This window comes from Sander vitreus, chromosome 20 (genome assembly GCF_031162955.1).
Source record: "Sander vitreus isolate 19-12246 chromosome 20, sanVit1, whole genome shotgun sequence".
NCBI classification, from domain to species: Eukaryota; Metazoa; Chordata; class Actinopteri; order Perciformes; family Percidae; genus Sander; species Sander vitreus.
The window spans coordinates 20595740-20646589 of record NC_135874.1 but is presented as its reverse complement, the minus strand read 5'-3'; the positions used below and the strand labels follow the sequence as shown (position 1 = coordinate 20646589).

Here is a 50850-nt window from a genome sequence, read left to right as displayed (position 1 = left end):
TTATAGTTCATATGCCAACTTTTAAAACATTTCATAAACAATTAATTAGCTACATTATTTCATGTTATCCATACAACATTAGAAAAAATTGGAAAAAACTGAACTTTATCTCCCAAGATGCATTGCCCATGTAGGATATAAATTTAACATTTCTTAACTTTTTAAACAGTTCATGTGCCGATTTTTATAACACCTTTTTTCTGTTTTTTTTAATTCTACCATCTTCCCTGTGGTGCCCCACACCATATATAGTCTATGGGCAATGGAAGCTGTTTCTTGTACTGTAGAAACGGCTGACAGAAATTCCCTGAAAACGTGTACACTGGTGAATTCATCAATAATAAGTAAGTAAAATAAAAAGTAATCAATGTTGCATACCTTTATCCTATTCAATATCTGTAGAGAACAGGCCTCAAAACATAAGTATATCTGTGAGTGATCAGCCCTGTTAAATACCTTTATGTGGGCAATGTATCCTCCAGGATACAGGCATTCAATGCCTGATTATCAAAGTTGTGAGATGATAATTTTAAAAATAGCCACAAGAACATGTAAAATTTTTACTATTTTCTAAAACAAAATCACTCTAAAATATCATAAAAAATAGAAAAAGAAAAATATAACAACACTTACCTCATGGCCAATGTCTTTGTCCACATATGCTCCCATTTTGGATTTTGATACAAATGTTTGTATCACCCCATCAGTGTTTCTCATCAACTGCAACCACATAATGCCCCTCTCCCCATAGCTTATCCAGTGTTGGATTGCTGTTTATTAGTTTATTATGTCAGGAGACGTTTACTTTCACACTTCACAAGAAGTAGAGCAGTAGTACCAAACATAATTTCTCCAGAAGGAGGAAGTCCATTGGAATTTTATTGGAATTTTAGTGCCCTATTCTGTCCTACCTAAATGACATAATAGGGCAATTCTCAATGGCTCCAAAAATGACATATAAGGTTGTTCTATTTAAAGCGTAACTCTTTTTGTGAATGTACCCGAGTCAAACTTTCGTTTAAAAGCATATTTAGGACGGAAGCGTCACTTTAAAGATTTACCGTATTTTCGTTTTTCGGTCAAATGGCCTTTTGAATGGGAGTGCTAGGGGCACTTTTGCTAGCCTCAACATAGCTATTTTTAAAACACTAAGAAGGCTCGACACAACATGAAACTTTGCTCGAAGTATCACCAGGGGCTCTACACCTTAACGAAAGCATTGACAACATTGTTTGTGTACACAGAGTTTACTAAAAGAAAGGTTTTGAACAACTCACCGTAGCTCTTGTTGTTTCCGGCCGCTACCACCTCGGCAGTCAAAACGAGTCGATATCCGAATGCAAATGAACGGACTCCATATGAGGCTCCTTTTTCAACTACAAGGTCAATATTGTTTTTAAATAACGACAAAACAAGAAATAATCTGTGCATTTATATGGAACTAAGCTTTAGGAGCTTTCTATCTTTACTCTCCTCCCTGTTATGTTGCATTCGGAAATCAATTGTTTTTGACTGATAAAATGGCTGCAGCCGGAAAGAACAAGATTCTGATTAGAGTATTTTATAAAGTATGTATATTGGCTGCATTATCACGTAATTATTAGCCGCCATGCGAGCCAGCAAAACAAAGTCAAGAGCTCGCAAAAGTATAGTCAGTGTTTGTCCCCAGTACATGTTTTTTTTTTTCTTCCTCCATCTCACTTCCGGGGCTCCGTAGCTTATTCACTTTCAGAGTCAAATAAGATCATTGATACCATTCTTGTGTCTATACGGTAAATATGAAGCTACAGCTAGCAGCCAGTTTTCTTAGCTTTACAAAAATTCTGGATAGAGGGGGAAACAACTAACCTGGTTCTGTCCATAAGTAACAAACTTCGCCTACCAGCACATCTAAAGCTCACTAAGTTCAATTGTCTTGCTGAATTTTGAAGCACCAAGTGGAGAAAGTCCAGTTAGTGTTGTGTAACTTCAATCACGCATCTGCAGATTATACTAAGACATTGTTGAATAAATTGACAAAGAAAATGAATAAATTGCTGTAGAAATTTGTTAATCTGTAATGCTGTAACATGTCTAATTTCTACTGTATATAAATCAGGTTTGTTACATTATAGTCTGAATCCCATGCATCTCACCTAAATTATTTTGTCACTTGACCCTAGTGGAGATAGTTTTGGTTTTATTTGTGCAGGTTAGATTTCTGTCGCTGAAATTTGCTCCACCCCTCTCATACATAGAGGTGAATGGAATTATATTTGCTCTATGGTGTTTTAAGCCCCCAACGTCTCCTTCCAGGCAGCACTGCGACCGTTGACTTCAAGGCACCTAACCCTAACCTTAACCCTAACCATAACCATTGCCTAATCCTAGTGCCTTCCAGGCACCGCTGCCTGGAAGGAGATGTTGGGAGCTTAAAACACCGATAAACATTATATTCGGAGGACTCAGCATTAAAAGATAAAAAATTTAAATTTGAAGCAATAATCCTTATAAATGTCATGTTTGTTTGGCATCAACTACCACTTGGCTAGCATGCCATGGCAGTTCTTTGCACATCTTAAGAAGTTTATATTCAGTTAGAATCAGTGATGCTGGTTAGAATTAATGAACAAATGTCTGCACACATTTTTATGGTAAACCAATAGTTGTTGAGGTAATTTAGTCTGGACCAAAGTGGTGGAGCGACTGACACACCGGCATTGCCATTCCTACAGCACGCCACCAGCATGGCTAAAAACTGCCAGTGCAGAAAGTTAAACCACTCTATGGAGCTTTACTTGCACACTTGCAGAATATGAGAAATTCAGTGGTGGAAAGCGAAACTTTTTACTTAAGTAAAAGTATTGATACAGTGATGTAAAAATAGCCCATTAGAAGGAGAAGTCCTTACAAAAAGTAAATGCCATTATGTTAGTCTTGACTGGTGTTTCCTCTTAAAAAGCCAGAGCTAATGTCCATCTTCTTTATTGCTTCTGTATGCCATGGCTCCAGTTAGACTGTGATAGGATTTAAATGATTGTGTGGGAATTCCTTAAAAAAAATGTAAAGTTTTAATCTGATAGCATTATATTAGATAGAAATGGAAGAATCTGTCTACAGGGATTTCTTTGAAGTAACTGCCTGTGTGAGCTCAGTGGGTGGAGGAGTGCATGTCTTACTCTATTTCCTGTGACTGTAGTTGTGGCACTTCCTGTGTTTAAACAAATACAGGAAATGTCTGGATTAACATAAATGTCCTTGGCACTGGCCATCCAAATACATTTGGCCAACTTAAACACACACAGGTGATACACAAGTATACCCAACTCCACAATATTTTAAACTTGACTGTTTAACTGTTTTGGTTCAGTTTGCATTGCTTCATTTAAAAAAAAACTAGGGAAAGCTGCATTGTTTTTAGTTTAAGGTAAATGTGAGTAGTTCATCTGGCCTAATGACAAGGTGCCTTAATTGGATGACTAAATTGTAATTTTGAATAACATTCATACATTTCTTCCTTTATTTTTACTTTGTGGAGTCATATATATATATATATATATATATATATATATATATATATATATATATATATATATAAATAATACCGTAGTGCCCATAAATCCTGCAAGGCACGCTCTGTACCACTCTTTATGAAATCAATTTATACCTTATCTCCTATATGATAGAGTCTGAACTTGGGCACTACTACTACAGAAGTAGTTCATAAAAGGTTTTATCTTCATTATCACACATTTAGAGGTACAATAAATTCAATCAATAAGTAAATGTTACAGGTTAGATGGCATATAAGGAAATAAACAATTTATGACACTATATAAAAATAAAGTGTATGTGAACTGTTGTCCCAGTGGCAGCAGGGTCATAAAGGTCACAGGTTCCATACCTCCAGCAGCTATTGTGCGTCCATCCACTGCATCCATTTGTCATGCCAAAGTGTCTCCGAGGCGCTGACCGTTGCATGTTCATGTTCTGAACTTGGGCACTACTACCACAGAAGTATTTCATAAAAGGTTTTATCTTCATTATCACACATTTAGAGGTACAATAAATTCAATCAATAAGTAAATGTTACAGGTTTGATGGCATATAAGGAAATAAACAATTTATGACACTATATAAAAATAAAGTGTATGTGAACTGTTGTCCCAGTGGCAGCAGGGTCACAAAGGTCACAGGTTCCATGCCTCCAGCAGCTATTGTGCGTCCATCCACTGCATCCATTTGTCATGCCAAAGTGTCTCCGAGGCGCTGACCGTTGCATGTTCATGTTCTGAACTTGGGCACTACTACCACAGAAGTATTTCATAAAAGGTTTTATCTTCATTATCACACATTTAGAGGTACAATAAATTCAATCAATAAGTAAATGTTACAGGTTTGATGGCATATAAGGAAATAAACAATTTATGACACTATATAAAAATAAAGTGTATGTGAACTGTTGTCCCAGTGGCAGCAGGGTCACAAAGGTCACAGGTTCCATGCCTCCAGCAGCTATTGTGCGTCCATCCACTGCATCCATTTGTCATGCCAAAGTGTCTCCGAGGCGCTGACCGTTGCATGTTCATGTATTGTAAGGCACCACAATCAAAGGAGTCAGCTTAACTGCCTACAGCTCACTGGGGCCGGAGACATCTGGAGAAGCAGTCAAAACACTGTGGAGCCTGCCATTGTTTTTTTATTTCAAAACGGAAATGGTCAGTGGGGGAGTAAAAAAGAACCCATAACTGCTGCTAAACATGGTTTCCGTCTTTAGTTTGTGTCCCAAACAGGATGCATGAGCATGAATGTTAGTCTCAGACCCACACCACTTGTTTTTGGCTACGAATGGACAACCACATATTGGTCACATTTCACCCCCAAAGCTCCCAAGGACCTTCTGGATATCAGTTAATTTGTTGATCTCTATGGCAATTATGTTGTGGATTTTTCTGCTGCCGCTCATCAACAGCTTTGAGGGTTTATCAGCTGAACATGAGACGCTATGTACCTCAAACGCCTGTTTCACCCTGAATATGGACAGAATGAGCTTTAGGGATGCCCGTCAGAACTGTGACCACAATGGAGGTTATCTGATGACAGTCAGAGACGAAGAAGAAGAGGATGTGCTGCGCTCGCTTCTCTCACAGATCCAAAGACAACGTCAGGACAGGGTGTTTAAATTTTGGATTGGATTAAAACTGCACAGAGGGGACTGTGTGTTGGCTGACAAGACTCTCAGGGGGTTTAGGTGGGTATCTGGGGAGGAAGAGTCCCACTACTCCAACTGGGAAAAAGAACCTGTCACCACATGCACTGAGGAGAGATGTGTAAAAGTTCATTATACTATATCAGGTCAGAACCAACTGAAATGGACTGCTGGACCTTGCAAAAGCCCTGCTTTTTATGCATGTAAGTTTTATTTTAAGGGAATGTGTAAACCTTTGGCTCTATTGGGGCCTGGACAAATCACCTACACAGCGCCCTTCTCAGAAGAGCCACAAAGAAGTGAAATGCAATCATTTCCGCTCGCAACATATGCTGTTATTTTATGTAGTGACCAACAGTCTCAATATGTTGTGTGCAAGGGGATGGACGACATCTATCGTTGGACTGAACCTGGTCCGTTTTGCAAAACAGGGAAGCAAAATTGCACGATAAGCAATGGCGGATGTGAACATTTGTGCCACCAGGATGCAGATGAGGTTCAATGCTCATGCAAAGAAGGTTACGACCTGGATGAGGATGGACTCAGTTGCAGGATAAAAGACTTGTGCGGCGTTGACACCTGTGAGCATCAGTGCGTAATGAGGGAGTCTGGGTATTTCTGCAAATGTCCAGATGGGTTCAAACTAGATGCAAACCAGCGGAACTGCTCTGATATTGATGAGTGCCAGTCACAAGCCTGCGTGCATCATTTGTGCATAAATACGCACGGCAGTTACACATGTGCATGTGAAGGCGGCTACGAAATGGTTGATGGTGAATGCAGGGATATGGATGAGTGCACGCAAACAAGATGTGAGCACAGCTGCTTGAACAGTTTGGGATCCTTCTCTTGTTCCTGCAATGAGGGCTTCACTTTATCCGAGGATGGGTACTCGTGCGTAGATATTAATGAATGTGTCAGTAATCTCTGTCAGTTCAAATGTGTCAATACTGTAGGCAGCTTCTTGTGCACCTGCCCGCAAGACTTCCACATGGAGACAGATGGAGCGACCTGCGCTCCAGATATGACAGAAAAATCAGCTGCTTCATCAGATGACCTAGCTGAGGAGGAAACACAAGAAAACGCCACAGAGTCTTTAACCAGAACCACAGTTGTGCTCCAACACCAGTCTCCTCACACTGACGCACCGCTTCCAGACCTGGTGAACGTTACGCACAATGATCAGCAGAGAAACGTATCTTTGATGACAGGTTTTGCCAAGACAGTGAATTCCAAGGTGATCATCTGCATCCTTGGTTCAGTCATTCCTCTGCTGCTTTTAGTTGCATTGACACTGGCTGTTGCAATTTTTCGATGCAGTCGCTCCAAAAAAGAAGCCAAGAAAAATACCAGTACAGATGGCTACTGTTGGGTGTCTTCTGGTTTGGATCCGCGTTTAGAGAAACTATATGAGTCCATCCTGACTGATGACCTATGACCTGATAGTGGTGGAGAAGACTGTCTACATGGATTATCATGCTTATTTATGTAATTTATGTTTTGCAGCCTCTCTATGTTAGGCTGTGTTGTTGTGAAATATTACATATCAAATCAAATAAAAAATAGAAAAAAGATGCTGATTTTGGCAAGAAGAAGCAAAGTGTAAATATGTGTATGTGTAGATGTAAGGGGCTCTGTATAATGAGCATGACTGGGTATCGAGAACTGATAGTTTGGACTGGGTGCCAGATGATTCCAGAAAGAAAAAAGAATGAAAAAGAAGAAATATTAACAATGATTTATCTGTACCAGCATGTATTTGTTTAAAGTGAGCATTTTTATGTTAAGATCAGTCAGCTAATTTTGTAATTTGTCTTGTCTGGCCACATGTTCTGCTATTTTATCAATATACTGTATATGTTAATGTATGTATCACTGCCTTTTCACTCAACCTCAGCTTCTGGCCAAAAATCATTGGTGTCTTTACTGCATCATTAAGATGATATCAAAAGATTACAAATTATGTTGACCTTTCAGTACCAAAATGGAAGAAGTATTCAGATTGTTTACTCAGACATGCAATTTTTCATTTTACTTGCTGAATGGAGTTTGCACATCTGATGCTGGTGTAAATATGTATTGATAAACACATGTACATCAGAGTATTGAATCAATATACTGTATGCTATCTGATGATTAAGTCATGTTATGAGACAAAATAAATAGTTTGTTCTAAAATATGAATAGGTTTTTGTTCCTATATCTGCATAATGATGATCTTTGGCTTTGCCAACATTGAAAAAACCCAGTAGTGTAACGTTATCTCATTTCCTTCCTGTCTTTACCGTTGTTATTGTCCTGAGGGGTGTTGCTTCCGGAGTAGGTAGCCCCAGGCTCTAAATTCTCCAAACTATAGTCAGCCGACTTTATAGGATGATCTACTGCACGACATCATGGCCTGCTTGCAACTGACTGTTTTTGTGCCAGTGAAGGTAATGACAATGACTATTTTGATGTCAGTGATTTTGTTCTTGTCTATAACGACAGGATTTGGCATGGAGCAGACTGGTGTCTGTAGGCCTTTTTGTACTGGGAGTGACTGCATAACAGTAGATCAAGACAGAGTGGATTTTCAAACTGCTGAGGAAGCATGCCGTGACAGGAATGGGGAACTAATGACATTTTGGTCTGAGACAGATGAGAGCACCCTTGACAGTTTGAGACAAGAATTGTATGGAAACTTCTGGATTGGACTGTGTTTACCAGCTTCTGCCTGTAGCAACCTTTCAGCTCCGCTGAGAGGCTATAAGTGGACCTCTGGTAATGTGCACAGTAGCTTTATTCCATCCTTTGGCACATGGAAAGACAATGTTAAAGTCTGCTCTCCACGCTGTGTGTCACTTTCAAATGGTCAAAAGTGGACAGAGAGGCTGTGCTCGGACAAAACGGATGGGTTTCTGTGCAAAACAAAGCGCAAAGATGCATGCCAGGCACGAGAATTATCAGATCCTAATGTTATCAAAAGCTCTAAAGGCTGTAAAGGTGGTCCTTGTGAACATATGTGCTCAGATGTAAAAGGAGGTTATATATGCTCTTGTTTCAGTGGATATATCCCAGACAGCAAGAACCCCAGGGAGTGCAAACAACACTGTCCACAACATAAATGCCCAGCGAAATGTCAGGGAAAACCCAGCGAATGCTACTGTCCTGATGGCTTTCTATTAAGTGATACATTTTGTGAGGACATTGATGAATGTTTGAATGATGGATGTGATCAAGAGTGTAAAAACACTTTTGGAAGTTTTGTGTGCTCCTGCGGAAAAGGATTTGTACTAAAAAATGAAGTCAACTGCGTCAAAGCAGAGGGCAATGAAAGTTTTGCTGTCACAACTCCTATCGTTATAGCTTTTGTTAAACCAGCCACCAATAATCATACACTGAAGGGTTCTTCTGTGCCTGCTGGCGAGTTTCTCTGGATATGGATTTTTGTTGTTGTGGCTGTGGTAGTGTTTATATTTGTGATAAGGTTTTATGTTGTTAAGCGGCAGAAGTGCAGAGAACAAAACTCCAATCAGCCGTCTACTGCTCCTGTGGAGAATATTGAGTGTTAATTCCATTCCAAACAATGATGATCACCAACTCCACTGGTCCCTTTGGCATTTCAAGTTTGGGAGACTCCATTACATTTATCAGATGGCTGCGGTCTGTAACTTCTCCGAATAAACGAGTAACAGGTTTTTTTATCGAGGTAATGCATTATAAAATAATAATAATAATAATATGAATTAATATTAATTCATTGCAATTGCAGCATATAGGAAATATTTTCATGTTGTATGTGTCCCAGTAGAAGCTGAGAGGTCATTTTATAGGTGGTAGTCAGAAAATTCTAATTCTCATTTTATGAGTTAAGCATATGTTTCATAAGTAAAATGCTAATCTGAAAATGGAATTCCTCAGGGATAGTGCTAGCTCCTTAAAGTGTCAACGTGAATGTACTGTGTTCTTTCCAATACTGAATTTTCCTTTAAACATTATTATCTGTGCATATAGGTTACATGTAACTGTTTGTAAAATATGAGTTTTGAAGTACATGAGTGAAATGGTCTTTAATATGGGACTCTAGAGGGCGATTTCATGTAATGTTCTAATCTTTTGTGTATCATGACATGAAATTAAAATTTGAAGTCATTCATAACAAGTCATTGCTGGCATTATTCTTGTTCTTAGAGTGCCATCTACAGTTCTGTTGTACAAAATTGCAGTAACATGTGTCTTCATTTGTTCATGCTAGCTTACAATGTTATGAGTAACATCTGTGTTTTAGTTATTATGACAAGTCATATTGTCTTCTGTAAAAACAATGCATATTATGACAATAAATTGGTAAATGTTGTCATCTGGTTTCAATTTTCCATTTAATCGGCTTTATTTCCAAAACAGAAATTAAAAGTCAGTCAATAAATATAGTATTTATTTTACAGTTTACATTTTTCTGGACTTTTTTCTCTGAATGGAGAACTGAGTGGATCCCTCTTCCTCTTTATCTGATGATTCCCATGTCCCTCCTCTCCACACTGGTTGTAAGGAAACATCAGAACACAGACATCCTCATCACTCTGGCAATGTAGTCAGACACCCTGAACCAGTCCTCCCTTTGTGCAGGTGCACATTCAGTACACTATCACAGCATTGGTCTTTTTTACATATCTTCTTAAATTGCCTTTTAACGTTAGAGTATATCATGTTTCAGTTCCCTACAGCTGCCACTAGATGTTACTGTTGGACATAGTCTATTTTACTAATAGTGCTTCACCAAGCAATAACCATTAACTACATATAGTAGCCACTTCCTATAGATCCAGAAACAAAGAGTACTGAATGTCTGTACATTAATATGGCACCTTATGGCAACTAGCACCCTAACAGGAGTTAACCTGATTTTACATAAGGTATATGGTCAACCAAATCTACTCTGAGATTACCTAGATAATCCCATATGTAAACTCTTAGTAGGCTAACCTATCCAGGCAGCAGGGGGTGAGGGGAAATCATCGAGTGCTGCCTTTATTTCATTGGTTCTATATAAGTGTGTTTAAACTTATCTCCCCAAAAAAGAAGCACGGCAGTTAAGACCGCTGTTAAACAGGAGTTCCTGTGACTAATCAGTGAGAAAACATCAAGACAATGAACAAACACCATTAAAAACATGTGGGCAAAAATCAGTGGTGACAGCTAATATAATGTGACTAACAGAGCATATTTTAAAGTTGGACTGCAGTGTTGATAAGACTGGGTGGTACAAACCTAACCTAAATGACCAGTTGTGGCTGACAAAACCTCATCTCTGCCAGTTTCCTATAATACAGTACATTTGTGAGCTTACATAAACCAGCCAATCAAAACAGGAGGAGTTACCTTGTTAGGAGGTAAACAAAAAAAACAAGTTTTGTATGTGTGGCAGACACCCTTTAAGAAAATTATAGTTTGCCTACATTTATGTTGCTTTGCTTTTATTCTTAATTTGATTTTATGCATTTATTGCAACCTGTTTTGTTTCAGATGGTAACCCTTTTCATGAGTTCATGCAGGCTACCGTATGCATTCTGTTGTGACATCGAATTGCAAATAAATCCTATATTTCTGCTCACTTTGTCATAATCTTGTTAAAGTCCGAATTCTCAAACATATAGTTAACCCAAACACCTAAAGTATAGATTTACGCAGTTGTGCGTTACTTTAAAATGCAGCATATAACTGATCCTGGGAGGTTATTTTAGGGTAAGAAATTCATTAACTTCCACGTCAAGGACGTCTACTAACGTAAACACGGAAGTAGGGGCTGTCGGTCTCCTTTTTGCTTCATCCTATCAGAAAGTAGGCGTCAATTCATAACAGTGTCATTGGGTTAAAGTTTGCCCCACCTTTGTTGCTCATATAAATAATAGCAACTTGAATTTGGGTTAGCATGTTGAGAGAATAGAGAACAGCTCGTTTTCAGACACATTTAGAGCAGTCAGGTTGCTGAATACCTCATTCGTTTGCTGAGTAAGCTCAACACTCAACAAAGCAGCAGCATGTCGGTCGACAGCGTGTTTAGGACCCGCTCTCTCGGTGTGGCCGCCGAGGGTCTTCCTGACCAGTATGCCGACGGCAAAGCAGCGAAAGTCTGGGAGCTGTACATCGGAGACACGCAGAGTAGGACGCAGGAATACAAAAGCTGGGTGGTGTCTTTGCTGAAAGAGCAAGGGGTGCAAAGAGTGCTGGATGTAGCCTGCGGAACAGGGTAATGTCAGACCGACGTTTGAGAAGGGTTTAAGTTAGGGCTGGTGTGGCGGTGAACGTTTCACCAAACTCTATTAAAAATGTGTTCAATTTAATGCATACCCTTGTATATCTGCAAACGTAACACCCCCAGTGAAGAAATGTATGGCGTTTCTATATTTGCATAACCTAATCTTTAATTCGGCATTAGCACTATACACCAAGTCTACATTATTTAAATGAATATTAATCATTTCAGTTCACGTCCTCCAGCTACAGCATATTTTGATGTGTAACGTTAGCAAATGTGGTAAGAGAGATGTTTCTTTACCTTCTTTGTTTCTTGATAGTCATAGACAAAGATTTACACCTGCATAAAAGAGTCAATTGTAGGTTTAGATAATTCGATATGTAAAAGTATTAAAAATGCCAATATTGCTTCTATAATAAGTGAGATTATCTATAGTTAATCAAGTTAGTTTGACTTTCCAGGATTTTCAACTCGGTGACCCCTTTAATTTTAGACAAAATCCGGATTAGGCCAGAGAGCGATGAATGAAAGTGCAGAGTTGCACCAGCCACTGTGCCAGTTCCTGCCTTCGGCAGCAGTCTGGTACCATGAGCTGAGTCATGTTGATTGAAAGTGTTTTTATGTTACAACTAAGAAGGCTTATATGGCCTGAACAAAAGCCTCAATATACACGTGTTGTGAAGATCAGTAGCCTATACATTTTCTGCCTTTTTACATTTACACCAGTTAGGCCTACCCACATTTGAAGCACATAATCAACATTGGGGTTGCTGAATGGGAGATGTACTGTTTGTGTAAGTGGAAGCTAGCTGCTGAATTTGACTTGTGTGTGATAGCAGATGTAGGGTTCACTGGACATGGTTTGCTGCAGGGAGTTTTGACTGGTTCAATGCAGTCTGAGTACCTCTGCTGATACAGAACAGCAGCAAGGCCATTGGCTGAACTCAACAAGAAAACAGCATACTATAATATATACTATATATACTATATGTGTAGTCCCTCAATTCACATCAATTGGTCTTTCTGTCTGGGAGAAGTTGTGCAGGAGATGCAATATTATTATTTATTTTGTAATTTAATGATGTACAACTGGATTATACACTAAACAAACATCCATTCAGTGATCTATCAGTTTAGTTGAACCATCTGTAAAATGGGCTGCAGAAATGTATTTTCGTATCGTATTCGTAATTTTTATATTGATCACTTAAAACCATCATTGCAGCCACTTCACAGAGGTAATCATCTTCATCATAACGCCCTCATAATTTTCATAAATTTTCTGAAATAGACATAGTACAGCTTCATATCTTACATATGGCTGCTGTGATCTAGTATGGAGGCATTTAACACACCGACTCTGACCCTATTCCATAGTAGAAGTGTGTCTCAGCACCACAACCATCTGGGGCGATGTAAACATGCTCACAGTGGAATGAGGTCAACAAATGGCCTCACTATTTTTGGCTGTCTAAATGTGCCTGTGATGCCAGGCTCTCCAGTTGTTGTGTCATCAGAGCTAGCAGTGACTTATGCAAGAGCAGAAGAAGCTGTAGATCATGCTTTAAGCTACAGATCATGCTTTCAGTTAAGGATCCAATCATCGTGACTTGCAGATAAATGACCTTGATCTGAACCGTAGAAGATTTTTTTTGCTTTTGTTTTGTCTGAGATTTATGTTGCGTAATTGCAAGTGAACCAAAGCTTGTAAAAAATGTTGCCTTAAACTCAAGGACGAGGTTGGATTTCAGCTACAAATCTGCATTCTTACTGTTGATTTGCTTGGTCTCCCTGCATAAAGACTGTTGTGGTTTTTGTATTTTTTAAATATATTTTTATACCATTGTGTTACTATCTTGCAGTTGTTGTTAATGATTGCAGTTTAGGTAATACTGTTGTTTCTTGTGCCAACATTTTGACAAAAACTGCAATGAGCTCCTGAGTTGCTCTTTAACATGAACTGCACATCAATTTGATTCCGTTGTTTGAATTTTTTGAACTCATGGATATTCTTTAACAGCTAGTTACTATTTGAAAAGAGCTGTAATCGCTCAAGACACTTCAGTGCAAGGACTGTCCAAACAAGACTCAACAGCCTCAGTTCAGACTGTGTTTTGGCCTGGGTTCATGTTGTTCTGCCATGCTTTCTAAGCATGAGGAGCTACTGACTATCAAATATCAACCATCTCTTTATACCTGTAAAACATTAAGTTGTTGCATGATGATATTACTAACAATCTGCATCGCTGTTTGAGGATGAGCAAAGGTTATTTCTGTTGTCACTTGTCAATGTTATGCTGTTTTTCCATTATGTGGTACCTGCTCGACTCGACTCGGCCGCGATGCCCTGTCCTCATTTTTCCATTGCAGATTTAGTGCTGCCTCATGCGTGAGTCGAGCGTGGCTGGTCGTCGTAGCGACGCCGCAGGAAACTGCTGTGACCAAACGCAACACACACAGAACGTCGAAGGTGTGTTGTTTTTGATTCTCAGCATGTGACTGTTGCCACAGCCAGAAGACACATTTTGTTTCAAAAGAAGCTGGAGGCCGCAAAAAAAAAACACAGCTGGCTAAACAATTTAAAAATGGCGGGTTTGTTCAGGACACCCCCGTCTGTCGCTAGCAATGATGACGCAGTGATTAGTGACGATTCTCTCCGACCAATCAGTAGTCTGCAGTCAGCAAAAAAAAGTACCTGTTGGCAGGTACCAGGGACCTTTTTTCATAATGGAAAACCAAAAAATGCGAGTAGAGTCGAGCAGGTACCATGTAATGGAAAAACAGCATTAGTCTAATAGATAAAGTCAATGAAATCACCATTGTCACACCCTGCTGTAGTACACAATAAAGTGTGTTATTAGCAGAACTTGAGAGATTATGAGATTATGCTGTTGTTTGTATACATAACTGGTATTTACAGAGTGTGTGTTTTATTTTGTAGAGTTGACTCCATCATGTTGGTGGAAGAGGGCTTTAAAATGGTGAGCGTGGATGCCAGCGACAAAATGCTCAAGTATGCGCTGAAGTCAAGATGGGAGAGAAGAAAAGAACAAGCTTTTGACCAGTGGGGTACTACATTTTATTATTTTGTTAGGATTGAATTGTCATGTTTAAATGTTCAGACCACTTAAAAAGTTCCTTAAAGTCTTTATTGGATAAACTGAGCATGCTCTTTTAGGTTATGCCAAATCAAATTGCTGCAGTGTTCATCAGGTGACATCCTCATGTTTTCCTCTTTACGGTTAACTCCTTGGCCCTTCTCTTGTCCTCAGTGATTGAAGAGGCCAACTGGTTGACGTTACCAGAGGACATTCAGAAACCAGGAGCTGGCTTTGATGCTGTTATCTGCCTCGGCAACTCATTCGCCCACTTACCAGACTTTAAAGGTACGTGAAACATAAAAGGGACAGAGCCATTACTTAAAGGTTCGTAAGCTTTTGAGGTTCATACTTGTGTTTTGGGTTTCTACTAGAACGTGTTTACATGCTTTAATGTCAAAAATACATTTATAAATATATATGGGATTCATTTCGGATCATCTCCAACCAAACATAATCTATCCTGCAAGCCAATAACATAATCTTTTATTACTTAAACAATGTGATTTAATTATAGTTCATTCTGTTGATGGTGATCATGTTATTGCCTTAAGGGGACCAGAGTGATCAAAAGTTGGCCCTTCAGAACATTGCCAGTATGGTCAGACCAGGTGGGATCCTCATCATTGACCACCGTAATTATGACTACATCCTGGAGACCGGCCGGGCACCACAAGGCAAAAATATCTACTATAAGGTACTAAACTTAATGGAGTTAGGAATGTTTGGGAACTTTAGGCCTTTTATTTGAGAGGACAGCTGAAGACATGAAAGGAGAAGGGAAAGGGGGGAGGATGACCGCTGCGGTAAGGAATAAGCCTCTTTATTTTTCACAGAGGTTCAACTTGACATGTAGATGGATAATTTTGTAACTCATCCAACCTTATTCCCTGTATACACATTTCAGTAATTTTACCAGTAGCAGCTTCATCCTCCATCTTCGTCTACAAACGATGCATTCTGGCATTATTGAGTGTAGATCATCCGTTTTATGTCCCAACACACAGTCACTGTAGTTTATGTGCGTAAAACTAAACGTTTCTGACTCTTCATGAAAGGACCATCAACATCTACAACTGCCTTCAATTTTGGTTTATGGATGTTGTCGGAACCTGCTTAGCATGAAACCTCTTCTTCATTGAAGTGGTTCCATTGAGTCGGATCATTTTTAATACAATTTCCAGTAGGGCTGTACTTGACTAAAGAAATTCGTGGTCGACTAACACTCAAATCGATTTTGTCAACTAATCGATTAGTTGATTTAATCGACAGATCTGTAAAACTGAGTTTCAAAAAGCACCACTTTAAATCTTGTTCTCATAAGTTAGTCAAAAAATAAATCATTCAGCATGAAAAAGCATAAAGAAAGAAGAATGATGGTGGGAAGCCTGCTGGGGAACACAGAATGTGTAAAATGGGTGGATCCCTCACATTAAAGCTCCACGCTGTGAAATAAGAATCAGTTGGTGGCTCCATGTGTTTCAGAGAAATCATGTGGCTCACCACTACCCTCGTGAGACCGTCCTGAGCTCACGAGCTCCAGTTTTCCACTCGCAGATCAGTCTGGCATCTTGAGACAGAGAAAATTTGGAGCCGTTCGCCAAACGACCGACCAATCAGCGTTGGTTTTGAGGCGGGTTTAGGTGTGACGCTGACGCAACGAGAAGCGACTGTTCAGTCTAAACAACATGGCGGCTTCCACGGATGAGATGAGCGTAGCTATCGCGCAAGTTTTATCCGAAATTAGAAAGTATTCCTTCATTGAAAGAAGAGCAAAAAACGGCAATGGAGGCTTTTCTTGGAGGAAAAGATGTTTGTGCTCTTCTCCCGATTGGTTTCGGCAAGAGTTTGATATATCGTTGATCTGATTGGTTGATTTGGGCCGTCTATCACCAACATAGGTGGTGATAGACAGATGGTTTATCCAATCAGCTAACCAGTATTTTCGCCCCTTCCCAAAAGTTCTCCAACGGAAAGTTCCCAGATGGATATGCCGAGCAAATGCGAAGCAATCCATCTGGCGGAGTCAGGTTAGCTGACCACATCACACAGGCCAACAGTGTAAGTTAGCATCATTACATGGAGAAACTAAAACTGAATAAAGTGCAAGGGTATTTGTTTATTTCAGTGTATTGCATGTTATGTAAAGTACAGATTAACTTACTCTTAGCTTTACTTTGTTGCTTTGTGAAAAGGAGGTGGACAGACAAAATTGTTTATAAATGTTGTTTTCTTTTTTTTTTTTTTTTACACCATCTTAGCAGCAGCTGAGCTTAAGACCTAAATCTCTATCCAGAGCCTGCCGGATATTGTGAGGTTTTTCATTGAAATGGCCCCAAGAGAAACAGAAGGAAATGTGCACGGAATTGCGGGTTTGTTTGGCAATGGGCAGAAAAAACGATAATGTCAGGAGTACTGAGGAGAAGAAATCTATTTGGGAAGCTGGAACAAAATAAGTTAAGAGTGTTCCTGTGGCTTAAAATGATGCATAGCTTCTACTTTGTAGCTAAAATGCATTTATTTGCATGGAGTATAGTACAATGACAACATACGGTATGTTTGGATTCAGACCATAGATTGTATATAAAGAAGTTTCAGACATCTAAAGTTGAATTAAACAACCAATCCTGCAATTTATTATCTATCTTATTGGCAAAATATATAATATAGAAATAGCATAACAGCATTGAGCCATATTTGATTTATTTTCCACAAAACAAGCTCCATATTCTTTAATCCAGCCAATATAGGAACTAACCAGCTGGAAGGCCTAAATAGAAATACTATGTCAACAGTCATGTGCAAGAGCAAAATCCACTTCTAATACCTCTGTAATCCCAAAGTCTGCTCTCATGGTCCATGTAGTCCATAAAAGTAAGAGCTACCTCCTGGTTTTGTTCAGTCACTGCTCACTGTTGGCCACTACTCAGGAAAAGAGGAAAGGTTGTGACAAGTATCTTTGGTGCCTAATACTGATAAACATGTGTCATAAATGTGTGTGTTTGTGTTGTGCTGCAGAGTGATCTAACTCAGGACATCTCCACTTCGGTGCTGTGGGTCGACAATAAGCCCCATATGATCACTCTGGACTACACCATCCACGTGCCCAAGGCCACCCTTCAAAATCTTCCTGATGTCAGGTAGGTCAGCCCTTTGCTACTTACTAGGGCAATATGGCAGGGAAAAGCCTATTTTATGGTATATATAATTTTATGTTTTGATATGTTAAATATAGTAAATATTTTGCAGAAGCAAGTGAGTATTTACTAATAGATGAAATAACCAGAAACTGATGCCTGTTTTTGCTGAAGCAAATTAAATTCTTGAAAAGTATTTCATAAAGTCAATGTAAAAATCTAGTATTAACATTAGGCAGTCTTACCTTAATAATTTGCATGGCCTCATACAGTACATCCAGAGATAATTAAAGGGATTGTTTGGATATCTTGAAGTGGGGTTGTATGAGGTACTTATCCATAGTCAGTGTGTTAGCTACAGTTTATGGCAGTCGGCACGTCCCCAGTTTGGACGACTGTGAGTACCATAACAGAAGCTAAGCAATGTGCTGCTGTGGACAGGATCGGCAGCAAAACGTATTTACCTAAAAAAAAAAAAAAAAAGGCCCACTTAAATAAGTCAATATCAGCTGAAGTGTACACTATATTAAGAATAGTTTCCCTGCTTTACCTTGCTGTCGCAGACAGCCCTTTCTAACAGGGAACTGAGGCCGTTAATATCCATCTATGCTTCCTACAAAGCCACCAGACTAGTTTGACAAAAACAGTTATTTTACCTGGCAGAACACGGGAATTGCTCGTCTACTGCGATCTCGATCGGTTAGTTTGTTTGTGTTATTGTGTGACTTTGGTGAATCCTAAGTAAGCCTTTAAGGGAAAGTTTGGGGGGGGCGGGTACGACATGCATCAAAGTTTTCAAGCTAATAGCAGGGAAGTTTCAGTAGGGTATGTGTATGAACTAGTCGGTTACACCACTCTTTTTTTTAAATTGTGTCTCTTTCTTTCTTATAGTTTTCTTATGCAATTTTTTAAAGTGCTTTGAATGGCTACTGTCTATGACATTTTCTATATAAATTCCCGCTTTGCCCTAGTTGCCACTATTTATTCAAGGGCTACAATAAAATGTGCTGGGGAGAACATTGATCTGCTGGAAGCAGCAATTACTACCTGACAGGGATTTTAAAACTGCAAAGAGGTGCTGTGAGACAAACTTGTGAAAGAGTAATTACCCTTTCAAACTGTAATCATGAGGATCAGGACACAAATGAATGACACAGTAATAACCACCTTATAACAGCCGCTGTCAAAGTCAACTAGTATCATGTCATCTCTTACGTGTAGCTTCACAAACAGTTTGTGTTTGATAATGAAAGCTGCCGTGACATGCAGTATTTGTGACGGATAATGCTCTGATACCTGTCCTTTTGGTGCATATTCAGAGCAGTGTCAACTTTGCACTCGATTTATCAAATGACTGACTCTTCAGGCGTTATAAACATTCATCTGTCAGAATATAATCATGACGATGATGTGTGACCCTTTTGAGTAAAAAGTTACCTCAAAGGCATTCTCTAGTGTTTTATTTGCTTTCGGTATTTGTCTCACCGTCTGGTTTGTTTTTTCACCGTGAAGAATCTCTTACAGTCAAGGTAGAAAGGTCTCTCTCACCAGACATGTTAGACACAATAGAAAGTAACCTTTTAAAGAGTGGTTGGAGGAATTCTAATGTGCAGATGCTCTGTTTGGCCTCCCCAGTAAATTCCGTCTGTCCTACTACCCTCATCGTCTGCAGAGCTTCAAAGCTTTACTGACCGAGGCCTTCAACGGAAAAATGGAGCACAGCGTCTACGGAGATTTCAAGACGTACGTCCCTGGCCAGAGCCAGGCTCCGTGCTACTTCATCCATGTCTGTAAGAAGACAGCCTAAGAGCAACCTGTTACACACACACACACACACACACACACACACACACACACACACACACACACACACACACACAGCTAAGAAAATCATTTTTAAGTCTGAACATGCTCCTACTGTCCTCCAGATTTGGGCGAAATTCTATTTGAATATGTTTTAAACAATATTTCACTTTTTTTTTAGATCTTAATTAATAATAATAATTACAAAAGAAGCATATTGGCAATCATTTGTGTCCAGTGTTGGCACAGTCAAGAACGGTTATGCCAGTAGCTGGCATTATTATCATTATATAAGAAAATGTATTATCAGTGATTTTTGCTATGGTCTAAAAAGTTATAATTCAAACTTGCTATTAAAAACACAGTGCGTTCCTAAAACTCTAGAAAGGTCAAAGCTAATTTGAAAAATATATTCAAAATTTATCGGACCACTGTTTTGCCCATATCTGGTATTTTCCTAATGTTTCTGTGTGCTGCTTTAGTTTTATCTTGACCTCATTTCGTCGTTGCTTTCCGCCTTTCTGAACTTCCATAACCACAATGAACATGTTTTAACATGGTGCTGTACATTAGTGATATTTCTCATGATGGAACACTTGATATTAATTGCCAGTAATGTACGAAGTGCAATTCCAGACAATTGTATTTTAAAAGTTTACCACAAGGGTCTTAAAAGCACACACAAAGCATCCGTGTTTTGTGAATACGGTAGCCGTTCTTTTGCTTGTATTTTTGAGCTCGAAAAGTGGATCCCATTCTGGTCTACTGCCTTTCTTTAAATTTAGGCAAATCTGGCACAGCATGATGGCAGTTTTAATTCATTAGCTTTACTGTCGTGGCTGTCGCCACATGTTCAATAGTATTCTTGCACGCCTTGGTGGACGTCACTTAAATAAGACCAGAACGAAGTGAACATTTTGAATCACCCTGACACCTTAAAAAGGCTTGGTTAACCTGTTTAGGGTAAACCAGTGGGACTGTCAATCCAATCAACATTCCTTTATCCTAAAGTGTTCTTCTCACCAAATCCCCTCCAACTCCAGAGCTACATAACCTCTGACCTCTCTGAACCTGAAAATGTCTACTAAAGCCTGCTCTTGAGAGAACGGTTTCTAATATTTGAATGTAATTTGCCTTCTTTTTTTTTTTGTAGCAATTTAGGTTTTGTTTGGTTGGTTTCTAGGTTCTATTATTTCATGGTACAATTCATTTACTTTATTTGAGCTAAAAACAGCCTTTACATGTTCTGGGCACTAATTAATGTACAACAGGCCAGGAATCCTATTGAGGATTCATCCAGAACTACTACCAGAATCATTTTCGGAAATACTCATAGTCATTGCTGCGTGTACTAAAGCGTGTACAAACAGTTGCATTACAGTAATGACATAGAAAACCCAACCGTATTTAAAATTGTGTTATCAACCAAATATATTTCAAAAGTGTTATTTTCTGCTCAATCTTGGATTATTTTTGCTTCAAAAGTGCGAGAAACCTGATTGTTATTCAATTGTGCTGTACAGTACATTGTCTCAAATAATTGAGTTTAGCCAAATAATGAGGGGAGCATGATGAAAGAATAATTTATTTTTGCGGTTTTATCCAGGTTCAAATACATTTTGCTTCAACACCAAATTAAAAAGGTGTTTTTCACTGAAATGAAAAAGGAGCTCTACCAGAGAGAAATCAAATATTATCACTACCCCTGCTGTTTGCCTAAACAGGAGTGCACTGTGCATTCAAATGTTGTGCCAGTGCCTCTTGTAGAACTACATGTACGGTACGCAGTAGTTTGTAATTGAGATCAACAGTAGGTTCAGAATGTGGTAAGAATGGCTGGATGTTTGAGTGTCCTTGAAGGTTTATGTAGAGATTTCACAACAGTCTTATCATGTTGCCAGATCTTAAAAATAAAGTGTAAACATTTTATAATGAACAAGGATTATTGGAATTATTTTGCATGAAATAATAAAAAATATTTTAAGTAACCTGATTGTCATATTTTTATTTTCAGTGTCATGTTTCTGTGACATAATCGATACAAATTGAATTTGAAGATTCATCTGTTATCATACCTCATTTTAATGTACTACCAGATTTATTAACCAAGTAAACATTTATGTTTGAAAGGTTGTGGCAGCTGGCTCATATTTTTTGCATGTGAGGATTTATACAGTACAATGGACATGTTGATGAGCATATCTGAGAGTTACAGTTCTTTTAGAAAAGCAGTTTATTACAGCCATGTTAATCCCAGGAGCTGTCTCAGTATCACTGGGTCAAGTAAAGCTATTTGTACTTATACATTTAAAATCTGCATGAAAACACAAAATGCGAGAATTTCACTCACTGTTTTCACAATCATAATTCTCATATAACAACTATGCCAAAGCAACGGGTTAAAACTGTACATTGTACTCTAGATTATTGAGACACGATATGACGGCAATAGACCCTTTTCACAGCAGACATTATGACTTGTCATAGTAGGAAAAGTGTTAACTTACGATGGCTCTGTTAGAGTGACAGGGAGGATACCAGGACCCTGCAATTAAAGCATCCATCCATCCATCCATCCATCCATCCATCCATCTTCATCCGCTTATCCGGGGTCGGGTCGCGGGGGTAGCAGCTTCAGCAGTGCACTGCAATTAAAGCAGCTAAATGGAATTCAGCCATCATTAATGTTATTATTTACACCTGTGCTTTTCCTACTGTGAAAAGTTTGGGCCCTATTTTCACGATCTAAGCACACGACGTGAAGCGCCTGGCGCATGTGCGTAATTTAGGGCGTGTACGAATCCACTTTTGCTAGTTTAACGGCGGAAAAAAGGGTCCGTGCGTCATAGGTGTCATAATATGTAAAGATCTTCTGCATGTTTGTGTGCTGCTGCGCGTCCCTGTGTGTGTGTGTAACAAGCATAGTGTGCCGCGCTGTGCACGAGCCTAGGCGCATTTTACTAATTCACTGTTAAAATAACAATGAAATGCTGCATTATTGACTTTAGACCAGGTTTTTGTTGGTCAATGGTGCGATCACTTCCCACTGCCTCAAGATAGCAATACGCCAAGAATTCACCTGAACACACCTCCCTGTAAGACCAGCACGCCCATGGGCGCACAGATGGGCGCAGGTGCATTTGCCGTTTAAACGACGTGGGCACTGGACGGGAAATTGACAACTGTGTCGGTCTTACACTAGCAAAGACACTTGCATCGGGCTTTGTACTGTGCTACACCGGGTGCAAAAAATAATAATGTGAAAAAGGCCTATTGCCACGTTATTCCATCAATGTTAGATCCTATTACCCAAATTGTCAGCTAAGTGCAGAATACAGATTGGACACAAGAGGGCGGTATTACATAACATGTAACTATTGGAACGCAGTCCAAATCCCACAGATGAAGATCAAACTCCATTAATAAAATTCTGCTTTTTGTCTTTCTGCATGATAAATTTTATCATTACACCAATGTGATTCTTTAACTTAATCTAAGAAAGTTTTAAATGTCCCATTTATTTTTAATGGCACTGGTCTGGTCTCAATTATGTGTATTGTGATTGCTAAACCAATATCTTGCTTTAAAGACCAAAGGCCTTCACGTTTAGCTGACTGTATTTTTGTGGGTTTTTGTAAACCTAACAGAAGCAATGTTTTCACCTTCTAGCTCTCTTTTCTGCACACTGCTGTAACAAATAGAAATTCAAAGAACAGTAGAAAGTTCTTAGCCCCAATAAAACACAGCTTCTTCACTGTGTATTTCTTTTGATGTTGCCTAATTGTTAATTTCTTATACTGCTGTAAAACAATTACTACTGTAAATTTTATTCTCGTACTTTATCTGTTTTTAATTTTGTAATAGTTTTTAACTGCTCTTTAATGTTTTATGTAAAGCACTTTGAATTGCCCTGTTGCTGAAATGTGCTATACAAATAAAGCTGCCTTGCCTTGTGTGACATTTTGTCGGTGAGTGACATTTCCTGCTATTTTTCTGTCTGTCCTCTGAACATGAACTTGCTCACCGTCATCCAGCTTCTCTTCCCTGGAGCGCAGCGTCTGGAGCTCATCTCATCTGTCTCTCGAGGTATGCGATCAGACTCTTGTGGTAGACGGCCATGCAAGGAGCTGATACACAAACCAGATGTGAGAACCGTTTGCCAGATGTGGCTTGCTCTGCTTTGCTTTGCTCCAGTTAGGGGAGTCAAAGTGGTCAACCATGACTGGCTTTACTGGGGAGGATTGCTTTCACAGCACGCCATTGGCCAAATCAAACAAAAACAGAAAAAGTTGAGAGAGACAGATTGGATGGAAAGAAGGAGATTAGTAATTAGGATTATTAATGGTTATACTAAAGAGCCTTTAAGGAGAGGAGAAGAAATATGTTAAATTAAGCAACATTTAGCAGCTAAAAAGCCAGATATTGTTTTCTTGAGCTGAAAGAGTGAATATTAGATTCACATTTACAGCCATATACAGCTTTAAATGAACTGTACAACATTAGGGGAAATACATGATTTCTTGCCACATTTAATAATAATATAAGTAGATCAATACTTCTCCTTGAACCAAGAGTGGTATCAATCTTCTCATCTAACTCTCGGCAAGAAAGCGAATGAAAGTATTTCCCAAAATGTCAAACTATTCTTTTAAGTATGTATAAATGTGTTTATCTTACTATTATTTTCCAGTAAAAGTCACCAACGTAGTTTGAATAGGAGTTCTAGGAGAAGACAGGGAAAATGCAGGGATGTCTTTGATGACTTTCTTAAAATAGAAAAGGGCATTGGAGAAAAAGAATAGAAGGTGCAAAACAAGAAGTAATAAAACATCTACATCTTTGCCAACAAAACCACCCAACAAAAACTTCAACAGAGAAGCGAGGTGGACTCTGAAGACATGTAAAGAGGTGCAACCGTTGAAGTAAGAGTGGAAAAAGATGCCAGAGGAATCCAGAGCTGCTGAAAGAGAAAAAGCTAAGAAAAGGAGGGGAAAGAAAAGTCAGACAGTATCTAACTGGCTTCACTTGCTTCCACTGTGTGCTGCCAGATGAGGATTTTCCAGATGTTAGAAGTAGGGGAAGAATAGGGAGGGGATGTGGAGGGGGGAAAAAACTAAAATCCTGATTTTTTATTTTTTTTTGTACTTCTCTTTTTATTTGTCTTCCTGTGAATGGTCAGAGCATGAGCTAAGTGGCTGCAAACACTTCAACAAGGTGAGGGCCTCTGAGTGCTTTGATAGCCTCTATTAGCCTCACAGCGCTCGCAGAAACAATAGATGTAGGGGAAAAAACTGTTGAGCTTGATGGCTTGCTATAAACCCACTGAAATGCTTTCTTTCCCTCCACCATCTCCCTTCTTTTTATTTCTTCCTCCCACATCACTGATCGTTTTCTTTTCAGGACGCATGAGAAATGATGTTTTTATGTGTGTGACATGTGATTCCTTAGTACTAAAAGCCTGGCTCTCATTTTTCTGTGTGTGTGTGTGTGTGTGTGTGTGTGTGTGTGTGTGTGTTTGCGTGTGTGTGTGTGTGCATACGCGTGCATGAGGCGTGCATGAGTGTGTGTGTGTGTGTGTGTGTGTGTGTGTGTGTGTGTGTGTGTGTGCGCGTGTGTGTGTGCGCGCGCGCGTCTGTGTGCGCATCTGTGTGTGCGTCTGCGCGTGCGTGTGTGTGGAGGCAGAGGAGCAAGACTAAGAAGTCCCAGCTGTCTCTTTCCCAGCTGCCACTGCTTGACTCCTGATGAGAAAAGTGGACACAGTGAAAGAATAGATGGCTTGTGTGTTTCGTTGTATCTTCACCTTTGTTTGTTGAGTCTTGCTTGTATGTCTGTGCACTTTACAGTGATGGGTTTGTGTAACGGGACTTTCTTGAATCCCCTCAACGGGACAGGCCAAGTTAAGGGTCTGCAAGCATTTATAGAGTTGTTATAATAAAAAAGAGTGGGTCACACCAAAAATTCAACAGCAGCTCTGGGATTTTCCAGCCCTCCACTCAGCCTGTGCCAAGACACTGTTTGGACAGAGAAGGCTGGAGATATTGAATGCCTTGTCTAGTGTTACACAGGGGAATAGCCTAATCCAGGCTGGGCCCATTCTTTCCCACATGAATGGTGTGCGTTTGTCTGTACTTGTGCTTGTTTGTGTGGATATATATGTGTGTTTGTGTGTGTGTGTGTGTGTGTGTGTGTGTGTGTGTGTGTGTGTGTGTGTGTGTGTGTGTGTGTGTGTGTGTGTGTGTCAGTCGAGAGGGGCCAGTATGAGCATCAAGAAACAGACAACATCCTCCTGCTGTGCAGAGAAGGCCTGAAGAACAATAAAGCCTGGCGAGTGAAGGAAGCACTCTGGCTGAAGGCCCGCAACTGGACAACGCTTAGCTTGTTTTGGGCCCTGAAGCAAATAGCTGAGTTTCTCTCAGTTTCATAAGCTCACACTCACACAAACAAACAAACACACACACACATGAAGATGGAAACATACATAAATCAATATGATTTACTTATAACAAAAGGATTGCAAGAGGACAAAACAAATTCAAACTGTAATCAATCTGAAAGATGTTAATGGATACAGAGACAGATTTGTAAGCGCAGTAAAGGTTTTGAGCTCCACTGTCACTCCACTCATTATATGTATCTCCTTATGTATAAACAGGAACATAAATGAAACGAACATGCCTAAATACAGTAAAACATAAATAGCTGCCTGAACATAGCAGGCTCTAACAGGATGACTCTTCACTTCCAAGTTTATCATACCCATGAGTATTTTTATAAAAAATTGGTAAAAACAAAAGATGAAGCGTTTTCAAGCACTTTCTTAACTTAACTTACGTTTGCACATGTTTGTTATGTTAATAAAAAACACACAGGTGTGCACTTGCACCAGGTCATGTGTATAGCAGTACTGTATATTCCTCGAGGCTGCTAGTGACGATTACACGGCACAGGATGAATCATATACTGTACCTGTGCTTGGCAGGAGGTTAAAGGAGTTCAAGTTTATCTTAAAATACTACTCACATACCCTATGAACGAGTTGTTGGTCAGAGCATTCATACCTCCTGTCCATATCGTCCAAAAATCTACTCTAAAGGCAACTGAAGTAAAGTGACAAAATCCTTTGTTGTGTTGTCATGGACAGTTTTTCCTTTCAGAGGTGATGTGGTAGAATAGTTGCTCAAAGAGGAAATGTGTACCTTTGATGAAAACTCAGACTGCTGAGGCCTCATTTTAGCTTAAGCTGAATTTCAGAATGCATTTTTGATTAAGAGGACTTTTTTTCTCATTTTTACGACATGCATATAATATGACTATTGTTGACATACTATACTATAAATTGTATCGACATTCTTGACTTTTTTCGATATACTATAATATGACTTTTTTATCGCTTTTCTTGACATACTATACTATGACTTTCTTTATCCCTTTTTTCGACATTCTATACTATGACTTTTTAATGACTTTTTTTTATACTACACTATGACTTTTTCTATTACATACTATACAATTACTTTTTATCACTTCTCTTGACATACTATACTGTGACTTTTTTCGACATACTGTACTATACTATGACTTTTTTTATATTTTTTTCGACATGCTATAATATGACTATTGTTGACATACTATACTAGAAAATTGTATCGACATTCTTTACTATGACTTTTTTCGAAATACTATACTATGACTTTTTTTATCACTTTTTTTCGACATCCTATACTATTACTTTTTTTTACTTTTTTCGACATACTATATTATTACTTTTTTCAACATACTATACTATGACTTTTTATGCCTTTTTTTGACATACTATTCTATGACTTTTTATGACTTTCTTATTACATACTATACTATGACTTTTTATTACATACTATACAATTACTTTTTTATCACTTTTCTTGACATACTATACTATGACTTTTATCAACATACTATACTATGACTTTTTTATGACTTTTTTCAACATACTATACTATGACCTTTTTTCATAATTTTTTCGACATACTGTACTATGACTTCTTTTTTTTTAAACTTTTTTTTCGATACACTGTACTATGACTTTTTTATGACTTTTTTCAACATACTACATTATGACTTTTTAATCACTTTTTTACACATACTCTACTATGACTTTTAATTGACATTTTTGGACATACTATTCTGACTTGTTTCGACTTACTATACTATGACTTTTGTATGACTTTTTTCGAAGAAACTATACAATGACTTCTTTCGACATTATACACTTTGACTTTAAATTACTTTTTTTAAAATACTACACTATGACTTTCAATGACTTTTTTAAACATACTATACTATGACTTTTTATTATTTTTTCAACATACTATACTATGACGTTTTTATGACTTTTTGCAACATACTATACTATGACTTTTTAGATTTTCTCGACAGACTATACTATGACTTTTTGCAGCGTACTATACTGTGACTTTTTTTGATATATAATAATATGACATTTTATAACTTTTTTCAACAACTATACTTTGACTTTTTATTGATGTTTTGGACATACTATGTACGATATTTTTTTTAAAACTTTTTTGGACATACTATACTGACTTTTTTTGACATACTATACCATGACTTTTCTGTGACGTTTTTTGACATACTATATACAATATTTGTTTTGACTTTTTTCGACATACTATACTATGACTTATTATGACTTTTTTCAACATACTGTACTAAGACCTTCATGACTTTTAGTCCAATCCTTTAAAGGGGAATTGGCTGAAATGGTAGAGTGCTTGCTGCGCAAAAGAAGGGAGCAAATCTTTCCACCCCCCTCACCCCCCACCTCCCAAGTGAAAAATACGAGAAAATGTAGAATAATGAAATAACAGATATATTTTTGCCTGCAACAATATTCAAGTGATATCCCTGTGCGTTATGGATGATTTTGAGTTATATGTTCGTCGAGTCACCCGCTGTGTCTGGATTCGAACCTACAATCTGCCAGACAAGTAAAGCGTCCCCAAATCCCCAAGCTATGACGCCCCCCTAGCGATCAGAAATCTCATTTTTGTCTGTATTATTAAGAACATTGCTTAATGCCCCCAATGACTAGTACTGTTTATATTAATATATCTATCTATAATAATAAAGTGTGCCATAGCAATTTCATGTAATTGTATTGATTAATACTTATTATTTTTGTGTATTATTAAGAGCATTGATTTAGCTTTAAGATATATGCTCCCCAATGACTAGTAATGTTTATATTTATCTATAATAATAAAGTGTGCCATAGCAATTTCATGTCATTGTATTGATTAATACTTATTATGTTGTGTTTATTATGAAGAACACTGCTTTGGCTTTAAGATATATGCCCCCCAATGACTTGTGATGTTTATTTCTGTTTCTGTTAATATAATGATAATAACAATAAAATGTGCCTTCAAAGACTGTGGGACAATATGGAGCTTTTTTAATGATGCACAGGCTGAGTCTTAAATGTTGGTATGATCAGATTCAATGTATCTGAACACAAGATTGTAAAATAAACAAATATTAAAATGAACACACACACACTATTCAGGAAAACACAAGCTTTAAAAAATAAACAAGCATTGAAAATGTACACTCACTCTCACACACGCACGCACACACACACACACACACACACACACACACACACTGAGGATTAACTGCTGATATAAATGACAGAGTAGTACAGAGGGAGTGTGTGTCTGCAGAATGCATCTTTAAACCTCTGACTTTAACATATTCATTTTTGACCAGAAACCTAACTTATTGTGTTTCATTTTCCACAGCAGCATGGTTTTAAAATGAATGTTTAGCCCTCTGGAAGGGATTTTTTTTGTACTTTCTATGTCTGGTCTGATTCATTATTATTGATCTGATAGTTCCTGATTTAAATCAACAGTCTGTATTTTATGTAGACAAAGTTCCTATTCAGCTGCTTGTATTAAACATTTCACATCATTTGTGTCTCAGTATTAAACTTGAACTGGTAAATCAAGTCAACAGCTTTCAACTGTATCATACGGTTACGGTATCTTCATCAGATGGAGATGGAGTTACCGCACATAAATGATGAAATAATATTGAAAGTTCTATAAAATACCATGGCAAACAAATAAAAACCATGTGTTAACAAACGGTAAGCTTACAATCTTAAGCTCCACAAGTCAACACAATCAGTCTGAAAACTCTTTGCTTTAAAGAGGAAACATGTTCAGTATAAAATCAAACAATGACCTGCATGTAAACATACAAAGGTCCCAGAGCCTACTCAGTAAGTAAATACTAGATGTAAACATTATGTACACTACAAAGTACTCATATTTACAGTCATACATCAATGACAGTGTCTATACATTCAAGGAGTCTCTTAAACTCAGCAGTTTTCCCTATGAAGTTTGGTCCTGAGAGTTTTATGTAAACTCAGTTTGTATTTTCTGCTGAAGTTTTTTTTTCAAAGATTATTTTTTGGGCATTTTTAGGCCTTTATTGACAGGACAGCTGAATGAAAGTGGACAGAGAGGCGGGAATGACATGCAGCAAAGGGCTGCAGGCCGGAGTCGAACCCGGGACCGGCACGTCGAGGACTCTACCAACTGAGCTATCCCGGCGCCACTGCTGAAGGTTTAAGAACACATCATTTTTAACTCAACATCTCACAGACGCTGTCATCAGTTACGGTGAATAGTGAACCGGCAGCTGAGTCTGTAAAACAGTTTCCAAACATTCGTTCAGCTGCTGCAGAAACACAAAGTCACAGAAACACTCCTCCACACATGTTGACCTTTGACCTCGTAACTACTGGACAAACACAAAAATGAAATGTACAGTTTGATGTCTGTGGACGGTCAGATATGTCATTTTTCATTTTTCATTTCATTTAAGGTTTAAGTCTGAGGTCAAAGGACACGCAAGCACACAATATACAATATATACATATATACAAGCAAAACACAGTTAAAAACGTATTTTGCTGCTCTCTGTTCTGCCAACCACTCTTCAAGAGATTTGCCATTTGAGTCACGTGAGCAGAAGGTGGCACTGCCATGATGACTATGCCCAGACTCCTTTGTTTTGGGCTGCCCACAATGGCTACAGGTATTGTAGGTGACCCCTCTCACATATTTCCTCTTGTGGACTCCACTCTCCTCCTCAAGGGCCCGCTGGCGCCTGTTCCTCTGCGTGTAGCGGGACACAGGAGTAGCAGGTGCAGGAACAAGTGGAGCTGGGCCTGCACTGGACGTTGAGGCACCAGAAACTGCCTGTATGCATGACACAGTCTTGTCTGGGTTGAGGATGAAGGTCTCTACCCTAAGCAACATCCCAGGAGCTGACATGGGCTGTGCAATGTCTGGTGCGGTGGGTACAGGTGCGATGTGGTGCTTCCTGGTGGCAGCAGCTGGCCATTGGCCTGGTTGCAGAACAAGAGCCTGCCCTTCCAGATTTGGAGGGAGTACAAATTCATGCTGTGGGCCTGATGCTGAAGGAAGGAGCTGCAGTCGTTCCTTCGGTGCTGGAGCTGGTCAGGTGCCACAGGAATCGGGTCGGTTGGAGCCATTCCCTGAGAAAGGACACTCAACTCCTGGCTCTTTTGCCGCCGTTGAAACCTGAGAGAAGATCATTTGTGTAACATATGTATTCATTAGAGAACTATTCAGTCAATTTGAGGTAAATTATGTGCCTGACCAACCATTGAATGAGTGTCCGCTGATTAAGCTCATAGAGCTGGATCATTGTCTCCGCCATAACCCTTGGACTGTTGAGCACTAAATCCCGGATGTGGTGGTAGCCTTTGAGAATTATAGACCATTTGGGGGTGGAACCAGCCTTCTTGGTGATTGTCTTGTGTAATGTGCACAGCGAGAGGTAGCGAGAGGTAGCAGGATCGATACCTGCATTCTCCAGGACTTTAGAATCTTCTCTGATTTTTGACTTGTGACACCAATTAATCTAAATCCTGCAACTGTGCGTTGGTTTCTAGTTGCTAGACAACCACATGTTGGGCGTGGTTTACGTCAACAATAGATTGTTGTTCAGAGATATTTAATACAATGTCGAAACTATTCTATAAAATGTTTCCACATACAATACTATGACTTCTTTCGACATACTAAACTACGACTTTTTTGACATACTATACTATGACTTTTATATGACTTTTTTCAACATACTATACTATAACTTTTTATGACTATATTTCGACATACTATACTATGTCTTTTTTAAGACTTTTTTCGACATACTATACTATGACTTTTTATTGACTTTTTTACACATACTATACTATGACTTTTTTCGACACACTATACTATGACTTTTTATTGTTTAGTCAACATACTATACTATGACGTTTTTTTAGACTTTTTTCGACATACCATACTATGATTTTTATTGCCTTTACACATACTATACTAAAACTACTTTTGACATACTATACTGTGACTTTCTTCGACATACTATGCTACGTCTTTTTTATGACTTTTTTCAACATACTTTACTATGACTTTTTATCACTTTTTTGACGTACTATATTATGACTTTTTATGACTTTATTTCGACACACTATCCTATAACCTTTTTTGACATACAATACTATGACTTTTTCATCACATTTTTTAAGACTTTTTCCCGACATACTATATTACTATGCGTTTTTTCAAAACTTTTTTCGACACACTATTCTATGAATTTTATAGACTTTTTTTACACATACTATACTATGACTTTTTATCATTTTCTTTCAACATTAGACACTAAGACTTTTTTATGACTTTTTTCGACATACTATACTGTGACTTTATTATGACTATTTCAACATAGTATACTATGACTTTTTTTGTCATGCTATACTATGATTTTCGTGCCTTTTTGCATTGTACTATACTATGCCCTTCTTTGACATTTTTCAACATAGTATAGTATGTCTTTTTTCAGTATACTATACTATGACTTTTGTTGACTTCTTTTTACACGTACAAATACTATGACCTCTTTCAACATACTAAACTACGACTTTTTTGACATACTATACTCTGACTTTTATATGACTTTTTTCAACATACTTTTTATGACTTTTGCAACATACTATACTATGACTTTTTTATGGCTTTTTTCAACATACTATACTATAACTTTTTATGACTATATTTTGACATACTTTACTATGTCTTTTTTAAGACTTTTTTCGACATACTATACTATGACTTTTTATTGACTTTTTTACACATACTATACTATGACTTTTTTCAACACACTATACTATGACTTTTTATGACTTTTTTTGACATACTATACTATGACTTTTTATTGTTTAGTCAACATACTATACTATGACTTTTTATTGTTTAGTCAACATACTATACTATGAATTTCTTTAGACTTTTTTTGACATACCATACTATGATTTCTATTGCCTTTTTTTACACATACTATACTAAAACGACTTTCGACATACTATACTGTGACTTTCTTCGACATACTATGCTACGTCTTTTTTATGACTTTTTTCAACATACTTTACTATGACTTTTTCGACATACTATATTATGACTTTTTATGACTATATTTCAACATACTTTACTATGACTTTTTCAAGACTTTTTTCGACACACTATCCTATAACTTTTTTTCGACATACAATACTATGACTTTTTTCATCACATTTTTAAAGACTTTTTTCCGACGTACTATATTATGACTTTATTTCGACATATTTTACTATGCGCTTTTTTCAAAACTTTTTTTCGACAGACTATTCTATGAATTTTATAGACATTTTTAACACATACTATACTATGACTTTTTATCATTTTTTTCAACATTAGACACTAAGACTTTTTTATGACTTTTTTTCGACATACTATACTGTGACTTTATTATGACTATTTCAACATAGTATACTATGACTTTTTTTGTCTGTTATACTACTATTTTCTATGACTTTTGCATTGTACTATACTATGCTCTTTCTTTGACATTTTTCAACATAGTATACTATGACTTTTTAAGACTTTTTTCTACCTACTATACTATGACTTTTGTTGACTTTTTTATTTTTGTACATGCTAAACTATGACTTTTTTCATGACATTCTGCATTGTGACTATGACTATATCGACATACTATACTTTGACATCTTTCAACATAGTATACTATGACTTTTTTAATGACTTTTTTCAACATACTATACTATGACTTTTTCTTTTGTTGACTTTTTTTACACATACTATACTATGACTTTTTTTCCGACATACTATATTATGACTTTTTATGACTATATTTCGACATACTATACTGTGACTTTCTTTGACATACTATGCTACGTCTTTTTTATGACTTTTTTCAACATACTTTACTATGACTTTTTTCGACATACTATATTATGACTTTTTTATGACTATATTTCGACATACTTTACTATGACTTTTTTCAAGACTTTTTTCGACACACTATTCTATGAATTTTATAGACTTTTTTACACATACTATAATATGACTTTTTTTACACATACTATACTATGACTTTTTATCATTTTATTTCGACATTATACACTAAGACTTTTTCATGACTTTTTTTTGACATATACACTATGACTTTTTTATGACTTTTTTCAACATACTGTATTATGACTTTTTAATCACATTTTTCAACATTAAAAACTTTTTTTGACATACTATACTATGACATTTTTTTTCACATTTTTCCGACATTATATACTATAACTTTTTATGACTTTTTCGACATACTATCCTATAACCTTTTTTCAACATACAATACTATGTTTTTTCATCACATTTTTCGACATACTATACTGTGACTTTATTATGACTATTTCAACATACTCTACTATGACTTTTTTATGACATGCTATACTATGACTTTTATGACTTTTTGCAATGTACTATACTATGCCTACATTTTTTCTACATAGTATACTGTGTTTTTTCAATATACTATACTATGTTTTTGTTGACTTTTTTTTACACATACAATACTATGACTTCTTTCAACATACTAAACTACGACTTTTTTTGACATACTATACTATGACTTTTTATTGACTTTTTTTACACATACTATACTATGACTTTTTTCGACTACACTATGCTATGACTTTTTATGACTTTTTTTTGACATACTATACCATGAATTTCTTTAGACTTTTTTCGACATACCATACTATGATTTTTTTTTACACATACTATACTAAAACTACTTTCGACATACTATACTGTGACTTTCTTCGACATACTATGCTACGTCTTTTTTATGACTTTTTTTCAACATACTTTACTATGACTTTTTCAACATACTATATATGACTTTTTATTACTTTATTTCGACATTCTTTACTATGTCTTTTCAAGACTTTTTTCGACACACTATCCTATAACTTTTTTTCGACATACAATACTATGACTTTTTCATCACATTTTTTAAAGACTTTTTCCGACGACTATATTATGACTTTATTTCGACATATTTTACTATGCGTTTTTTTTCAAAACTTTTTTCGACAGACTATTCTATGAATTTTATAGACATTTTTTACACATACTATACTATGACTTTTTATCATTTTTTTTCAACATTAGACACTAAGACTTTTTTATGACTTTTTTTCGACATACTATACTGTGACTTTATTATGACTATTTCAACATAGTATACTATGACTTTTTGTTATGCTATACTATGATTTTCATGACTTTTTGCATTGTACTATACTATGCCCTTCTTTGACATTTTTCAACATAGTATACTATGACTTTTTTAAGACTTTTTTTCTACCTACTATACTATGACTTTTGTTGACTTTTTTTTACATATACTAAACTATGACTTTTTTCCCGACATACTATATTATGACTTTTTTATGACTATATTTCGACATACTATACTGTGACTTTCTTCGACATACTATGCTACGTCTTTTTTATGACTTTTTTCAACATACTTTACTATGACTTTTTCGACATACTATATTATGACTTTTTATGACTATATTTCAACATACTTTACTATGACTTTTTCAAGACTTTTTTCGACACACTATTCTATGAATTTTATAGACTTTTTTACACATACTATAATATGACTTTTTTTACACATACTATACTATGACTTTTTATCATTTTATTTCGACATTATACACTGACTTTTTCATGACTTTTTTTTTACATATACACTATGACTTTTTTATGACTTTTTTCAACATACTGTATTATGACTTTCATCACATTTTTCAACATTAAAAACTTTAACTTTTTTATGACTTTTTGACATACTATCCTATAACCTTTTTCGACATACTATGACTTTTCCATCACATTTTTTAAGACTTTTTTTTCACAGTTTTTGACAATATATACTATAACTTTTTTGACATACTATCCTATAACCTTTTTCAACATACAATACTATGATTTTTTCATCACATTTTTCGACATACTATACCATGACTTTTTATAACATTTTTATTTTAACACACTATACTTAGACATTTTATGTTTTATGACACACTACTTTTTAAAACTTTTTTATGACATACTATATACTATGACCTTTTATGAACTTTTATGACATTCTAGATTATTACTTTTTGACTGTTTGTGTGTGTGTGTGTGTGTGTGTGTGTGTGTGTGTGTGTGTGTGTGTGTGTGTGTGTGTGTGTGTGTGTGTGTGTGTGTGTGTGTGTGTGTGTGTGTGTGTGTGTGTGTGTGTGTGTGTGTGTATGTGTGCAGAGCTGCACATCTAATTCAAAATGTACCTAAAGCCCCAACCTTTACCGTGTGAAAGGGTTTAACACTGTGTACAGAGTACAAAGTGGATGTTTACTCATATTAACACCAGTGTAGTTGCTTTAGGGTAAATTACACACACACACACACACACACACACACACACACACACACACACACACACAGTCCTTTTATGTGCATGTACTGCATTTGCACACATATACACAGAAACACATTCATGGAGACACAATTTCACACACAAATACAAACCCAACATTCAGTGAGTGTGTGTCTTTCAATGGGACTATTCTTGGAGTCATGACAGTTAAGACTCTAGGCCTCTTTATAACACCTTGTGTGGTTGTTTTTTTCTGTTAACCTCTAAAAAGTGTTGGTGTGTGAGGTCTCCCTCTCTTTCTGTCTGTGTCTATCTCTACGCCCCAACTTCCCATTCATTCCCTCTGCTTGGTTTTCCTCCAAATGGTCCTGGTTCTTTTTAGAGAGTGTTGCCAGCTTGCCACAGGTTACACAGAAATAACAGCCAGGCTCTCCAAGTTAAACAGCAACCTTGTCATAGCATTTGAAAGCCCCTCTGCTTCCTCTGGGCCGCCCACTGCTCAAAGAATGTCTCTTCAGTTCTCTGAGAAATGGCGCAGTCTGCACACACAACCAAACAAACCTGCTCACATGTAGAAATTAACATATAGATGTCATTTTCACACACAAACACACACGTGAAAGGTGTAACTCCTATGCGCACAAAGGAGACACACACTGGCAAACTCTCGCTGTGGTCATTGCAGTGACAGTCCTGAGTACACTGCGCCTATTGTTCAGAGGTTTTGTCAGTTCCAAAGGGAGCAGTGAAGTGTTTGCTCAAAGAGAGGATGATGGGAAGGGTGGATATCCATTTCTACACACCAGTGAAACTACACTCACTCTCCTAACTGCTGCCACATGGTGAGCTCTCTTAATGGCATACAGTAAAGCACAACCTACCCTTCCACACCACACATACATGTATGGACATCATCACATAACATTTTCATAGGGAGAAGTTTTCCTCCTGGCATGTCACTCCTGCAGAAGCTCAAGGTTTCCACAGGTTTTAAATGTTAAGGAAGGATAAAACTCTAAGCCATTAAACATTGTAGACTGAGTCAAGTGGTAAACTCGCCATGGAGTAAAGAAAAGTAAAACTTGTATTATATTAATATATATTACCTATTTTCCATCCAAATGTTATATTTTACAGGTAAAAAGTCAATTTGACTAGTTTGAAATGGTTTGTCCTTTGGGGAACATGAATGTGGTCAGTAAATTAAATAAATGTCTTGTGCACAAAGACATTGTCACTTGCTGTTGCAGAGAAAAGGTCTTTGACAAAAACATTAGGATCCAACACCTACAGACCACTAATATTAAATAAAGAATTATCAAATGTCTTGCTATTAGTTTTTTTTTAATCCCTACTGTAAGCTGAAGTTGGATATTTTTCTACAGTAATGCGTCTACCAACAATTCATTCTACCAACCCCGTCTCCTAAAAAGTTATGTTCCCATACAACAGAACTGCATCCTCAATTATGTTTCGAGGTAAACACATTTTCCTGTGACGGGCACACATTTTAAAATGGTTGCCGTTTAAACACATGATTAGTTGTGAATTTAAAAAAAACTACTACAGGTCCCATGGCATGAAAATGTCACTTTATGAGATTTTTTAACATTAATATGAGTTCCCCCAGCCTGCCTATGGTCACACAGTGGCTAGAAATGGTGATAGGTGTAAACCGAGCCCTGGATCTATCTGGAATCTCCGCCTTATGATGTCATAAGGAGCATGGTTACCTCCCCTTTCTCTGCTTTGCCCACCCAGAGAGAGACATCACGGGTTGCAAACAAGCAAAGTGGCAGTTGGTCAAGGCCACACCCCTACCCTCCACCTTGCCCCATACATAAATGGCACATACTAAGGAAAGCTCATTGTGGGACTGGCTCTAGTAGCTGTATTTCTGCACCAAGGCTGAATTTCGGGAAAGAGACTTCAGATACAGTATTAGGGGACCACTAAGGCCTATATAAAAGAGACTTCAGATACAGTATTAGGGGACCACTAATGTCTATATAAAAGAGACTTCAGATACAGTATTAGGGGACCACTAAGGTCTATATAAAAGAGACTTCAGATACAGTATTAGGGGACCACTAAGGTCTATATAAAAGAGACTTCAGATACAGTATTAGGGGACCACTAAGGCCTATATAAAAGAGACTTCAGATACAGTATTAGGGGGACCACTAAGGCCTATATAAAAGAGACTTCAGATACAGTATTAGGGGACCACTAAGGCCTATATAAAAGAGACTTCAGATACAGTATTAGGGGACCACTAAGGCCTATATAAAAGCATCCAAAAAGCAGCATGTCATGGGACCTTTAAGCAATAAAACTATGTATGTTTGTTGTGTAATTTAAGTTACGTACATAAGTTAAGTACGTTATGTAAGTAGCGTAAACAAGTCAACATTGACTTTTGGTTTCACATGGGACACAAACAGTAGTCTCCCCGGGTGAATATCCTGACCCATCCCTCCATTCGCAGACTTTCACAGTCTTTGATTAGAAATGTATTTGTGATTCATCAAACACAAACTTCATCTGGGACACAATATGTAATTTTTAGGAGACAGGGCTTCATTCTACAGGGTTTTTTCTACATAGACTAATCTGGAAGTTAACAAGCTGCCACTACTGTAGCATTTCACTTGTGCCTGCACCTACGCAATAAAATATGACTTTATTTTTTACCAGATTTGCCAAGAAATTGTCTGTGAAATGCCACTGAAATAATAAGGCATGTGATGTTGATTCATAAGAGGCTCAGAGGCTAGCAAGTAATGCTGGCTAGGTTTATAGCACTTTAACTTCCAGACTGTGGAGGTTGGACAAGGTTTTTCCTCCATTCAAAGGCTACTGTTTTGAGACTGAATAACTTCCACATTAACAAAGGCTACCTTTATATGTTGGAGGGGCCAACTGCCGACAGTAATGAATCTGTTCTTTTACCATCAGTGAAAAGGCTTTTAGATTGACTGATTTATTGAGTGTCGCAAGAGGGCACAACACGTAAATCAACCAGCAGATTTGCTTGTAGTGTTACCTCAGACAAAGAGACTTCCTTAAACCTTTCTTATTGGCCTCAAAACCATATCAGGCTAATTTATTTCTATCAGTATAATACACTGCTTTATGTTTCTTAATAATGTTTAGTGTCAGTTGGTTGTAGTGTCATTTATGTCATCTTCTCTTTAACACACTTAATGGACAAACATTTTCATCTGTGTGGTTGCTATGTAGTTATAGTACCAGAGGAAAGTTCTGTAGTGGGGTTTTTGGTATTGTTTCAACTAACATCTTCCATAAATTTATATTGTGGTTAGAACTTGGACTTCTTTTGTTATAATTTCTGTTTGTTTGGACTGTGGGAAGTTTGACTCTCCTCGCCAAGATGAGACATTCTCCTTTTATTGGAAATTTAAAGCATGATTTGTGTTCCCAGAAAGGCCAGATACTTTGTTTTGATCTAACCAAACTGCTTTTGTATTGAATGCGCAGAGGGTGTTCAACAAAGCCCCCTTTTTGCTGTACAACAGTTTGTTGATGCATTTTGTAAAGCCACTGGAAAATCACATTAAAGCTGTTTTTAATCTCTTTCCACTTTTCTGTGGGTGACATTGCTTTTAAAATGCTTTTTCACTGGTAAATCAATACGTAGGAGGTCTTTTCTCTATGAGCCTAATTCAAACCCTGGTTATGAGTAGGAGTGATAACTGATAAGACTAAATGGCATGTATCCTGTCCTTTACTTTGAAGTAATGCAAAGGTAGGGGTTTGAGCAGAACTGAAATGAGATAAAAGCAAAGAAAAACTGGTGCAAGTTGCTGTTAAAAGAAGTTTTGACATTAATGTTATCATTGGTTCTGATTATTTATAACAGTTCTGCTAGAAAATAAAGAGAGAGAAAAACACCCATCCCAGTAACAGTTTCTCTAGTAATAAATAAAAGTGTTCAAGACTGAACTCTGTCATTGCTTTTTTTCCTCTAGATTCACTATAATGGCATCGTTTATGGTTCATCAATGTACTTTTGACCTTTCCTGATGTAAGAGCTCCATGTTTTTCTGGCCTATAATTGGTTACACTGGGAACCATCATTCTTAACTTAACTACAAAACAAAGGAGACAAAGAAGCCAGCTAATAAGAATTTAGTGTGCATGCCAATTAGAGTCTGGAGTTTCAGGTCATTTGAGGCTGAGAAGAGCAGTATAAATGACTCAGAGGGCCATATGAGTCATAGCTTTAATATGATGAATGCTGGTAGACTGAGAGGTTTTACCAAGGCTTCTTATCTGGATACAGCCAGTTGAGGCTTGAATTGTGTGTGAAATATTTGAATTGCATGTGAAAAAAAATCTTTGTCGACATTTCAACTGTAAATAAAACTGAAAAAAAAACTGAGGTTCAAGATTAGCTGGCTTTGGAGGGCCTGGTACACGTCTGGTTAAGACAGAATGGTCTTTGAAAATCCAAGGTGCAGGGCAGCTCTGTGGGTCACTGTCTCAGTGTGTCACTGTCATCAATCAATCAATTTTATTTGTCACATGAAATCGTACAAAGTACAATTCTAGTGAAACGTAATCCCATTGGCTCCTTCAACTTGTGCATGTTTCATTATAAAGCAGATTGTGGCCGTCAGATTGGCACACAGAAAAAGAGTCACCTGGTTGAATGGCACCAACATTCCAGGGTCCAAGCCAAGTCCCGGCGAAAAGAGAGGTCTGCGCCTTGTAGAACCTCCATGGTATGGGAGTGTAAAACGTGAATTATACTAGCTGCATCCAAGGTGGCGCGCGCCATCGTGACGTCAAAATGATGTAATATGCTGCCGGCATGCCCGATTTATGGCGTGCGAGCAGAGGTCGCGCACGGCTATTTTTTTTTCAGCAGCACGCGACAAAGCGGAAACGGGAGGCCTAAACGAGTTCGCCGACAACCGGATGCCAGGACTCTCAGAGTGACTGCAAGTCTCTCTTGTAAACTTACTGGGTTAAGAGGAGTTCTTTTATGGTGAATGAAAGGCTTGATCCGACGAAGTAGGTCATTGAATCAAATCGAAGCATTGACGCCAATGCTGCTGCCAATTCTGCCGTTCTTCTTCTAGTCCGTAGAAAGAGCAACATTGGTAGCCTTTGCTCATTAGCGCCACCGCTGTTCAGGAGAAGACTGCAACTAGTGTCGCGAGCACCAGCTCGCGACACTAGTTGCACTAGTTAACACTAGTTAAATAGTCACGGCGATCCCATGACATCACATATGCGCGCGCTAGCTGGGCTGTGGTTATGTGCACATATGTGACGTTGGATGCGGCTAGTATACCGTACGTTTAAGGTTTTAGCCACAGCTAACAAGCTACACGCTAAAAATAGCTAACTTAAAAAAAAAAACATATTCATTCAGTATTTATAATTCCCAGCCATATGTCCCTCGACATTTTCAGTCCTTGGGCATTAGCTTGTTAACATACTGATGCTAGCTGTCTAGAAAAGTGCACACCATGCACTGCGATAAAATCAGATAAAACGTTGTGTGCCAGTATAGAAGGCAAATATGAGGCTATAGCACCCAGTTAGCTTAGGGACTTAGCAATTTGTAACTCAGTTTTTACACTTTTTACACACAGGCTAGCTCTGTTCCCCCTGTTACTAGTTTTTGTGCTAAGCTAAGCTAAAACTACAGCTGCTGTAGTTTCTTTTTCAGCGTACAGACATGATCTTCTTATCTAGTGGAAAGTGGATGCATAAATCCCAAAACGTTGAACTTTAATGTTCAAACTAACTCAACTGTATACTGCTGTCACAAGCTGCCAGAAAAAAAGTAAGCGTTTGTTGCTTTGCCTTGTTAAAGGGAGGTTAAAGGGGATAGATGTTTGGTAGTAAATTGACCACTTGACAGAATGTGTATCACAGGCAAATGATGTTTACAATCCAATTTCTGTAGTATGTTGTTAAAGTTGAATTCCTTCTGTCTGCACCATCTTTCAGCTTGGTTGCACCATTCATATGCGCTTCAAAACACAAGCGCTGCATTTGGAGTCAAACCATACTTTGGGTCAGAGACAACAAGCCAAGAGACAGGGAGAGTGGCATTAAAAGGGAAAAAGGGTTGACATTTTTAACTCAGAAGAAAAGAGTGAAAACGGTTCGTTAAAGCAGGGAAAGACTAAACGTTTTAGATCAAAGCTAACATCTTCATATCAAGGGTTGCCATGTTTTCCTCTATCGCCAGTTTTTCACATTTCTGTCACTTTATCCCATCCTTTCAGATTCCCTATCTATTTCACAGTGAAAGAGACCACAGAGCAGAGCAGGAAAGGACATGACTTAAAATAATAGCACAGTAGGTCATGAGTGGAGAGATGTGTAGCTTATCAGCTGATCCCAGGGGTTGTACAGTTGGTGTGGAGGAAAAACGGGGATGCGGCAGTACAGATATAGAACAAGGTTAAAGGAGGACATGTTGTAGATGCTCTCAGGCTGTTCTCTCCCCTCCTCCAACATTTAACCTCATTCTTTCTCTCAGGTCTGTCAGGTCTCATTGCTGCTACATGCTGAAACAAGGAGAGTGATTCAGGGCCTCGACAGGAAACTTGTGAATTGTTGCCAAAGATATCAGTCTTCAGACAGGGTGTGGCCTTGCACATTGCCTGCTTTCCGTTAAAATAACTCTAAAACATCCCACCTGGATCCTTTTCTGCTCACTTAGTGTAAAATCTACTCAATCTGAAACCTAGCTGCAGTGTCACACCAACAATGACACTAGTTGTTTTAAACAGTGATTAAACACTGATAATGCATGTCACAGGGTCTAAATTAGGTTTGTCTCTTGATTTTCTGAAGTGAATAATCATGGCAGCACAAAGTTTATACAATACAAAGTTTGGACATATCTTAAAAAGTTGATACGAAAAGTTGTCTATTTACATCCAGGGGACATGTAGCAACATTAGCATTTATTATGAGTCGTGTTTCTGGTCACCTGATGAATGTAAGTCCAATAATCACTCTACTTTTGTCTCTGTTTTGGTCTCCACCAACTCCTGAGAAACAATATCTGTCGCTTTAGCTGCTAAAGGTGTTCCATGTTCACCAGCTAGTCTCTAACTTGGTCTGTCTGCTTTTCAGTGCTGGGTAGCTTATGTACAGTGGTTTTATCAGAACCTGTTTCGCTAAACACCGCTGCTTGCATCGGGTGAAAAAGGGGCTGATAATAGTGGTTAGACTGAACCAAAATAGTAAAGTTGCGGGCTGTCAAACCAAAACAATTAGCTGAAACGAGTTAAAATGCTCCATAGAGCTGAGGAAAAGTGCAGAGTTGGGTGATAATTATTTTTGATTGTCACCACGAGCGACTCCTTTCACATTGCACACAGTATTTTGAAGTACAATAACCTCATGTACTATATAGTGCCACCTCATTGTGTTTATTTATCTTGATTCTTATATTTTACTATTTAAATGTTGCTATTTTATATTAGTTTGTTTGTTATTTTATATTTTACTATACTTTACTTTTACTATTTCAATTTTATATTATTTAAACTGTCATACTGACAGCTGCTAAACTGTGTTTCATTGTTGTGAAACAATGACATAAAGATATACAGTATTCTATTGATCTATTGTTTTTAGAAGAAACTGTATTATTATTTGTCACATACAATCGTACACGGATTGAACCACCAATCTTGTGGGTGAGGGCTGACCCACTCTACCTCTGATCCACAGTCACCTATGTTAAATAATTGATTAGTGCAGCTTGAAGTAAATACAGTTGATTTACTGTTTTCCAGACTTTTACAAAAGGCAGCCTTTGAAATGGAAAACAACACTTTATCAATGGAGAAAAACTGAAAGGTTATCATCTTCAGGCGGTTGCAACAGACTTTATTACTGCTCTGCTCTTGGGTCAATTAGAGTAATTTTGCAAATAGCTAAATGGGGCGATTACATACACTATTCCAAAGTAATTAAAAAGAAAGTGTACTTTAAATGTACTTTATTTTTTAAAATAATTAAATATATCTAAGACAGTAAGCTTGTGGGTTGTTTGCATTGCATGTACACAGTCTCCTGTTATGCTTATTATCTGCTATGGGACAGCAAAATGCATAATTAGGCCAGCAAGACAATTTATTGTTCAATCCAGTTTTTAGTTAATGACACCAAAAATCTTCAAATTCAGGTGTCATAGCCAATAAAATGCATCTCTTTCATCTCCAGTCACAATTCATACACAACTTTGTCTTGGTACTGTGAAAGATTGACTGTTGGAGAAAGGAGCGTGCTTCACAGTCAAGGATTGAGGACATCCTCCACATTGCAAGTGTTTATCAAATACCAACAGCTTTTTTCTGCACTGAAAATACAGGCGCATTATGCTGGAGGGAGAGACCCAGAAACATCAACAACAACCAGAGAGCGGTTGTTGTTATGTAAGCTGACTCAAATTGATACTATGGGGATCGACTTGTTGGGCTTGAGCTGCAGTGACATGGATGAAAAATAATTCAAGCATAATAATCTGGAAGCACTTGCAGAAGGCAAATCATTGCTGTAGTCCTTGTTTAATACAACAGTGCATTGTGATTGTATGTATCAAATCCTCTCTGATATCATTTATCTTTAATCTGATCTCTATACTATTGCCCAGTATCTTCAGTTTTCTAATGATTGCAGTCATTTGGCTTTTAATTCTAATAGCAGGCATGTACTTGTCACTCATCTTCACAAGGGACAACATTTTCATATACACAAAGATTCTGAGAAAGTAAAAGAACCAAATCTTAATGAAGATGTTATAGTCACAGATTCTACTATGGGTGGGCAATACCACTAAATATGATTCAGATATGACACCAAGTAATACCAGGGCCAGGATCATTGATCTGCATTTCATTGGCTCTGTACCTGTACTCTGCTAAATGACAATGAAGTTGAATCTAATCTAATCTAATTGCTAGTGATCCTGCAGCATTTAAAGCTGCCAATGTATTGTTATATACAATACTGGAGAGCCATTTGTCATGATTTATGAGGTACATCATTAATGGGCTACTGAATAGATTTTCATTACCATGAAATGAGTTAGCAAACATTAGGCATTTCCACTTTTTAATGGTAAATAACAATTGTTTATTGTGTCAATTCTCTGACTTAATGATGTGATCTCTGTGTTTATGAACACAACAGCAGCATAGATGCAAAGAGTGAAAGAGTATTCATGTGCCCTGAATGTAGTGTAACATTTTCTGTTTGTATTGATTCTAGTACCTCAAAACTTAATACTGATACTGTAGAATTTTTTTTTTGTGGTTCAATGCTGACGCTCAACTTTAGAGCTGAAACGATTAGTCGATTCATCAGTCGACTGATAATATTTTTTTTAAACTATACCAAATATTTTTCGGTTCCAGATGTTGGTCGGACAAAAGTAGACAGTTAAAGATGTCACATTGGGCTCTAGGAAACATAGGCTATTTGCATGGCTATGTGATAGGCATATTTTGTTATATTCTGACATTTTATAGACAAAACAATTGAATAAATCTAGAAGACACACTATCTATCTATCTAATCTAATCTATCTATCTATCTATCTATCTAATCTAATCTATCTATCTATCTATCTATCTATCTATCTATCTATCTATCTATCTAATCTAATCTATCTAGCGGTTGTAAATCAAACAGCAGATACAAATCTTCCTGCTAATGAGAAAACCTGATGGGGGAATGAAACAGAGGAATTATGTCTGTGAGGTGAAAGACAGCAGAACAGGGAGGAAAAAAAGAATATAACATTCTGACAATATGTTTGAAGCTGTGTGAGACGGAGGTGAGGCGGGTGGAGGAGGGGTGGGACCTCCGAGGATTTGGAGCCAAATCGAAGACCTTGTGATGCAAAACCAGTCCTCAGCAACAGACAGTTCCCATGGCAACGGTGAGCTGCCAAAGTTCCTTGTTGACAAATGACAGCTCCCCTCTCCTCAGCACTCGCCCAACGATGTGTGTGTTTGTGTGTGTGTGTGTGTGTGTGTGTGTGTGTGTGTGTGTGTGTGTGTGTGTGTGTGTGTGTGTGTGTGTGTGTGTGTGTGTGTGCGTGTGTGTGTGTGTTATTTGGCAAGTCCCCATCTTTGCCTTAGGCATTGGGGGGGAAGAACGGATGAAGGGACAAAGAGAGATAGAGAGCATTGTATTATGTATGCAGACATGCATACAGTTTTCAAATGCAGTAGTTGCAACAATGGCCAACATGCCCTTATTGATCTGACTACATGCTATTTGTATAACTATGAATGACGTACGATTGTATACTATATGTTTATGATGTTACAGGTAATGGTAATGGTGATTGTGTACTATTGTGTAGAACTGTGATTCACAACCAGGTGTACTGGTACCCCAGGAGTACTTCTGCTGTTGCCAGGAGGTTAGTGGAAAGATTGCAGAGTATCTCAACCAATTTGAACAAATTAATGATTTGATTATTTAAAAAATCCATGGATAAAGTCAGCTGGCAAGTGTTGCAATTTAAAGTTTAAAGTAAACTAGTGAGCAGGGAAGTCTTACAGTAATACATCCATAGTCAAAACATTAATGGATAAATGGTGATAGTAGATACATAATAGATAGGGAACACTAATGAAGAAAAAGTTCAGTAGTTAGGTTAATGTAATGGATACATGGTTGAAACATACAGGTTCTGACACTCTAAGTGGTAGCAGACCTGACTGACTTGAACATTACTAGTCCAAATGTATGAAAAATTATTGTGACAATATCCACTTATATATATATATAATCAACAAACATCCATTTCGAACATGACAGGTGGTGTTGATGAAGGGGGTGCTTTAGTTCATCTGACAGCGCTGTGGGGGAAGAGCTGATTAAAAAAAAAAAAAAGTTTGGATCTACTGGTGTACTACATACATTATAATACCTTATATAAATAGCAATTTCTGGTATCCATTTCAATGAGTCACTTTAAATTTGCATCTTAATATGGTATTGTATAAACATGTAAAGAAATGTCAATGCAATATCTGTTGTTTTTGCATTTCTATTCAAAAACAGTCAGTCCTGTAATAGTGAGTGCAGTGAAATGCGGGACAGTGATAGTGAGGAATGTGAAGTAGCAGCAAAGAAAGATGGGGGCAGGCTGAGCAGCAGGATACACACACCCATGTGGCAAAAGTGTCATGAAAAGATGATCTTCCATCCTCACCTCGCAACAGAGCTGTCAAGATGTTCAGACCCTGTGATTTAACCTCCCCACACTATTGCATCCTGCGACATGCGCGCACACACACACACACACACACACACACACACACACACACACACACACACACACACACACACAGAGTTACGTACAATGGCTTAGCTGCTTTCAAGCAATCCAGAGCAATGTCATACAAAACCTGCACAGTATGAGGAATAATCCAGTAATTAGGGTACACATGGTGAACACTATTACTGGATCAAAGGAACATTTAACTTAAAGCCCAGTAATGCCAGTGGATGCACACACAGCACAGTATAGACTGTCTTTAACCGTCATAATAACAAGTAATCATGAGTGAGGAATTATATATTTTTTAAATTGTCCTTGGCTTATGTCTAGGTTGTGTGGGATACAAGTAGAAGTGTGTGTTTTAGAGGTACAATAGATATGACAGGGAGTGTAGGGAAGAGTGCGGAGGTGACTGCTCTGAGCATAATGTCAAAAAGATTAACAAGAATTGAGCAGCAAAATGACACCTGAGAGACATTTGGCGAGTGCAATAACCTGTGGTACTGCACTCCACTGAACAGCAGACAGGATGGGAAGCAAGACAATAAGCACGCGCGCGCGCACACACACACACACACACACACACACACACACACACAAAGGAACATTGTACTGTGCAATGTAAAAGGAATAAAGGAGGAAGCAATATCTTTTTAACATTTCTTTTACTGATCTTTACACTTGTCACAGAACATTACATAAAATTATCAGAGCAGACTTGCTCTTTTGTTTTTTAATAACAGACAATGCAGTTACATGTTCTCGTCTCAGAAACAAATACTGCTTTGTCAAAGTTTTTCATCTTTAAAAAATACCACCGATAATCACTGGGTTTTATCATTTAGGGTTCAGAGAAATTAAATAGGCTGGTACTCGAGTTGTCTAGTTGAAGATGTGTCACCGATGCTAAAACAGGTATGCAAACAAAATTTTTTTGTTTTGTACATCCAAAAGAAAGATAGGACAAGTGGCTAGGCAGGAATAATTCCACCTAACAAACCGACTGAGACCATCCAATTATTGTACCTTATGGTACGTCACAAAGAAGAAAAACACTACTGATATAATCTTTACATTTTTAAACAACTTTGGTTTGGGTTTGTCATCAGTGTGAGGACCCTAATCTTCAGGCGAGACACATCAACAAACAAGAAACCACTGATCATGCCATCATGACAGAAAGGCTCATGTACGTAAATAACAACTGGTTTTTACATGTATGCATGTTGAAATGGGTCCTTTTTATTTTAAAATTACATATATACTAACCAATGCATGCCCTATTAGGCTGACAATGTTCTGCAACCACCCTGATTTCATTGAGAATACTTGGATTCCCTTTCGCGACTTATGCTTGCTCATTTATTAACACACTGTATCTTGCGTATGCCTTTTGCCACATAATCCGGTATTTATAAAGTAAGAATGTGACAGGTCTAATGAGTGGTGAAGCGGGCACAAGTATCAATATGCAAACGGATGTTTTACGGGCATTTCTAAATCCATTTATGGCGAAATGTGGGTGTGGAAATCAGGCTTGTGCGTGTGCACCCAGCTCCACAATTATTGAGATTTATGAAACAAAACCAGACGTAATTATAAATATGTAGGAAATAATACGTATGCCTATTTCTGTCTATGCGTATAAACACTTTGAGTTCTGAATCTACACAGAGTTTTATGCATCTGGCCCCAGGAAGTAGCACCGTAAAACCACAGCGATATAACATCTTAATTAATGAGCTATAGGGGTGCTGGTAAGCAGATTTTGTTAACCTTTGTATTGACCTTCTCATCTAACTTGGTAAAAAAGCGTGTAAGAAAATTTCTGAAAATTTCAAATTGAGCTCACTGAAAAGTCTGACCTGTCCTGTTGTTTGCTACACGGGTAGATATGTGACGAAGGTGACCGTTTTGATTTTATAATGCTGCAGACAGACGGCAACTCGCTTTTTTGGTAAAACAATCATCAATCATCAATGGACAGAGCAACCAAACCATTAACAAGCCTTTTCTGATTGAATCTAACTAATGTAAAGGAGGATTTGAACACAATTAGCTTTTTTCAAGGCTTTAGCAACTGTCCTTGAAGTGCATTGTCAAGACAGGTAGTGCTAGAAAACATGCATTTTGAAGTAAAACAAACAGAATACATTTTTGGGTGTGGACATTTAGTTTGCTTTGAACTTTCATACACTAAAAAAAAAAAATCCCTGCATTTAACTACATGCCTGTGTCCTGTTTTAGTCAAACGCAGTCAGTTAGAATGCAAGATACTTAGTAACAAGAACAATTACATTAACACACAATATACATGTATCTATAAAAACACCAAGGCACTTGAACTTGTGATTTAACCTTTCCAATGTTCATGATTGTTGTCTCTTAAAATAATTTGAATACACATGGTGCCGCCACTGCAGCACAGTCACTCACCATTGCCTGAGACAGCGTCAAAATCAAACGGCACACATAATTATGCGTAACCCATGTTTAAAAAAAGAACGGCATAAAATCAAGTTTAAAAATGCTACATCATATCTTGCAAACACACGCACAGAAGCACACGCACTCCCCAATCCACAACCCTTCATTTCATAGGCTTGTTTAGGGTCCTGAAACGAGACCGGTGCACCGATATAAAGCCCCACTAGAGACCTTTTAGTTTTGTGCTGTGGGGCTTGAAAATGGTCTTGGAGACCCTTCACTTCACCGTAGGGATTTAGGATCCCACTATATGTGACCTTAGCCTACGTAGTTGTTTGAGAAAACTTCCCAGTGCCAACAGTGGCCAAGAACTGTCTGTGTATTTTTTTTATTTGACCATAACACTGAAAATATAGTTGAATGGAATTTATCTGTGTGCAATCCTGGAGTATATTAGACCATTAAAATAAAGCTGACTTGGCATTACTATAGTGTAGGTATCTCACACCTTCTGCTGATAGGAGGAAAAATAATCTTCAACTGATGACAGTTGTCGTCATCATTAATCTTTCTTTCTAAGAGAGAATGTAAGTAATATATAGTAATCATTTCTAAGCAAGCATAATCATTGTCTATGAGCCCTGCGGCGCCAAAAGCTGACCTTGTGGAGCGCCCTTTCTGTGGCAGTAGAGTCCCACTGACATGGTCTCACAACCCGCCCCTCCTCTTCTTCTTCCTCCTCCTCCTCTTCCTCCTCCTCCTCTTGCTCTCCCTCTTCCTCCTCTACCCTA

General features: G+C 37.7%; 4 protein-coding genes across 4 annotated transcripts in view; 3 read left to right on the top strand and 1 right to left on the bottom strand.

Moving 5' to 3' along the window:
- Nucleotides 1-4696: 4696 nt before the first annotated feature.
- cd93 (CD93 molecule) lies at nucleotides 4697-7372 on the top strand. The gene has a single exon (XM_078276665.1). The coding sequence runs from the start codon at nucleotides 4788-4790 to the stop codon at nucleotides 6624-6626; it is 1839 nt and encodes a 612-aa protein (XP_078132791.1). The 5' UTR covers nucleotides 4697-4787; the 3' UTR covers nucleotides 6627-7372.
- A 254-nt stretch (nucleotides 7373-7626) lies between these two features.
- On the top strand, nucleotides 7627-9614 carry LOC144534705 (thrombomodulin-like). Its single transcript, XM_078276667.1, has one exon. It carries the CDS (start codon nucleotides 7630-7632, stop codon nucleotides 8737-8739), a length of 1110 nt encoding a protein of 369 aa, XP_078132793.1. The 5' UTR covers nucleotides 7627-7629; the 3' UTR covers nucleotides 8740-9614.
- A 1432-nt stretch (nucleotides 9615-11046) lies between these two features.
- gnmt (glycine N-methyltransferase) lies at nucleotides 11047-23419 on the top strand. Its single transcript, XM_078276668.1, has 6 exons — nucleotides 11047-11414; nucleotides 14365-14492; nucleotides 14696-14809; nucleotides 15076-15218; nucleotides 17540-17661; nucleotides 19294-23419. Exons 1-6 carry the CDS (start codon nucleotides 11206-11208, stop codon nucleotides 19463-19465), a joined length of 888 nt encoding a protein of 295 aa, XP_078132794.1. The 5' UTR covers nucleotides 11047-11205; the 3' UTR covers nucleotides 19466-23419.
- A 26192-nt stretch (nucleotides 23420-49611) lies between these two features.
- Nucleotides 49612-50850, bottom strand: part of sertad4 (SERTA domain containing 4) — an 18114-nt gene continuing 16875 nt past the window's right edge. Inside the window, exon 4 of the mRNA XM_078277838.1 lies at nucleotides 49612-50850. This exon is cut by the window's right edge and continues 749 nt beyond it. Within this exon, the coding sequence (XP_078133964.1) occupies nucleotides 50685-50850 (166 nt within the window). The 3' untranslated portion in view covers nucleotides 49612-50684.

Excerpts from the sequence above, each read along its gene's own strand:
- cd93 (XM_078276665.1), top strand. The coding sequence starts at position 4,788 with ATGTTAGTCTCAGACCCACACCACTTGTTTTTGGCTACGAATGGACAA.
- LOC144534705 (XM_078276667.1), top strand. The coding sequence starts at position 7,630 with ATGACTATTTTGATGTCAGTGATTTTGTTCTTGTCTATAACGACAGGA.
- gnmt (XM_078276668.1), top strand. The coding sequence starts at position 11,206 with ATGTCGGTCGACAGCGTGTTTAGGACCCGCTCTCTCGGTGTGGCCGCC. Across the intron at positions 15,219-17,539 it reads GCAAAAATATCTACTATAAG|AGTGATCTAACTCAGGACAT; the intron begins GTACTAAACTTA and ends GTTGTGCTGCAG. Across the intron at positions 17,662-19,293 it reads CAAAATCTTCCTGATGTCAG|TAAATTCCGTCTGTCCTACT; the intron begins GTAGGTCAGCCC and ends TGGCCTCCCCAG.